The 58,447-nt window shown below is 41.3% G+C and overlaps 2 protein-coding genes across 2 annotated transcripts; both read right to left on the reverse strand.

Annotated features, from left to right (window-relative positions):
* Positions 1-11,306: 11,306 nt before the first annotated feature.
* Positions 11,307-24,700, reverse strand: LOC308081266 (annexin A4-like). Its single transcript, XM_080457653.1, has 4 exons — positions 24,609-24,700; positions 23,446-23,504; positions 12,049-12,171; positions 11,307-11,391 (listed from the first exon to the last, which is right to left on the reverse strand). Exons 1-4 carry the CDS (start codon positions 24,682-24,684, stop codon positions 11,332-11,334), a joined length of 318 nt encoding a protein of 105 aa, XP_080313779.1. The 5' UTR covers positions 24,685-24,700; the 3' UTR covers positions 11,307-11,331.
* A 234-nt stretch (positions 24,701-24,934) lies between these two features.
* On the reverse strand, positions 24,935-27,864 carry LOC308081270 (annexin A11-like; the record flags this gene model as incomplete). The annotated part of the gene is made up of 6 exons (XM_080457657.1): positions 24,935-25,006; positions 25,426-25,482; positions 26,031-26,110; positions 26,691-26,781; positions 27,068-27,181; positions 27,856-27,864. The coding sequence occupies 6 exons, from the start codon at positions 27,862-27,864 to the stop codon at positions 24,935-24,937; spliced, it is 423 nt and encodes a 140-aa protein (XP_080313783.1).
* Positions 27,865-58,447: the final 30,583 nt, after the last annotated feature.

The raw sequence follows: 58,447 nt of genomic DNA on the forward strand, positions 1-58,447 counted from the left end.
TTTCAAAGATAATAATAATACTAATAATACTAATAATAAATAAATCTAAGTTCTTACCCTCCACCGCGTTGTTGCTGCGGTTGTCAGAGTTCCGGCCATGGACACACCAGACTGCCAGTGGGAACAGTGCCCGCTCCCCCACGTAGGTGTCCTCCATATATTGGATGAAGTCACCTATTGCGGGGTAGCGGCGGAGCTGGCGGCGGGTCTCTCTGTTCGTACAAAAGGCCCTGAAGTTCTGCCTCAGGATAAGGAGAGGGAGGTAGCCGGTTGACATCGCCTTCCTGAACCAGGCTCTCAGGTGCCTGTCCCGCCTGAATGGACCTGCAAAAGTTGAGTGAAGAAATAAAAGTTACTTAGACTCATTTCATAAGCACTCATAAACACTCAATTTAGTAATTTATTTTATAAAATTAAAAAAGCTTCTACCCATTAATGTATATTATTATAACAATTATAATTGTCTACACATCAGCATATTATTATGAAATTAAAATATGTATTTATGTATTTATTTATTTAACCTATACAGCACCTATACATTTTAATATTTAGTTATTTATCCTGTGAAGAAATCACACAATTACTTTTTGTTGTGGTCTGCTAACTTAACACAGCATGCAACACTGACCTGCCAGGCCAAGGTCCTGCACCTTACGCCACATGCTCTGGCACAGGTGGAAAAAACACCCAGTGATCCGCATCTCTGGCAGCTCCTCCCTGAAGGCATTCATCATGCCCATTTCGTAGTCCGTCAGGACTTGGGCAGGGCTCCATCTTGGACATCAAGGGGGGGATGGACAGACAGACAGACAGACAGACAGACAGACAGACAGGTGTTAAAATATAAAAAAGCAAGGTGCAGTGACCAGTGACATATGATACAGTGAGCGTCGAGCAGTGGTGGAAAAAGTACTCAAATTATTTACGTGAAAGTACCAATACTGCAATCTAGAAATACTCTGTTACAAGTAAAAGATTAGAATTCAAAATTTACTTGAGTAAAAGTACAAAAGTATTGGCATCAAAATGTATTTAAACTACAAAAGTAAAAGTTCTAAACTATTTGAAAATAGAAGATCTACAAGTTCACAATGTGTTGCGTGTTGTAAACTTGTAGATCTGCTATTTTCAAATAGGTATAAATTAAATAGGGCTAAAGTGGTTAATGTATGTTTCATAATATAATCATTTAGGCTATATATCTGAAAAGTAACTACTAGTAACTAATATGTTTTCAAATAATTGTAGTGGAGTAAAAGTACAATATTTGCCTCTAAGATGTAATGGAGTAGAAGTAAAAGTATTGGGGACACACACACACACACACACACACACACACACACACACACACACACACACACACACACACACACACACACACACACACACACACACACACACACACACACACACACACACACACACTTACAGTTCTTCAGTGACCCGCTCGACCCTCCTCTTAACATGACGGAGGACAGAGCGGTACATATCCTCTGTCTTGCCGCTCATTAAAATCATGACGAAGGGGACGACCCTGCCCACGTAGAGGCCATGTATTGTGGCAAACTGGTAGTACGGCCTCGGACACGTCTTGAACGTGGCGTCCATGTATATCTAAAACATTCAAAATGCATTTTATTCATACTGATATAAACTAGACCTGTGTCATATTATTGCGGAAAACCCTTATTATAAATATTCAGCCCCAGCACCTTTAGCTTGATCAAGCATAGATAATCATGCATATTTAAATTAATGATCTGGCTTATTGGCGACATATCATTTCACTGACTGACACGACGTTTTATTGAAGAGGGGTTCTCACCTGGTCACATTCGCTCAGTTTCTGGACGTTCTCATCTGTCCCAAAAACCAGAAAGCCATGCTGCCTGTTGGTCTTACTGAGGAAGTCATCCCCTCCCCAGGTAACGGCCCATTCCCCCTGCACGGCGACGTCCTCTACTCTGCGGGGGATGGGAGGCATGAGCCTGGCCCGCCGTCTCTCCAGACGCGCTTTCACGGCTTCGAAGGGGGGGATGTGTTGGACCAGAGCGGTTTGGGCAACGATCTGGTCATATACCCGTTTTACGGGGATAGTTGGATCGGCTGCCACCAGGTTGAGCATCCGCTCAATTATAGCCGTGGTGGCAACCAAATCCGCCTCTCCCGCGTGGTCATGTTCACCCGGCGGCCTTAAGATGATGATGGCTGGGTCATCTGCCTGCACATCCAGCCACCGTGTGTGCATGGTCACGTTGCACCCAGGGTGGGCACAACGCCAATAAATCTTTTCAGGGGTGGACTTATTCCGCAGATAACGGAACGGATCCATCACGAGGGCTTTCCCTCCTCGACTGTTGGCGACTTGAATGTAAGCCATGTTTGGTAAAAGAGAATTATCACCTGGTGGGACTTTATTTTATAGAGGTAAACTTGATTGATTACCATGTGCTTCCAATACATTACACGATTGCCAAAACCTCATTGGCTTTGGCGAATTCAATACTTTATTGGCATGTCAACGAGTGAAACCGCTTTTAACGCGCCCACCTGTTGTCTGATGATGAGGAGCTGTCTGTGGTGCTGAACGTGCACGGGGACCTGCTTGTACTGTATGTCTGTGAATGAGAAACTGTCTATAATGCTGACCTGCTGTCTTTAGACTGATGTGCAGGTCCATGAGCTAACTTACAAATTATTTACAATAACTGCTATTAAGATTCATTTTAGGCCATCACGATGTTGCTGACACAGGACTATACTTTCATTGGTGTGTTGCCAAGGTTAATATTGTCCACCATCGCATTGCAACTTCTCCTCAAACACAGAGAGAGAGAGAGAGAGAGAGAGAGAGAGAGAGAGAGAGAGAGAGAGAGAGAGAGAGAGAGAGAGAGAGAGAGAGAAGTGGGTAACAGGAGAGAGAGACAGGGAGATGGGAGAAATGGTAGGAAAAGGGGGAAACACGAGAGAGGTGTGTTGCCAAGGTTAATATTGTCCACCATCGCATTGCAACTTCTCCTCAAACACAGAAGAGAGAGAGAGAGAGAGAGAGAGAGAGAGAGAGAGAGAGAGAGAGAGAGAGAGAGAGAGAGAGAGAGAGAGACGTTCCACTGTCACAGGCCGCGCAGAGTGTAACGGAGGGAGGGGTTCTGATCAGTCTCAGAGCTACGTGAACTGAACATAATGGTTTGAATTGATTGATTGAATTATTTAGAAATTGCAGAGAAAAGCACATTACAGTAGATTTCAATTAATAGGCAAGAAACTAAAAAGGCTCACATTTCCTAGAGAAGCATAAATGCTTGATTAACAGGGGGCCTTTTCAGTTCATGATGACATTAAGAGACAGACTGATATACACTTTACTTTACACTTTGCTTATACAACAAAAGGAAGAAAAACAGCATAAGGAATATGTACAGTACAATTGGGGGGGGGGGGACAATGTTGTATTTAAAAAAGGGAATATGTACATGGGGGGGGGGGGGGTAATGACTTTTATAGGGGCCAGTTGTGAGTTGCGGCCTCCTGAAGGTGGTCTTTGAGGGCAGATTTGAAGGAGAGAAGGGTTTTGCACTCCTTCACTAATTTTGGTAGAGCATTCCATTCATCAGGTCTGTCTGTCTGTCTGTCTGTCTGTCTGTCTGTCTGTCTGTCTGTCTGTCTGTCTGTCTGTCTGTCTGTCTGTCTGTCTATTGACGAAACTGGAATTAGGCATACTTCTTACGCCAGGGGAACATGTGATTGCATCTGTTGAAATGTTATTCAGTTCCAAGCAGTTACAGACAGACTATAATACCGAAAAACTCATATGCACCAATTGATTTTACCTAACATGTCAAGTCAATTTTATGAAAGTGTCAAATCACAACAAGTTGTCTCGAGACACTTTACATGAAGAGCAAAAAAACCCGACAGTCCCACCCTGAGCAAGCATTTTAGCGACAGTGGCAACGAAAAACCCCCTTGGAGGAAACGTCAGGCAAACCCTAGCTCTTAGGGTGGGGGCCTTCTGCCTCGACCTTGCATGGGCCGTCACGCCTCAAATGTTGATAGCTGCAGCTCTTAGATTAGCCATGAGTCCGATCAATCATTCACAGTCTGTCAGTATATTATAATAGGCCTAATAATAATAATAATAATAATAATAATAATAATAATAATAATAATAATAATAATAATAATAATAATAATAATAATAAGGGTAATAATAATAATAACAATAAAGACAGCTGGAATTTAACTCATTTACGCTTTTGAGGTATTTGTGCTTTACTTGAGTATTTCCAATACTTTTACTTCTACTCCACTACATCTCAGAGGCAAATATTGCACTTTTACTCTACAATTATTTGAAAACTTTAGTTACTTGTCAGATATATATTATGATATTATGAAACATACAATAACCACTTTAGCCATATTTTATACCTAGGCTACGTGAAAATAGCAGATATACAAGCTTACAACGCGTCGCATCACACACACACACACACACACACACACACACACACACACACACACACACACACACACACACACACACACACACACACACACACACACACGTCCATCCGTCCGTCCGTCCGTCTATCTATCTGTCTGTCTATTAGTACGGCGCGTAACGTGCGACGCCTACCCAAAAAGACAGACATACAAGCTATCAACGCACTGCGACATGGTGTGTCGACTGCCTGCAGATCTGTTATTTTGGATAGGGCGCATGCTGTACTGGTTCATGCGCTATGAATGAACCCGATTTTATTCTATTCATTATTAACCCACCTCCTACATGCATGCATGCAAGCATCATTAATCAAAAGGTGTCAGTCAGCGTTACAGATCTACAAGCTCACAACAATGTGTCGCTGATCACCGCGTTGTGAGATTAAATTCGGGGCTGTCATTACTGGGCTCATATTGTTTATGGGGGGGCAGCTAGGCCTTATTGCTGATAGATAGTTAGATAGATATTTAAATAGATGTATAGACAGACAGACAGACAGACAGACAGACAGACAGACACTCCGTCACTCCCAGGTGGTGAGCGCACGCACTCAAGCAGCTCTCTGCCAGAAAAGCTTCCAAATGCGAAGTTTTATTTTCGCTTGATATCGGTGGTTGATAGAGAGAAAATGAATTCATGACTGATAGACAGACAGACAGACAGACAGACAGACAGACAGACAGACAGACAGACAGACAGACAGACAGACAGACAGGCAGGCCGTCCGTGGGAGCGCACTCACACCAATGCGCTAAATTATAATATAATAATAATAGGGTAATAATAATAATAATAATAATAATAATAGCATCAATTTGTTTATTGCACTGCACATTTACGCACAGCCTCGTTTGGTTTGAGACACTGTCCAGTCTGGTCTAATATCAAACCAAACCAGGCTGTCGGTGGACAGCTGTGCTTAATCTCATCTCATGGACGCCTCTTGAAGACTTCATTTATGGGCATATGAAGTGGACTAATATAGTAAGTGGACAGATTAAGGTGAAAGTTTAATTTCATCATACTTCTGGTGGTGACAGAGACATTAGAATCACAGACAGTTGTTGTGAATTAGGTGAGAAAAATCCTTCTGAATGTGGCAATTTGGAGAGCTCCAAGTTCCGCACAGATGCTTAATTTATTTTTCCTAGTTCCTTAAATGCTACAGTTTCTTCGAAAATATGTCATCTCCTAGTTCAAAAAGGCGTGGCGCTGTGATGCATCCAAGTTCATGTTCATGTTACCAAGCCATATTGTAGTACAGTCAATAGTAGGCTAATAGGATCACCCTCCCATGCGCGTGTTGTTCTGCAATGATTTTTCATTCATTGGAGGCAGCAAATAAGCAACACATTTAACATATTAAGCTCAGATGATTCCAACCAGGAGGAAAGAGACGGGAGGGCAGGAGAGAGGAGAGGGAGAGAAACGGTATATAATGCTTTTTATTTTATTTTTGTTGCGTGTCAACTTGCACAGCGCGCCCCATCCCACACCGCGATAATGGACTCTGAAATCTTGGCTCATGTGTAGCCTATCATAATTATTCACAAAAGTAACATATGGATATATATGTTACAGGGAAATTGGCATTCCAGGGAAAATGAAAGGGGTACGCTTGTTTTCACCACCCCTCAGGCAATTCTGTAGAATCAACGCTAGAGGGCAATGCAAGCCAGACATGAGCCCCACACCCCTATGCCCACACCACACACGCATGCACAAACGAGCACGCACATGCGCACATGCGCACGCGCACACACACACACACACACACACACACACACACACACACACACACACACAGCCTCATTCCATGCAGTTGAAGCACAAGGGGGCGGGCCTGGCGGGCTATGTTAGTGCAGTGAGTGGCACTTGGGGCAAACGCAGTCCGCACAACATCATTTACGATTCTGTGCCTATCGGTACATAACTCGGACGGCGCTTAAGTCGACTAGCAGACCTTCGGCAGGTCGTCGCGGGCACTCGCGCCTGGAGGCGCTCGGGCGCGACTCCTCTGCCTCAAGGTCTGCTAAGGCGGCGCGCCTCAGTCATGGTCCAAAACTATACTTTATCAGCGAAAAAAAAGTAGTCCGCGGTTGTTTGAAAAAGTAATGTCCCGAGCGGGAGTCAAACCCCGGCTCCCAGTGGTAGTGGGTGGGGAGTCCAATGATTATCGAAGTGCGCCACTGAGCCTTGTAATAGTGGTGTAAAGTAACAAAGTAGATTTACTCAAGTACAATTTTGAGGTATTCGTACTTTACTTGAGTATTTCTCTCATATTATCCATTTTATTTTCAGCGTTCCCCTAGCCTAGCTTCCTGGTTGTTATATTGTTGTTGTGGTCGTCGTCCTCGCATCAAAGCCCCGCCTCGCAGCACCGCCCCGCGCCTATAAAAGTAGCGCTCCCCTGTCAATTTCCCTGGACTGCCAATTTCCCTGTGACATATACACTTAGGATTTAGAGAGAACCCTGAACTATTGCGCTTGAGATTTGGGTACATTCTGGGTTAAAACTGAATCTCTCCATTGTCTCCAAACTAAAGGCCCAGAATTAATTGGAGACGACAAAAAGAAAGCAGTGCTGTTCACAAAAATGACATATGCCTATGGTTGAGGCAGGTGTAAACTTTAATTTTATTTAATAAAGGAGGATTAATGAAGCATTAATACACACAGGTGCTTTGATGTTGGGCTAATTTGACAATAGATCAGATGCAAGTGTCTCATTAATGCGCATGGGATGGTTTACCAAGTATGCCTACATTAATTCACATTCATTGTGATTATATATTCGGAATAGTGGTGTGTATAAATAGCAATGCGTCACTGTCGGAATAGCGATGTCTTTAAAACAAATGGGAAACACCTCCATTCAGAAGAATGGAAGTCAATCTTCTAAATAGCGATGTGGCGGAATGGCGATGTGTAACCGTCTCCAGCACCGTTGGATACAGCAGCGAAACTGTGCACGCGCACTCCCTGGATGCCAGAGCAGAACTTTTGCCCCGAATTTTTCAGATCGGCCTGTCATAGCGCCACCAGGAGGCCGATTTTTGCAACAAAAAAAATTGCTAAACACACACAGCACTTGGGGGCGGGACTAAAGCATGACAGACAGTCAGTTTAGTTCAAACAGCAGTTGGCTTATGGAAAGTATTCTTAACAGGTTTACAGTCATTCGCTGAAACTGCAGTAATATTTGTATTATTATTATGAAAAAACAGCTGAAGGTGACTGACTGCAACATTCGGCATGGCTCAATCCCCTTCAAAATGTGTGCACCTTTTTCAATACGACTAGTTTTCTAATCATACTGTAGCCCTATATATATATATATATATATATATATATATATATATATATATATGGTTATGGTTATGGTTATGGTTATGTCTGAGTCAGAGTTGGGGCCGTGGTCCTGCCTATATGGGCGTAGCAGGATGGTTATGGTTATGTCTGAGTCAGAGCCGTAGAATTTTGGAGCTCTGTGGTTTTCTGCCCGACTGTAAGAAGGATCCAATAGTGTTAATCATTTGTAAGGGGATATACTGTACAGTAAAGATAGTGTCTTTGCTTTTTATTATCATTAGACAGGACAGCGTTGAGAGACAGGATTTGACCATGTGCAGGGAGGAGGGCCACACAACAATTAAAGGTCTCCATCTGCATTAGAACTGACTGTGACACTTTAACCCGGGACCAGACGAATCTTCCAGTGCAAAATAGTCTGTGCGAGGCTAGCGCTCCCCCACTTCTAAAAGTAGCACTACAACACTGCACACACACAGTCAAATTGGATATGTTTATATCCAATTAATTCTTACTCCACTTTGACCGCCAAGTCGTATGTGCCAAAACTCTTGGTACTGGTATTGATGCATGTCCTGTAAGTACGCATGTTAACATACTTTAACAATTTAACATTTCAATTTATGTTTTCCAATAACTGACATAGGTTATTGTAGTATAATAAATGTCATTTATGTATGCAATAAAGTGCTATTATTTGCCCCCCTCCATAACCACAGCAAATGTAGAAACTGTCAAAGGAGCATAATTCTTTTTACCTTTCACCTTTTCACCTTCTATTTCATTTCAGCATTCACTCATTTCTTAATAAGAGAAAACAGAGAATAATTTTAAATGGGAATACATGTGAGGGTGAAATCCTCACCTTTGTAATTTTGTAATTGCGAACGCGGAAGGAGGCGCGCCTCCGACCAAGTGGAGCTTACTATGGGCGCGTTCGAAAATACAGCACTGAGCGCACTGGCCAATACAAACTAATAGGCGAGTGTGCTCCGGTGCGTAATTTTCGAACGCGCCCCAGGTAATCCTGCTCAGGTTGTGACTCTGTGTGTCTGTGTTCATGCTCTCATTGGCTCATGCCCCCATGTGACTCACATGTGACTCACATGCGTGCACTGCCAGTAAGCAGCCACCCGAGTGCGCCAGAGTGCAGGAATTTAGACAATGCTCTGATTACAATGCACACACACACACACACACACACACACACACACACACACACACACACACACACACACACACACACACACACACACACACACAATGTCAATGTTCTCTCCCCATCACAGTGAAATAACACGGATTACAAGTCCGTAAATACACAATATTTTCGAGCTGCGTTCGCTTCCAGCGTTCGCGCGTCTTACTTGTTTACAGTCTTTGTAAGTCTTTGTCATTTCTGTAAACCTGTTGAATGTCTCTCTCTCTCTCTCAGGGTGACTCATGTGGAGGAGTGGTGTATAACGACCAGATTTTTGGTGTTCATTCTTTGAGTGGTGGAAATTGATGCATATAGGTACAGCACGATTCATGGATGTTTGCTATTACCTCGACTGGATCAAGGATACCACTGGCATACCATAGCAGTTTGTATCTCTATCATAATAACCAATACAATGATGATAATATCGTATATCATAATATCAGAGATATTATCTCTGATATACCTATGAAGAAAACATGTTTTTCTTTACTTTATAAACATTTCCAGGGGAAAAGTGAAAACATCATCAGACTCATTCTGGTTTGAATCGAGACTTTGGTACTGAAATTGCCTCTGTGTGCATAAGCTGTGGATTAAATAATTCACAATAAAGTGAACTTAAACTAATACGTTTGAATACTAGGAAGAATACCAGCCAGTGACCATTGCGACCGCATGTCTTTACTGACGTCGACCACAGGCAGGGATTGAATAGCCTGGTCAACCCTCCCTCCGGAAATCTCATTTCCATTTGATTTCAGAAGTGAGTCTGGCCTGAAGGCTTGTCTGGGCGTTTCTAGCCCGTACACCAAATGGACGAGCCTATCAGCGTCGTCGCTCATCGTTCTGTGATTGACAGTGACAGTTGGCCAATCAGGTGGCGAGTTCGAGTGAGCCCGAATGAAGCCGAGTGCAGCCTGAGTGCAGCCGACAAAAGACGAACGGCAGCCATTGTTGTTTGTGCGAGTGCCTTCACTTCTTACTTTCGTTTATAAAACGCTCTCAAACTTATTTTTTGAGGCACGTAATTTACTTATAAGATATCGTTTGGATAGAATTTAGTTGTTTAACTTCATATTTGTGGTCAATTAATCATGACAGAGCCTATTTAAAAATAAAAATTCAGAGAACCGGCAGGGCGGACAGTGACACGCATGTATCCGAATAAGGCAACCTATTTTGGGCATGGCCATCTCAAAAGTCCCGTTGCGTCACATTAGTCGCGGAGGTGGAAAAAATGCACTGCAATTGGCTGAAGGGGAAAAACGATCATTGGCTGAAGGGGTTGTCAGTCAACGGTATTACTCCCGCCCAACTCCAGCCCACAGCCAATATTGCAGAATGGGCGATCAGGCCAGACTCACTTCTGAAATCAAATGGAAATGAGATTTCCGGAGGGAGGGTTTACCAGGCTAGGGATCGAACCCACAACCTTCCGCATGAAAGGTGTATGCTCTAACCGCTACACTAGGGCAGACCAACAATACTACACAAATATTAGTAAAGTGGTGATGCAGGCTTTTGAAGCTGGTGGCCACTATGGTTGGGAGCCTTACAGATTTTAATAATTATAATTTTGTGGCAAGTTTGGAGGTTGTTTCTAAGTACTCAAAATCACTGTTTTACGTTTTTAACAATTCCGGTTCCACAACGATTCCCTTAAACGATTCCTTTATTACATAAAAAAGAAACATTATATATAATTTTGGCTCTCATTATAATTTGATAACACAAATTAAATCATACAGGGACCCTCTGGGTTACATGAGGGGGTTCCAAATGGACCCTTACAGGACTGTAGCTCAATTCTTGAAATTAAAACCACTGACAGTGTGATAAAACCGGTTCTGGAAACGTGATGGAACCGATTCCCTTTCCTCAATGTTGGATCCGATTCCTCCGATTCTTCTGGTTCCGGATCCCACCCCTAGTGGCCACACAGCCAGGGTGAACAGAAGGACACCCCATTGTAACTGATCCACAGTACAGTATTATAACTTATGAGGATTATGATATCTTCTACTAAACGAATATGATGAGAATGACACAACGCAAACAATGTTCAATGAGTATCCTGAATTCATCCCTGAAAAGACATCAGATTATTAATAAATGTAACAGGAATACATGGATTATTAAATGAAACAATGCAATACAGGGTAATAAAACAAAATACAAAAGTACATAATGAATGAATACAATGTGACATTTAATGGATGGAAACATATTGCATACAGTACTTATGTGAATAACATGAGATCTGGTCTTATTTTAGAAGACGTCCAGTATGTTGTCGGGTTGCTTCCTAGGCATTTCCTCCACAGAGTTTCAGTAGCAGTTTCTTATTGTCTCCTGAAGTTTCATCCTGCCAGACCAGACACACAAAAACATTCATAATTAAAACAGGTCCTCCCAATATATATATATATTTTTTTACAACTTTTTCTTCCCAATTTAGTTGTTATGCCAAGTGATATTATTTTTGTGTTGTCACTGCTGTTCTATCCTACTGACTCACCTGCCAGCGAGGACTGAGGAGCCCCCACCGGGAGAACGTAGCTCCTTTGTCCTACTCCTCCCACCTAACACTCCCTGCTGACAGGTGCCGCCCCAGCTCGTAGGAATACGTGCAGTGATATCACCCTCCCCGCCCGGCTTCTCTCCCCAGAACACGGGCCAATTGTGTTCGTATAGACGCTCGACAAAGATGCACCACAGTGGATTTGAACCCACAACCTCCGTGATGGTGGGCAGGCACTTAACACATATTTAATATAGCTCCCCAGAGTCCCCAGAGTTCATTTTACTATTTTGAATTATATTTCAAAATAGAGAAAATAGCCGATCTACATCTGACATGTTGTGAGCTTGTAGATCGGCTATTTGAACTATTTTAAAATGTTTTTCGAAATACCTAAACATGACAAAAAGGTTTAGGGCCAGTTTAGGGATAGGGCCCTCTAGAGTGTACAAAGCTTTATACTTTAAATCTAGGACTATGGTGGATATGAGATATACTCACAGAGATGAACGAGTACAGTGACTTCCCATATTTCTTCCCGAATTCCTCACGGACATCCAGCATGTCAACCTCGGAGCGGGAGACCATGATTCGAATCAGGGTTTTGTCATTGGTCCCGAGACCCTGAGAACACATAAGACATTTTAATTTGAAACAGACTTGTTTAAAGGTAGGGTAAGTGATTTGCGTTGGTTAAAATAATTGTTAAATAGCTCTATATTCTGATAGTACTCATTGCTATAGAGTGTTTGTTCAGTATGTCTCTCCACCTCTTTATTAAACAGAAAATGCATTTTCGTTTCAGTTTCAGTTTAATTTCCAATTTTATCCAACCAGGACAGAGAACTCAATCAGGATACAGATTAAACAAGTGAAATTGGAAGTGATGACACTAAGAAATGAGCAATCAAAATTTGAACTGGAACACTATACAAATTAAGCTTAAAAATGGGTACTTTCTCCTGATTGGCTGAGATTTTGACACCTACCGAAAAATGTTTTTTCTGTTTATTAAAGAGCTGGAGAGACAGGGAGACATCTGTTACTGAAAAAACACTCTATAGCAATGATTACTATCAGAATATAGTATTTTAACCTTTTAACAAAATACTTTTTGTTTTAACCAAAAAATATCACTTACCCTACCTTTAATCCTCCCATCATCACAGTGGCTAGTTAATTCACAATTGCTAGAACAATTTGCTCCTCATTGTGCTGGGTTGGCTAGCCAGGGCTGTGTAAGTTGTGAGAACGATGCCCATTGGGAACGCATGCCTATGTTATACCCATTGTCAGAGTACTTGGAAGCTGCCAGTCTAAAAGACACACAGATGTCAAGTGTAGTGCTCACTTGTGCCACTAGTGGGAGAGTGACACTTCTAGTTGTAACTTATAGTACCCAAGGCACTATAGTGTAATCTGGGCTAGTCTAGGTTTAGTGTAGGTTCGACTGCTGAAGCTGTGGGGAATACTTAGAGACTCAGACACAAAGTGTTAACTGATTGCCGGCTATTTATATTGAAAAACAATAAAAATATAAAACAAACAAACATTTAAACAACAAGGGAATACAAAATGGTTGGTACCAAACACTGTGGCAATTGCTTGGCCACTTTCACTTATTAAGTTCACTGTATCTAATCTGGTTGCACCCTTCTAACTTGAACCTTCAGTCAATCAACAATATTAAATTCAAGCTTGTTTCTGTTCCAGTTCAATCAAAATAACAATGAATATAGGACAATTGCAAAATACAATTCCACCCTTTAAATAAGGTAATTATTCACTCAGTCACAGTTCCCAATGTGAGGAGGTAAGGTAAGTTTCAGTATACGTGTTAAGGGGTCAGAGTTCCAAGAATAAACCAGGAGGGTAGGTATCAGTATACATGTCAAGAGTTCCAGGTGGGTTCCAATAAATACGGGGGTACGAATGTGAGTTCCAAGTTCCAGGGGAATTGTGTGTGCGTGCGTGTGTGTTTGAGGGAGGGAGAGTGGGAGAATTGGGAGTTCTGCAGCTGAGAGTGGGGGAGTCTGCAGAAGTAGTATCTTTGTGTTCTGTGCGGTCTGTTCTGTAACTCTGTGGCTTTTTTCTGGCTATCTCCAACGTCAACAGCTGAACTGACTCTAGCTTGATTGGGGATTGGTTTGATTAGTGCAGGACTGCAGGTGTGAGTAACTGGCTGCCTTTGAAGGTCAGCCTGACCTGATTGACTGCTAATTGGCCAGAACCACTAAACAGAAGTCACTCTAATGTCATGTGTAGCCCACTCGATATCATGTGTGTTACACAAGCATTTACATTTAGATGGTGATTCTGAGTCAGGTAAAACTCAGGTTGCAATGCAGCATCATGTCGTCATAAACCAGCGAAAAATATCATAATATAGCAAATAAATAAATGATACATAAATGATAAACAAATGATCTCTCTTCATTTGTCTGAGCAGTAGGTGAGATCTGTTTCCATGAATGCATTTCATGTCTGATTAACAGACTGAATGAAGACATTTTACAGTACTGATTTCCAACCCGTTTTGCACCGGGAAAAACATTTTGTGCAAGGGCCCATATTTGTGCATGTAAGGGTACCATTTTTGTGGCCCTGAACCAAAGGCTGAGAAACAAAGCTTAAAGTAATACTAGGTAACGTTTTCAACAAAACTAAAGTTAAATTGTATATCTTTTGCGAGTGGCAAAAGTTTCACAACACCCACTCCGTGAATTTCACCCCCGGAAGCCTTTTATTTATATATTTTCTATTGAACGTGTACGGGGGGGACTTTCCCGGGAAAATGACGTTCCTGGCCAACGTCATGACGTCGTGGCCGACGTCCTCAGGAACTACCGCAACGGTTTCCTGTTTGGCCAGGAACTACCGCGCTATTAACAAAAAGGAACCTCACGCTGATTTTAAGATAATGTAGGATTAGAAGATCGAAAAAGAACAGAAAAAGAAAGCACAGCTCATGGTAACTAATGCTCCACTGGCTAAGAGAAACGATCCGTAGATAGTATAAAACAATTAAAAGATCGCTTTTTGAAACGCTTCCGGCTTCCGGTGAAAACGAATGGAATTCTGGGTAATCGAGGACTCCGGAAATTGTATGCAGTGACGGTAGTGACCAGCAGAGGTTGCTAAAAATCGTTAGTTGTGAATTTGCATTGTACAACTTTAACATAAATCCTCACCGATTAGGCAATGGGAAGCTGTATATACATACGTTAGCATAGTGTGTGTTTGTGTGTGTATTGTGTGCATTATCATGCTGTTCCATCCACACCTTGCCCTGTGTGGCCCCATGTGGCAGCTGTAATCCTTTCACTTCACACCTGTCTCCCTCTTCTCTGCCAAGAGGCAAGGACATGCAGTCAACTGTGGACTGGAAAAGTGTCTGTATCGACTTGTTTGAGTCAGACAAAGTGACACACAATGATGTACAGGTCCAATTTGACACTTTTAAAATCTTAAACCCTATACTATGTTTCACATTCCGGATTTTACTGAGTGGGTTCACCATCTTGCTCAGCATGGATACTGGACACGCCAGCTGTTGTGGGGATTGAACACAGGGCATTTTGGTTACAGCCAGGACCAGATGGGCTAAATCTATATACAGTAATAATGAGACCAACAGCACAACCCTGCTGAGGCAGATGGCTGACACACCTGGGGACGACTGGACTAGCATTGTGCATGTGAAATAAATAGGTACGTGAAAATAATTGAGATGCAGGTCAAATGTGTGTATAATTAGTAATGAGGATGTATTAGGCTATTCATCTAAATCTAAACTTTTCAAGATTTTTACTGTTTTCCTTTGTGTGTGACAATAGTGCAATATTATTTATTCTTTATTTGGTTAGCTGCTACCAAAGTAGCAGCTACTCTTCCTGGGGCCCACAACAAACATAACAATACTTATCATACATAAAATAAATGAATACATAAATAAATAAAAACATTCTTAATAAATATAATTTCTTTCATGTCAATAACGACAAATATTATATATCGGGTAGATAAACACAACTCAGACTCATTAAATCCCATTTAATTATGCATAAAGTTGCAGAGGCAACACTAGCGGTGACCAGAAGGGCGCGCTGTTGTTGTAGTTGTCACTCCTTGTCTAGAACGTATTTCAGCTTTAGTATGATGTCTGCTGGCAGCCCTAGTTTCACGCTGGAAATACAATGTTTTTTATATGCGATAACGGCAAAGGAATCTTTAGTTTTATCTGTTTGAGAGGTTATTGGTTCTGTATTTATCCAACTATTACACCCGGAGGAAAAATAAAAAGAGTTAAAAGGAAGAAAACTAAAAATTAAACTAGGACATGAAAACCAGTCAAACTGTATGTCAGTCATTGATTGATTGATTGATTGATTGATTGATTGATTGATTGATCTGAACCCAAGGTTCTACCCACATCATCAACCATATCATACCCGTCTGTATTCTAATGCTGGGACATTTTACCTGTAGGTCACATCATTGGTCTGAGGATGGGGCTCTCCTCAGAGACATCTTTAACCGAAGAAGACATCGAGAATATTGTGTTGCCGCAGGTACTGTAATCAAACTATGTATGATAATTTAATAGAGAGAGAGAAAAGGAGAAAGAGAGTTATGCGAATCACACAGGTGAATGAAATCATGATTCATTATTATTCATAGGGTCTTGCTGATGTAATCATTCATTACCTTTTGTTTGACAGGAAGTGATTGAGATTGGATTTTTGGGAACTTTTGACATAAAAATACAAAAACATTGTTGTATTATATATCTCCTTTGTGACCACGGATATGAGTGTGAAAAATATGTAGTTTCATGTTGTCTTTAAACTCTTTACAAATGTACAATATTTCATATTTTCTCAGCACGTCTTGCAAGCTATTTGACAGGACAGTAATCGTACTATAATAATTATCGGACTGAAAGGTAACCTAAGTATTAACTTAGAGCACACAACCGAACAGACAGAGACATGTTAGCCTATTTATCAGTCAAACTTTTTATCAGTCAAACTATTTCTCCAGCTTGACTTCCTTCAAACTATGCCATCTAAACCAATTAAAACAAAATATAACATAGCCGTTATCACAAATCAAAAACATTGTTTTTGTTTTTTTCACTTCCAGCTTAAAGAAGAACTGGTCAAACTGGGGCTGCCAGCAGACATCACACTAAAGCTGACAAACGTTAAAGACAAGGAGTGACAACTACAACTAAAGCACCTCTATTTGGTATAAATGGAGCTTGGAGATGAATTTTAATTTCACAATTTAAAAGTTGTATTTCACTGTAGATAAACAATGTTAAATTGACTAATTCAATATAGGCCTACTTCTGTCACACACAAAGGAAAACTGCATTGGACTCATGGGCGGCGGGTGAGCCTGACAATTGGGAAGGCTTCAGTATATTGCCCAATTTATACACAGCGCCAGGATGAAATTTGAAACGACTGATCATGAAATATGAACTAATAATAACTATGCAATAGTATCATAAATGATAGATAATAACAACACAACAAGGTTTCCGTTTCAAAATCAAAAGGGAGAACATTAAGACCAATTACACCATGTTACTACTGGATTATGAAATATGAATTACATTGCAATTTGCGTTTGTGTTTGTTTATCTTTTGCCTTTTTGAAATTAGACTCAATTACGAAAAGTGAGTAGGGTTTTACACTCCTTTACTCCTTTTGGTAGGGCATTCCACATTTGTGTTGCATAGCATGCGAACGAGTTCATTCCCTTTGTTGTGCCAAATCTGGGTTACGAAATACGAAAGATATCGTGCTGGTGTTCACTACAAAGGCGGAAGCAGCGGATGTTTACAAAAAATATGCTTTGTTTGTGGACCCCGTGGACCCCCGGCCGCCATAAGACAAAAACATTTCGGGCTTGTGGATCTTCGATTTTCGCATAAGAATTAAATAAACTCATTGGTTTACGATTGGAGTCATTGGACTAACAGCTATTTCACAAAACTTGAAGAACAAGGCACTGGATTAATAAAGCTTGGCTGTTAGCCTGGTCCGGACCAGGCTAACTTCACAGCTAAATTGCCATGGTAACTAGGGCAGGATTGCTTCAATTTTCTTTCGTGAAACCGGATCATGGATAAACATATCCAGGTTTACTGGCTAAGTTAATCTGCCGAGCTAGCTCATCTTTCGTGAAACCGATTCCTGGATAATTTAAGCCAGGATAGCAGATTAAACCCGGTTTATCCCTAATCCAGGTTTCGTGAAACGGGCCCCTGATTGTCACCAGGGGGCTGCAGCGACAACACACACAAACACCATATAGTAGCTTTAATAATGCTGCGCACATATATTATATATAATTTGCACAATTCCCAGAATTTGTATTATTATTATTATTATCATTGTTCATATTTAGGCTTGCTGAACGTTTTATTTTGTATAATTTCATGTAAGAATAGAAATTAAAAAAGAGAAAATGAAGAGTTTGGTCAGTGGATCAACATGGTCCATACTGAAAGTGGGAGCATATCTATGTTCCCTGAGTCCACTCTAACTCCAGCCCCGCTGAAAGAGAGCCTTACAACACTCTTTGATCTCGCCACAGAAGTCTCACATGGAACATGTTTTGTGCGCGCTTCATCAAACCCATTATGAGGGTAAGAGGGTTTAATGCCTGAATATACAGTTTATATATACTGTTATTTTGTCTGAGCACATCAAAACTAATTCCATATCAACTGTAAGTTGGTTTTGACAATTAATGATTGAATATTGAATGTTATACAAATATTCTTCTTTTACAACGCTGTTAATCTCACTCTCAATTGCTCTACCATCTCTAACCCCCAACACTTAAGCCTACACTATTGTTAACCTTAATAGGACCCTGGGAGCAAAAGAATGACACCCAGAGTAGCTGGAAAATATCACTGCAGGTGACCTAACCAATTAATTATCCACCCTCTCTGTGTTAATGAGTGAGATCTACTGTAGTGTTTGGGTGAAATGAAAGCCTGAACGCATTTGGATCTCCATGGATCATAACTAAACACCACTGCTCTGTACAGGTTCAGTTCTCCTAGGAACAAACTAGCAGAGAATCATCTGTAAATTAGCCTGCTAGCAGCAAGCTCTTCCTAGTGGCATCAGAAGGTGACCAGATGTTTAGGTTTTCACACAAGTTCAAGCAGCAATAAACATTTATATAGTTTGCTAAATGTGGACGGGACTTAGATTAAAAGACCTGTCCAGGTGCTCAAAACCTTTGTTTAACTTTTTTCAATGGTATGTTTTCTAAAGAAATCTTAAGTGCATTTTAAAAGAAAGATCCTAAATGAAGTTGCTTCATGCAACCGGACAGAATCTATCAACAAAGTTAAATAATACATCTGTCAATCATTCATTTATCGATATATCTTTCTCAGTCCGTCCGTCCGTCCGTCTGTCCATCCAGGGAAATACATTTTCAGTTGATGGAGGCTGAGCAATAGCAATAGGAATAATACACAAGTAGCCTACAGTACACAGTTTCGAGCTAGTTAACAATAAATAAATAGCAGTTAGTAAACTGTAAACTTGATCATCCTGATGCTACATGATATTAAAGCCTTTTTTGTTGTTTGTTTGCAGGGCTTGAAATAGACTTGTTTAATCTCGTTTACAATTACACCAACCTAGGGCATTTCTGCTTTATTTTTTGGCAGCCAATGTGCATTAGGCAAATAAATCCAGTGTTTCTAAATCAGTGGGCCGAGTACCTCAAAGTGGATTATGAGATCAGAAATGGCATATCTATGATGACACGGTCATCAACGGAGAACAACTGTAATAGTGTTTTTTTTAATAAATATGGTGGTTCTAAGCTCATCTAAAAATCGGGTTGCAGCATCAGTTGAACTCATTCACGGCAATTGAAATATAATGGATTAAGACGTGATGTGCTTTCACAACTTATCCATTTTAGGAAGTAAAGCAGTTTAATGCCATTCCATTGCTGGAATTCTCCCTGCAATTTGTTCTTGTTCTGACACGGAACAATAACTCTTAGACCTGCTCCAGTGCCTTTTTAACGCTCAAGATTCCTCATGCTCAGACGGAGTTGGGCAAGGCAGCATTCTCTGGCAGTGGTCCAACTCATGGAATGAGCTTCACAAGTCATTAAAAATCTGTTCCTTACCATCATTTGGTTGGTTCAGAGCAATGCTTTTTAACACTTTTACTCGAGATGCCAGTTTTAATCAATTTATTTTGTTTTTTGGTTGAGCTGTTTTTAGGTACTGTTTTAAGTACTTTTTAATCTGTTGTAATTGTCTCCGCCAGGCCAAAGGTCTATGTGTGTACGTGAGTGTGTGGTGTGTGTGTGTGTGTGTGTGTGTGTGTGTGTGTGTGTGTGTGTGTGTGTGTGTGTGTGTGTGTGTGTGTGTGTGTGTGTGTGTGTGTGTGTGTGTGTGTGTGTGTGTGCGCGTGCGTGCGAGCGTGCGTGCGTGTGTGTATTTGTGTGTGCCCATCTGTGAGCATGTCTCCAGCACCGTTGGCCTGATGGCAGCGAAAGTGTGCACGCATACTCCTTGGATGCCAGAGCAGAACCTCTGCCCCGAATTTTTCAGATCGGCCTGTCATAGCGCCACCAGGAGGCCAATTTTTGCTAAACACACACAGAGCACCTGGGGGCAGGACTGAAACATGACAGACAGAAGCACGTTTCTCTCGTCAGTTTAGTTCAACCAACAGTTGGCTTATGGAAAGTTTTCTTAACCGGATCACAGTCATTAGCTGAAACTGCTGTAATATTATTATTATTGTAAAAAAATACTCTCTCTCTCTCTCTCGGACGGCGCTGAGTAGGCTGAAGGTGACTGACTGCAACGTTCGGCATGGCTCAATCCCCTTCAAAATGTGTGCACCTTTTTCAATCCGACTAGTTTTCCAATCATACTATATATATATATATATATATATATATATATATATATATATACTGCGTATACATCTATGTATGGTTATGTCTGAGTCAGAGTCGGGCCGTGGTCCTGCCTAGGGCATATCGGGGTTCGTTTATGGTTATGTCTGGAGTCAGAGTGACGTTGCTGTAGAATTTTGTAGCTCTGTGGTTTTCTGCCCACTGTAAGAATAATCCAATAGTGTTAATCATGTGTAAGGGGATATACTGTACAGTAAAGAAAGTGTCTTTACTTTTTATTATTAATAGACAGGACAGCGTTGAGAGACAGAATTTGGCCAAGTGCAGAGAGGAGGGCCACACGTCAAAAAAGTAGCACTACAACACTGCACACACACAGTCAAATTTGATATGTTTATATCCAATTAATTCTTATTCCAATTTGACTGCCAAGTCGTATGTGCCAAAACTCTTGGTACTGGTATTGATACATGTTAACATACAACTTTAACAATTCAATGTATGTTTTCCCATAACTGACTTAATGTTCAATGAGTATCCTGAATTCATCCCTGAAAAGACATCAGATTATTAATAAATGTAACAGGAACACATGGATTATTATATGAAACAATGCAATACAGGGTAATAAAACAAAATACAAAAGCACATAATGAATTTATACAATGTGACATTTAATGGATGGAAACATATTGCATACAGTACTGTATGTGAATACATGATTTCACTTCACAAGAAAATCAACAAGAATCAACAATACAATTTCAAGAGCTACGTTATGGAAAGGCCCTTTGACAAAAGCAATAACATGAAATCTGGTCTTATTTTAGAAGACCTCCAGTATGTTGTCGGGTTGCTTCCTAGGCATTTCCTCCACAGAGTTTCAGTAGAAGTTTCTTATAGTCTCCTGAAGTGTCATCCTGCCAGACAAGACACACAAAAACATTCAGAACTAGAAAAAAGTGCTCCTCGGAGCACAGGTCTCCGCCAGGTCAGGTAGGCTATTGTGGTCTCCTGGTGGCGCTATAATAGGCCAATGTGAAAAGGGTGCCATTTCTTCTTAGGCCTTGCACGACAATCGGACACTGACTGCATTCATGATTTGAGGCATTTTGTTAAAAACATTTGTTTTGCTAAATTAGACCTGCTGGTGGCGCTATAACAGGCCAATGTTTAAAGGGTGGCATTTGTTCCTCAACATAGTGTGAATGTGTGTGCAAAGTTCGACCGCAATCGGACGGTGTGTTCATGATTTGTGGAATTTTATTCAAAACAAGACAATAATGCAAACTTTAGATGTCAATCCAAATCCTAGTCTTGATCACATGACTATAGAGATCATGTGTACCGATTTGCATGAAATTTGGATAAAATTGGAAGTTGTAGTATAAAATAAAGTTTTACATAAGTCGGCCTCCTGGTGGCGCTATAAAAGGCAGATGTGAAAAATGCAGGGCAAAGGTTTTTCCTTGACCTCGAGGGAGTGCGCATACAAAGTTTTACACAGATGGAATAATATTCCATCCTGATTGGCTAAAAATATGATTTATCATATTATGATAAATCTGAAAGACAAACGTTTAATGACTATAGAGATACTGTGTACCGATTTGCGTGTTTTTTGGACAAAACCTGTAGGAGTAGTCAAAAAATATGTTTTGCACAAATCGGCCTCCTGGTGGCGCTATAAAATGAGAAAAATATGGGGCAGAGGTTCTGAATTGGCATCCAGGAAGTGTGTGTGCACAGTTTCGCTGTGATCAAGCCAACGGTGCCAGAGATTAGCTGGTCACAGACGGACGGACACACGGACACACGGACGGACGGACAGGGTGGAAAACATACTCTCTCGCCATGCCTTTCGGCCTGGCGGAGACAATTAGCAAACAGGTCCTCCCAATATTTGTTTTTATTTTTTTACAACTTTTTCTTCCCAATTTAGTTGTTCAGAATCAGAATCAGAATCAGGTTTATTGTCACATCACAGGTTTACAAGGTAAAAAAGTGGGTGAAATTCGTTTTTGTACATCGTTCCCATCGCAACGTTAATTTCCATAGAAAGAACAGGGGGGGGGGGGGGGAGAAGAAGAGGGGTGGGGGGCAAGTGGGAAGGAGATCAAAACAAGAGAACAACAGAAGGCCAGACTTATCTAGTTATCTACATATTTACAAAGTACCTGAGATAATAAAAACTGTTATGCCAAGTGATATTATTTCTGTTTTGTCACTGCTGTTGTATCCTACTGACTCACCTGCCAGTGAGGGGCCCCCACCGGGAGAACGTAGCTCCTTTGTCCTACTCCTCCCACCTAACACTCCCTGCTGACAAGTGCCACCCCAGCTCGTAGGAATACGTGCAGTGACAAATATCACCCTCCCCTTCTCTCCCCAGAACAGGGGCCATTTGTGTTCGTATAGACGCTCGACAAAGATGCACCACAGTGGATTTGAACCCACAACCTCCGTGATGGTGGGCAGGCACTTAACACGTATTTAATATAGCTCCCCAGAGTCCCCAGAGTTCATTTTACTATTTTGAATTATATTTTAAAATAGTGAAAATAGCCGATCTACATCTGGCACGTTGTGAGCTTGTAGATCGGCTATTTTAACTATTTAAAAATGTTTTTCAAAATACCTAAACATGCCAAAAAAGTTTAGGGCCAGTTTAGGGATAGGGCCCTCTAGAGTTTTATTCTTTAAATCTAGGACTATGGTGGAGATGAGATATACTCACAGAGATGAACGAGTACAGTGACTTCCCATATTTCTTCCCGAATTCCTCACGGACATCCAACATGTCAACCTCGGAGCGGGAGACCATGATTCGAATCAGGAATTTGTCATTTTGACCCTGAGAACACATGCACGCAGGCACACACACACACACACGTGAGTTAAGTTGAATCCCTACAGATGACAAATTTTTTCATCTGGTATCCTACTGCATGGAAGATGATCGTATGTCTCACCTTGATGGCCTTGTAGAGTCTCTCAGCAAAGTAGGCAGACGTGTTTTTAATGCACTGCACTGAAACACACAAAACAACAATTTATTATTACGAGTGAGCGCGAGCGCCAAGGTTCGGTTGCAGCCGCCATGTTGTCTTGCATGTCTCTCCTCTCTCCCTCTCCTCGGTTTCCTGTCTCTCTACACTGACCTGAAAACAAAGCAAAAAAACTAAAACAAAAAAAACTCTGCAGATGTTCGAATCATAGACTGTAAAAACATTTTTACAAAGTTATGCCCATAGACTCTACAGACCATCTTTCTATATCTGGTTCGAATATGCAAATAAGAAACCGGAAATTAATGAATGCTATATTGGTTGGGACCAGAGCGGGGGTGGGGAATGAATGCTATTGGTTGTGCAGCTTGTCAATCAAATCATCACAAGGTAGCCACGCCCCTCCTACAGCATACCCTACTTTATCATACATTTTAAAATGAATGGGACCGTAATTTACCAAAACGCATATCATGGTGATTGAAACAAGACTTTAAACTAGCGACTGGAAGGATATAGTATTTATGACAATCTTTATTAAGGTAATAAAATCAAGGGTAAAACAGCGAGACTACAGGCCATTCATAAGAACTGTCACTTCCTATAACAGCCTCAATTCGGCCTCGGGGAAGGGAAGGAGGGTAGGAGGAGTAGGACGAAGGGAGTGTTGGGTAGGAGGTGTAGGACGAAGGCATTCTACGTCCTCCCGGTGGGGGCTCTAGACTGCTAGGTGAGTCAGGAGGATACAACAGCAGTGACAACACATGTGTGTGGGGCCTTGTGAGCTTGTAGATCGGTTATTTTTGGATGTGGGATTTTTTTAAATATCAAAACCATGTCATTTCGCAGAATAAAGTCTTCTGCAACATTTTCAAATGTTGATTTTGAATGTCAACATTATTTATGAAGCTTCAAAGCTTCTATTTGGTACAGTCCTACTTATTATGAAATGTGTCACATACAATTTGGCTGACATGCAAAGTTGAGTCAAGGCGTGGAGTCATAGTTTCCTGAGAAAATCTACAAAGAAAATCTATAAAGAAAATCTACCACTTGGTACAAATACACAGCATATTTACAAGACAAGTAAAGAAAGTTTTAAGTGTTCCATCAATTGTCGGACTTACCCACTGCTATCATGCCAGTCTTAAGGTCTCCGGACATTTCTTTTTCAATGCTCTTCTCAATTTCAAAGCCATACATGGTTGAGTACTCCTGAAACACTAGACACGCGCAGGCATGCACGAGAGAGAGAGAGAGAGAGAGAGAGAGAGAGAGAGAGAGAGAGAGAGAGAGAGAGAGAGAGAGAGAGGGAGAGAACACAAGGCCATTTCATGTCATATTATTTTTTCTCCTTAGAGTCCATGTTTGTAAGAAATTACTTTGTGATTTGACTACTTTTGAAGAGTGTACTGGTTTTCTAGATATATACCTGCTCTGAGATGGGGTTGCTCTAGGAACACAGAATAGTATTGAATTTAGACTCATCAGTTCCAATTTTGTCCTCTCCTGCACCGTAGAGCGCCTATAAGAAGCATGTTGACATTGTATGACGTTGTATGTGTTAGCAAGACAGCTGGAAGATGATTTATATAATATAATAGAACACTTTATTGCCATTATAGGCTAATGCAGTACAAAGGGGAAAAAATGGTGTGATTCTAATGATGATCCTAACCAAATGATGCTTTCAAGATGCTAAAATTAAAAGGCCACCACAAGATAATATGCCAATATATTCATGTACACACGGACACACGGACACATTCTCTCTCTCTCTCTCTCTCTCTCTCTTTCTCTCTCGCACACACACACGCACACACGCGCACACACACACACACACACACACACACACACACACACACACACACACACACACACACACACACACACACACACACTGGTATGCAGGTAATCAGTCAACCCTTGAAGTAGATTTCTTACCAGAGCATCTCGTTTGGCCGTGGTATTGTCCACGGTTTCAGTGCCGTCACGATTACCCTAAAAGTACAGAGTCGGAACACAATTACTGATGCACCAAAGCTACATACTGTATAATGGAGTACTTGGATTGTATATGGGGTCATGGGCGTTGTATATCGTGTGGGTTGGCTAGGACAGTGGTTCTCATGCAAACTGTGGGGGGTCCCCAAATGATGTTTTTGGGGGGTAAACAAACAGTCAACAGTAAACAAACCAACATAGAGTATAGGTGTATAGGGGGTATCACATTTCTAAAGTGACAATTTAAGGACTTTTAAGAGTTTTTTTTATACCTCTAAAATGAAAAATAAATAATAAGACCATTACTGTGTCAATAGTCACAAACAAGCCGATCTACAAGCTTTTGGCTATTTTCACAATGCTTATCTGTGGAAACGAGTCAAACTAAATTGTATGCCTCATCTACTACAATTCCAAGTGCTTGTCGAGGTGGGGGGTCCCCAGTTCAAATTTGACTATTTTGGGGTCTCAGCCTGAAAGGATTGAGAACCACTGTGCTATAATATGGATTGTACAATATGGGGTTATGGCGGTTCAAACTGTACCTGTGCCAGTGAGATCAGGAGTCTGCGGAAATGAAATGAGGTATCCCCTGTGATCGCTGCCTCCAGTGTCTCATGGTACTCTGGGAAAAAAACACAAGCGAGTATGAATAACTTAAAGAAATACTTCACCCAAAAATGATTATTTTCTATCAATTACTCACCCCCTGGAGCCTTGAATACATGGATATTGTTTTTGTTTTTATCGTATTCTTAAGCCAAAATTCGATATTTGACTAATTGAAGTTAATCAGGGACCAATCTTAACAAGAGCAGTAGGCCACTCAGTGATTACACTGTGAGAGTTGTTTTGGCATTTATATTATTATTTTATATATTTTTGCATTGGTCTCCTATGCATCAGCAAATATTGAATTACTGGCTCAGGAATGCGACAAAAACAAAACAAATCTAGGGTGAGTAATTGATAGAAAATAAATATTTTTTTGGGGTGAAGTTTTCCTTTAAATCATGGCCGCTTAACCACAGTAGGGCTAAAGCCTAATTCACAGTAGCCAGATAATGTGTGTGGAAAGACGTGATTAATTTTTTTGTTTGTTTTCCATGACATTAAGATATTCGCGTTTTTGGATTCTCCGTCCGTATACTGTAAGTGCCTGATTTTTATTATGTATGCAAGCATCTTCAGAGAATGCCATTTACCTCTTTGGTAAATGTCGTTAATCTCCTTGATTTCGGCGTTTGAGCGAGATGACAGGATCTCTATCAAGCAGGCATCATCAGTTCCAGCTCCCTGTTAGGATGTCAAACAGAGTTGATCAGTTAAGCTTCTCATACATACAAACAGTACGATGGCAACCCACTTAAATAGCAGAAGTACAAGCTCGCAGCGTGGCACAAAGTGATGCACTGTGAGATTGTAGATATGCTATTTTTGAATAGCCAACGCAAAATATAAAATGACACAGATGCTTTCCCGGTTAAAAAGTAAAAATAAACCAAATACAAATATTGTTGATATATAGATAGACATATATAGGTAACATGAACAGGTAGGCTTTGAGTAGTCTAGTACAAACCTTCATGGCAGTGTAGAGCTCAAAGGCATCATACTCAGCAGGGGTCTTCATCATGGCCAGAACCAGATTCTCAAAGTTTCCAGACAGTTCTGATTTCAGTTCCTCAATGAGATCCTGACAGAGGAAAGGGACACATGCTTGAAATTATCCAAGCGACGCGTGCTCCTATGGTGTTATTAACAATCTGCAGGGGGTGAAACAGTCCATCGCACAGCTATGAAGATAATTCAATCCCCCGTCCCATTTCACTGTACTTCAGCAGCACCTATTGTCTGGCTTTGGTTTTAGTTGTTTGTCATTTTTTATTTACCCAACCATAAAGGTGAAATAGACAACATTCAGCCACTAGATGTCGCACTGTCAACACACCTCTGGTATATCTCATGACTGTATTTAAGTTCATAAAGATAATACAAGTATTACTAAATATTACTATTTGAAATTAAATAGAAATGTTACACTGAATAATAATTGTTAATACACCTTTATTACTAAATGTGTTACTATTATAGGCTATTTGTGATCGGGCTTACTGTATACTACTGAGTACCGGTAGGCATACGCAATGTGCCCCCTGGAGTGATTGTGGAAATGTTGTGTTCTTCTCCATCATCAAAGTTGCCCACCTCTGTTATATACTATATTCACATGATCACCAGCACAGAAACAAGACAAAACATAGGGGGACTGCCATATACGTATAATGGCATAAATAATGGTATAAAATCTCTCAAGACAGATTGCTACTGCCTCAAACATGTCATGTAGTTGTTATAGTAGGAATGTACACAGGACATGACTGAAAAGGAGGAAAAATAATAATAAATATAGCTGCAAGCAGCGATAAGCGGGCCAGGGAAAAGAGAGGAGAGAGAGAGAGAGAGAGAGAGAGAGAGAGAGAAGAGAGAGAGAGAGAGAGAGAGAGAGAGACGGAATAGATTGAAGAGAGAGAGAGAGACGGAATAGATTGAAGAGAGACGGAATAGATTGAAGAGAGAGACGGAATAGATTGAAACAGAGAGAGAAAGAGAGAGAAACGGAATAGATTGAAGAGAAAGAGAAAGAGACAGAAACGGAATAGATTGAAGAGAAAGAGAGAGAGAGAGAGAGAGAGAAACGGAATAGATTGAAGAGAAAGAGAGAGAGAGAGAGAAACGGAATAGATTGAAGAGAAAGAGAGAGAGAGAGAGAAACGGAATAGATTGAAGAGAAAGAGAGAGAGAGAGAGAAACGGAATAGATTGAAGAGAAAGAGAGCGAGAGAGAGAAACAGAATAGATTGAAGAGAAAGAGAGAGAGAGAGAGAGAATCGGAATAGATTGAAGAGAAAGAGAGAGAGCGAGAGAGAGAATCGGAATAGATTGAAGAGAGAGAGAGAGAGAGAGACTTGGAAACGGAATAGATTGAAGAGAGAGAGAGAGAGCGAGAGAGACATGGAAACGGAATAGATTGAAGAGAGAGAGAGAGAGCGAGAGAGACATGGAAACGGAATAGATTGAAGAGAGAGAGAGACATGGAAACGGAATAGATTGAAGAGAGAGAGAGAGAGAGAGACATGGAAACATAATAGACTGAAGAGAGAGAGAGAGAGAGATGGAAGCAGAACGGATTGAATGGACATCTCAGCCTATTGCCATTAACAGGAATCGAACCCTCAACCTTCGGATTGACAGGCTGCAACACTACCTATAGTGCTATAGCTTTGTCTAGGCTGAGGTTGTCTGTTGAAGATAAAATTGAACCAGTGAAAGCAGCCGATGTACAAGCTCAGAAACACGTCGCTATCTGAAAAGTTTTGAGATTGTAGATCGGCTATTTTCAGAATGAAGTATGTCATACATTGAAAAGACATACTCTCAAATAAGCATTTCAGGTTATCTTTAACAATTGCACTTGCATTAATTGACACAAGTAAGACGCGCGAACGCTGGAAGCGAACGCAGATTGACTGAGGCTGCTATATTTCAACCACACTGTAGTAGTGCACTCTGCCGCACTCTGCCGGCTGTATACAGGCAGTGCAGCTGCTGGCATTTCAGCACGGAGTTTCGAGTCACATGGGGGCGCGAGCCAATGAGAGCGTGAACACACGCTGTATACAGGCAGTGCAGATGCTGGCATTTCAGCACGGAGTTTCGAGTCACATGGGGGCGCGAGCCAATGAGAGCGTGAACACACACGGAAAGACCATAAATAAGGGACAGACACACACACACACACAACCCAAGCACGTGATATAGTAAGCTCCACTTGGTCGGAGGCCTCCTTCCGCTTTCGCAACAATCATGTTGTGTGCAATGCAACTTAAATGAAGTCTGCATCAAGTGAGGCTTGAACTGGCAACCTTGAGGTTTTAAGGCACACACTTAAGCGAGAAGCCATTGGAACAACAGACCTGACCTGGTGAATAAGAGACAGAGAGAGAGAGAGAGAGAGAGAGAGAGAGAGAGAGAGAGAGAGAGAGAGAGAGAGAGAGAGAGAGAGAGAGAGAGAGAGAGAGAGAGAGAGAGAGAGAGACGGAATAGATTGAAGAGAGAGAGAGAGACACAGAAACGGAATAGATTGAAGAGAGAGAGAGAGACACGGAAACGGAATAGATTGAAGAGAGAGAGAGAGACACGGAAACGGAATAGATTGAAGAGAGAGAGAGAGACACGGAAACGGAATAGATTGAAGAGAGAGAGAGAGACACGGAAACGGAATAGATTGAAGAGAGAGAGAGAGACACGGAAACGGAATAGATTGAAGAGAGAGAGAGATGGAAGCAGAATGGATTGATTGGACATCTCAACCTATTGCCATTAACAAGAATCAAACCATCAACCTTCGAATTGACAGGCTGCAACACTACCTATAGTGCTATAGCTTTGTCCAGGATGAGGTTGTCTGTTGAAGATAAAAGTGAACCAGTGAAAGCAGCCGATCTACAAGCTCAGAAAGAACGTTGCTATCTGAAAGGTTTTGAGATTGTAGATCGGCTATTTTCAGAATGAAGTATGTCATACATACTTCATACCCTCTCAAATAAGCATTTCAGGTTATCTTTATCAATTGCATATGTATTAATTGACACAATTACTGGTAGTGTCTGTTGATATTTATAAGTATTTCCGTCCATTATGAACCAAGCCTCTGTGTCCCGAACTACTCTAGATCACTGGTTCACAAACCATTTACCAATAAAGGCATTTTTGTGTCTCCTCGGAACGAAAACTAGTGAAAGTAGACGATCTACAAGCTCACAAAACGTTGCTATCTGAAAAGTTGTGAGATTGTAGATCGGCTATTTTCACAATGAAGTTTGTCATACATTGCAAAAACATACTCTCTCCAAGAAGCATTTCATGTTACCTTTAACAGTTGCACATGCATTAATTGAGAGAGAGAGACATGGAAACATAATAGATTGAAGAGAGAGAGAGATGGAAGCAGAATGGATTGATTGGACATCTCAACCTATTGCCATTAACAGGACTCAAACCCTCAACCTTCGGATTGACATGCTGCAACACTACCTATAGTGCTATAGCTTTGACCAGGCTGAGGTTGTCTGTTGAAGATAAAACTGAACCAGTGAAAGCAGCCGATCTACAAGCTCAGAAACACGTTGCTATCTGAAAGGTTTTGAGATTGTAGATCGGCTATTTTCAGAATGAAGTATGTCATACATTGCAAAAACATACCTTCTCAGATAAGCATTTCATGTTATCTTTATCAATTGCATATGTATTCATTAATACAGTCTTGTTGTTTGCAATGCACTTTAAATGAAGTCTCTACCAAGTGAGGCTTGAACCGGCAACCTTGATGTTATGAAACATTCACTTAAGCGGGAAGCCATTAGACCAACAGACCTGATCCAGTGAAAACGGAGGTCAGACAGATGATACCATTTCACGCAAATAACTGAAAAATCCTGGGTTTAAGTGTTTTTCAAACTGCTCAAAATTGCGGACAATCTAAGGGCGGAGAGAGAGACATGGAAACGGAATAGATTGAAGAGAGAGAGACATGGAAACAATAGATTGAAGAGAGAGAAAGATGGAAGCAGAATGGATTGATTGGACGTGTCAACCTATTGCCATTAACAGGAATCGAACCCTCAACCTTTGGATTGACAGGCTGCAACACTACCTATAGTGCTATAGCTTTGACCAGGCTGAGGTTGTCTGTTGAAGATAAAACTGAACCAGTGAAAGCAGCCGATGTACAAGCTCAGAAACACGTTGCTATCTGAAAAGTTTTGAGATTGTAGATCGGCTATTTTCAGAATGAAGCATTTCATACATTGCAAAAACAGACCTTCTCAGATAAGCATTTCATGTTATCTTTATCAATTGCATATGTATTCATTAATACAGTCTTGTTGTTTGCAATGCACTTTAAATGAAGTCTCCACCAAGTGAGGCTTGAACCGGCAACCTTGATGTTGTGAAACATTCACTTAAGCGGGAAGCCATTGGACCAACAGACCTGATACAGTGAAAACGGAGGTCAGACAGATGATACCATTTCACGCAAATAACTGAAAAATCCTGGGTTTAAGTGTATTTCAAACTGCTCAAAATTGCGGACAATCTAAGGGCGGAGAGAGAGACATGGAAACGGAATAGATTGAAGAGAGAGAGACATGGAAACAATAGATTGAAGAGAGAGAAGGATGGAAGCAGAATGGATTGATTGGACGTGTCAATATATTGCCATTAACAGGAATCGAACCCTCAACCTTCGGATTGACGGGCTGCAACATTACCTATAGTGCTATAGCTTTGTCCAGGCTGAGGTTGTCTGTTGAAGATAAAAGTGAACCAGTGAAAGCAGCCGATCTACAAGCTCAGAAACACGTTGCTATCTGAAAAGTTTTGAGATTGTAGATCGGCTATTTTCAGAATGAAGTATGTCATACATTGCAAAAACATACCCTCTCAAATAAGTATTTCAGGTTACGTTTAACAATTGCACATGTATTAATTGACACAATCATGTTGTGTGCAATGCAACTTTAATGAAGTCCACATCAAGTGGGGCTTGAACTGGTAACCTTCAGGTTGTGAGGCACACGTTTAAGGGAGAAGCCATTGGACCAACAGACAAGAACCTGTGAAAAAGGAGATCACACAGTGTTTTTCAAACTGCTCAAAATTGCGGACAATCTAAGGGCGGAGCTTACTGGTCAACGTGATACATGTGTTCCTCATGAGTCAAGGCACATGTGTAAGCAGGTTTAATGGCTGTCGGCCAAACGAGGCATGACTTTTGCCTGTTTAAAGTTTGCACTTTCAAAAAATCGCTATAGCGCCCCCCTTTGACCAATTGGAGTAAGATTGGTTTCAGTAATATTTGGAATGACCCTCAACATTAACGCAAAGTTTCAAAGAAATGTGAGTCTGCATGTATGTGTTAGGGGCAGATGAATAATTGTCATAAAACTGCAATATTCATTGGCTCATTAAAGCTTCATTTTTTCACTTATGGAAAATCTTTTGTATAATTTTTTCGGCATAGGTCCAAAGTTCATGTGTAAAACGTTTCGTGCAGATTACTCAAAAATCCCAGGAGGAGATAGGTTTTAACTGTTTTTCATATAATTCAAAATGGTGGGAGATCTAAAGGTCAGAGGTCAAAAGTCAGAGGGTTAAAGTTGTTCATCATGAGTAGACGCATATGTGTATTGAAGTTTCATGGCTGTAGGTCAAACAGGGCATGAGTTGTACCTGTTCAAAGTTGGCATTTTGCTATAGCGCCACCTTTTGACGAAAGATTGTGAGATTTATTTCTTGATAGTTTTTCATGACCATCTACCATATGGCCGAGTTTCGTAAAAAGCGACAGCACGGTTCAGCCAGAACTGCGAAAAGTGGCAGAAACAGAATACCTACAATAATAAGACAGGTCCAGAGCTGAGCTCTGGCCCCGTAATTATCTTTTTTATGTCCAATGTATTTGTATTTAAGTTCATAAAACTACATGCATTTCAAATTAAATAAAAATGTTACTTTTCAGGATTCCAATTCAAAAATAGCACAAAAAAAATCGGAATTCCAGTTCAAAAATAGCAGATCTACAAGCTCAAAACGTGTCGCACTGCGACACGTTTTGAGCTTGTAGATCTGCTATTTTTGCTACTTTTGTGTGACATAGAAGCCCCGACAGTATATGCAATGTGGCCGTCTGGAGTGAGTGTGGAAATATAGTGGCCCTCTCCATGATCAAAGTTGTTAACCTGTAACCTGTGTAGCATGCAGTTTAATATGTAACCTGTGTAGCAGGCACTTTAACATGTAACCTGTGTAGCATACAGTTTAACATGTAACCTGTGTAGCATGCAGTTTAACATGTAACCTGTGTGGCATGCAGTTTAACATGTAACCTGTGTAGCAGGCAGTTTAACATGTAACCTGTGTAGCAGGCAGTTTAACATGTAACCTGTGTAGCATACAGTTTAACATGTAACCTGTGTAGTAGGCAGTTTAACATGTAACCTGTGTAGCATGCAGTTTAACATGTAACCTGTGTAGCATGCAGTTTAACATGTAACCTGTGTAGCAGGCAGTTTAACATGTAACCTGTGTAGCATACAGTTTAACATGTAACCTGTGTAGCAGGCAGTTTAACATGTAACCTGTGTAGCATACAATTTAACATAACCTGTGTAGCAGGCAGTTTAACATGTAACCTGTGTAGCATGCAGTTTAACATGTAACCTGTGTAGCATGCAGTTTAACATGTAACCTGTGTAGCATACAGTTTAACATGTAACCTGTGTAGCATGCAGTTTAACATGTAACCTGTGTAACATGCAGTTTAAAATGTAACCTGTGTAGCATACAGTTTAGCATATAACCTGTGTAGCATGCAGTTTAACATGTAACCTGTGTAGCATGCAGTTTAACATGTAACCTGTGTACAGGGCCCCTAATTCAGCCTGGGAATCTCAGATAGAGAGGCCCGGATTTTTTTTAAACGGCCAAACCAACCAAGGACAACAACCAAACCATCTTTACCACTACATATAGTACTCAGGCCCCTCGCATTAATCAAATCATTGGATATAACTGGAACATCACAGCTTGTGAGAGAACTGCGTAAAAGGCCCGTTCAGGGATCCAGCTGTGATTTGAGTCTTTAGATATGCATAGAATCAACAACAATAAACATGCACAATTGTTAAACTGCAAATGTACTTACACCTGATTGAGATATAATATTCATTTACTTACCACAAAACCATCAAAACACAATTTGGATGACCTCTATTCTTTATTTCTGCTCAGTTATTAAAATATGCAAATTATGTAATCAAATAGGCACGAAACAAAAAGGGTGTCAGCAACGCGTAGAGGGAAAATCATGACATGTTGTCACAAATGTTCACTTGGATTCAAGGATGAACTTAAAAGGTCAAAGTTAAAGGTCACACTTACCTCATCGTCACCTTGCTAAACTAATGGCCTAAGTCATTTTTTGAGGAAAATTATATTTTTTTGCCTAAGTCAGCTCCTCATGACACTGGCCACCTCTGGTAAAATCGCCCATCTCCTAATTGAAAAGGATTATGCTGTTCACTCCCCTTTTAGTATAATGGCCTAACTCCCTAGTGTGATTTAGGCCAAAATAGGCAATTTTTTTGGCCTAAGTCACATGGTTTTGTGACTTAGGCCAAATTATTTACTGATTTAGGCCATTTAAAAATAAAAAATTTGGCCTAAATCAGATTTAATCCTATTTAAACCTATTTAAATCTCTTATGTGACATAACTGACAGACAGTGTTAGTTCTATTTAAATAGTCATAATTTGTTATTTGTTTGTTTTCCTGAAAAACTAAAAAAAAATTACATAGGCCATTAGTTTAGCAAGGCGACGTAATGTAAGGCCCAACATCATGAACATGATATATCGGGAATATCCTGAGGGAATCTCATGGCATTTGTCACAGAAGTCCACTTGGACTCGACTATTACTGATTAGCATTACATGATCAAAGATTATAAGTAAAGATGGTCAAAGGTCAGCACTTGGTTGCTTAAAATTTGCTCTATAAATAAAGTTTATGTGATGGTCACTGACATCACAAAACATGTTCATGAAATTCCTTCAAAGTCTTGATTCACTACAGATACAATGTGAGTCTGAACAGTTACGGATGTAAATGGTAACTGGTTGGTGGAGGCATGCAACCGTGAGGAGGTGTTTCTAGTATGTTATTGTTTTGCACTGAAGTTCCATTCAGTCTGAGAGTACAGCTTAAATACCCGATGAATGGTCAAAACTAATTCCTAAACTATTTATATATAATTAGTTTTAAAAAAAGGGTTTCGTAGACCAAAAATGTCCCAAAATGTTTATGCGGGGGCCACTTTGACAGAAATGTGAGGGCCGTCTTGTGTGTGCGCATGTGCGTGTGTGTGTGCGTGTGACGTGTGTGTGTGTGTGTGTGTGTGTGTGTGTGTGTGTGTGTGTGTGTGTGTGTGTGTGTGTGTGTGTGTGTGTGTGTGTGTGTGTGTGTGTGTGTACTAAGGTTTAGAATTGATCAACATCGTTCATTTCAATTCAAACTTTATTCCAGACACAGGGGTTCCCTAGAGGGGGTCATGCTTATGTTCCCTCAGCCTTATGTTCCCTCAGCCCAACAGTATGTTCCCTCAATACCTAACAAATAGTTTTTCATCCAAATTAGGTCCTATGTTCCCTCAGCCCTATGTTCCCCAATCCCAAATTAGACCCTATGTTCCCTCAGCTTTATGTTCCCTCAGCCCTATGTTCCTTCCAGGGGCGTCAATTGGGTATGGCAAGGTAGGGCAGGTGCTGAAAGGGGATGCAATGATGCGCCTCGCCAGTCCGGATAATACGTTTGTGACGTCAACCCACCATTCACTGTACGCATTAGGCAATTTTAATGTAGGATAGGCCACGTCCGATTTTATTTAATTTCGTTGGCTATCCCTTGGCCTTATGATAATGGATAGCCTAAAATGTGTAGAATAAATAAAAAGTTTCAACATTTTTGTCAACTAAAACTTGCATTAGAGCCTGCGAAACCTTTATTGGCAAGACAAAAAATAAAGATAACTGATAGTAGGGTGAATTATGTGAAAAAATATTACGAGGTGGAAACAGGCATGACATTTGGCATACATGTAAACTGTAAACATGTAAACTCAACATCATGTGTGTGCATGTATGTGTGTAGGGGACACAGGGAAACTGTCAGAACCTTCCCTAAAACATCCGGGACAACGCTCCATACGTCCCAGACTTCCAAACTGTGGAACAAACCCCCCCCCCCCCCTTTTCAGAACTACAGACTCACTCCCAATTCTCCACCTAATCTGAAGATACATCAGACTCCACTTTAGCCTGTAGCACTTGACCTAGCCTCAACGACCATGCAGTCTTATGCAAAGGTTAAAATGTAATTTGTAAGTTTGTATAGTTTCAATGTACAGATCATTTATTTATTTTATATTGTACTGTGTAGACTGATGCTAGGTTCTTGGTTGACCTATGATCCTATTACTGAGGCACTACACTGTCTCTAAGCATTTGATGTACGTGTTTACCTTGTTTATTGTAAATAGCTCAGGATTAAGAGCATCTGCTAAATGCCTAAATTGTAGGTCTGTTTTGCAAACCATACAGTATGGTACTGCACAGGCTTATGAAACAGCTTTTTCCATTTATGGGAGAAAACTGAAGACAAAAGATAAAAAAAGATAAGTATGACTTGCCTTTTTTTACGTTATGGGAGGAAACTGATTACAAAAAGAGAGAAGTGAGCAGTTACAGAAGTGGTAAATTTCATCATCAACTCTATCAACTTTATGTCGACATTTTTGGACCAGTAGATCATATCTCACACTAGATGTAAATGGTGCCAAACAGCAGTGAAAGTGGTTATCTGGCTGTGTGTGTGTGTGTGTGTGTGTGTGTGTGTGTGTGTGTATGTATGTGTGTGTGTGTGTGTGTGTGTGTGTGTGTGTGTGTGTGTGTGTGTGTGCGTGCGTGCGTGGGCATCCCAGTTAAGACCCACCTATTGCCTAGGTGGGGCCCACCTAAGGCCCAGGTAGAACACACGTACTGTATGTCCCACAAGGGCATCCCAGTTGGGACTCAAGTGGATCCCGCTGACATTGCCGACATGGGGTCCATATGGTTTAGCCCACCTTGAAACCATATGGGACTTTTTTTGGCCTAAGTCACATGGTTTTGTGACTTAGGCCAAATTATTTACTGATTTAGGCCATTTAAAAATAAAAAATTTGGCCTAAATCAGATTTAATCCTATTTAAACCTATTTAAATCTCTTATGTGACATAACTGACAGACAGTGTTAGTTCTATTTAAATAGTCATAATTTGTTATTTGTTTGTTTTCCTGAAAAACTAAAAAAAAATTACATAGGCCATTAGTTTAGCAAGGCGACGTAATGTAAGGCCCAACATCATGAACATGATATATCGGGAATATCCTGAGGGAATCTCATGGCATTTGTCACAGAAGTCCACTTGGACTCGACTATTACTGATTAGCATTACATGATCAAAGATTATAAGTAAAGATGGTCAAAGGTCAGCACTTGGTTGCTTAAAATTTGCTCTATAAATAAAGTTTATGTGATGGTCACTGACATCACAAAACATGTTCATGAAATTCCTTCAAAGTCTTGATTCACTACAGATACAATGTGAGTCTGAACAGTTACGGATGTAAATGGTAACTGGTTGGTGGAGGCATGCAACCGTGAGGAGGTGTTTCTAGTATGTTATTGTTTTGCACTGAAGTTCCATTCAGTCTGAGAGTACAGCTTAAATACCCGATGAATGGTCAAAACTAATTCCTAAACTATTTATATATAATTAGTTTTAAAAAAAGGGTTTCGTAGACCAAAAATGTCCCAAAATGTTTATGCGGGGGCCACTTTGACAGAAATGTGAGGGCCGTCTTGTGTGTGCGCATGTGCGTGTGTGTGTGCGTGTGACGTGTGTGTGTGTGTGTGTGTGTGTGTGTGTGTGTGTGTGTGTGTGTGTGTGTGTGTGTGTGTGTGTGTGTGTGTGTGTGTGTGTGTACTAAGGTTTAGAATTGATCAACATCGTTCATTTCAATTCAAACTTTATTCCAGACACAGGGGTTCCCTAGAGGGGGTCATGCTTATGTTCCCTCAGCCTTATGTTCCCTCAGCCCAACAGTATGTTCCCTCAATACCTAACAAATAGTTTTTCATCCAAATTAGGTCCTATGTTCCCTCAGCCCTATGTTCCCCAATCCCAAATTAGACCCTATGTTCCCTCAGCTTTATGTTCCCTCAGCCCTATGTTCCTTCCAGGGGCGTCAATTGGGTATGGCAAGGTAGGGCAGGTGCTGAAAGGGGATGCAATGATGCGCCTCGCCAGTCCGGATAATACGTTTGTGACGTCAACCCACCATTCACTGTACGCATTAGGCAATTTTAATGTAGGATAGGCCACGTCCGATTTTATTTAATTTCGTTGGCTATCCCTTGGCCTTATGATAATGGATAGCCTAAAATGTGTAGAATAAATAAAAAGTTTCAACATTTTTGTCAACTAAAACTTGCATTAGAGCCTGCGAAACCTTTATTGGCAAGACAAAAAATAAAGATAACTGATAGTAGGGTGAATTATGTGAAAAAATATTACGAGGTGGAAACAGGCATGACATTTGGCATACATGTAAACTGTAAACATGTAAACTCAACATCATGTGTGTGCATGTATGTGTGTAGGGGACACAGGGAAACTGTCAGAACCTTCCCTAAAACATCCGGGACAACGCTCCATACGTCCCAGACTTCCAAACTGTGGAACAAACCCCCCCCCCCCCCTTTTCAGAACTACAGACTCACTCCCAATTCTCCACCTAATCTGAAGATACATCAGACTCCACTTTAGCCTGTAGCACTTGACCTAGCCTCAACGACCATGCAGTCTTATGCAAAGGTTAAAATGTAATTTGTAAGTTTGTATAGTTTCAATGTACAGATCATTTATTTATTTTATATTGTACTGTGTAGACTGATGCTAGGTTCTTGGTTGACCTATGATCCTATTACTGAGGCACTACACTGTCTCTAAGCATTTGATGTACGTGTTTACCTTGTTTATTGTAAATAGCTCAGGATTAAGAGCATCTGCTAAATGCCTAAATTGTAGGTCTGTTTTGCAAACCATACAGTATGGTACTGCACAGGCTTATGAAACAGCTTTTTCCATTTATGGGAGAAAACTGAAGACAAAAGATAAAAAAAGATAAGTATGACTTGCCTTTTTTTACGTTATGGGAGGAAACTGATTACAAAAAGAGAGAAGTGAGCAGTTACAGAAGTGGTAAATTTCATCATCAACTCTATCAACTTTATGTCGACATTTTTGGACCAGTAGATCATATCTCACACTAGATGTAAATGGTGCCAAACAGCAGTGAAAGTGGTTATCTGGCTGTGTGTGTGTGTGTGTGTGTGTGTGTGTGTGTGTGTGTATGTATGTGTGTGTGTGTGTGTGTGTGTGTGTGTGTGTGTGTGTGTGTGTGTGTGTGCGTGCGTGCGTGCGTGCGTGCGTGCGTGCGTGCGTGCGTGCGTACGTGCGTGCGTGCGTGCGTGCGTGGACACACACACGCACACGTGCGTGTGTCCACTATGCAGAAACAAGAAGATACGTAGAAGGAGGCATGGCTGGTACTGTACAGTAGGCTATCAATATTGCAGCAAATTGTAATTGTCTTGTAATTTCTATATAAAGTATGTACTGGACTGGGTCTATATTGTTTAACCTCTCTGTCTTCAAAAGGTTGTTCTTTTTGTGACATGACATTGCCACACCCTCTTTTAATCCTATCCTATCCTATTATATATTATGGAAACCTCGGTCAGTCAATAAATCAGTCTGTCTGTTCTGCACGTTTCTCCTCAATGGGTTGAGCAATTGATCTGAACTTGCACACAGGCATTGACCATTAGCATATGCAGACAGTGACGTAGCCCGTTTTTCACTTCCCCCAAATTTAAGCTGTTTATTAACGTTTTTGTGTAAACACCGGAGATTCAGAGTTTGGGCTATGGGATCTGTTGTCATGACATGGTTACATGCGTTTACACCCATGACGCCAGCAAACGCCAGGACAGACAAACGCTGCCTGCAAACTTATAAGACTGAGAGTTGAAGCAGGGACCGAACCTCTAGCGCCCACGCCCACGTAGCGCCCACACTCACATAGCGCCCACTTGGCAGCGCGTATCAGTGGCGTAGAGTCATGAGGGCCAGTGGGGCCATGGCTCGGTCAGTAAAGACCCTGTTGCGCGTCTGATATGTGGCATAGAGGGGCGGTTTTTAAATCTCCAGAGAAAACATCCGTGGGCTACCATTGGTTCAGCGATCTGTGCGCCCGCCCTGCGCCCCTCCTCCCCCAATGTGCAGTATTGAGAGCCCTGACGTCACAACATTTGGAGCGACGGCCACTGCACTCTGGTTGGTTGGGGTACAGCTAGGGCCCAGGGCGAACCCACTTAAAGCCTGCATGGGCAAACCCAGTTAGGACCCGCCTCGGTCCCACATAAACGTGGCTAGTTGGGGCCCACCTAAGGGCCAGGTAGATCCTACTTATAGCCCACATGGGCATCCCAGTTAAGACCCACCTATTGCCTAGGTGGGGCCCACCTAAGGCCCAGGTAGAACACACGTACTGTATGTCCCACAAGGGCATCCCAGTTGGGACTCAAGTGGATCCCGCTGACATTGCCGACATGGGGTCCATATGGTTTAGCCCACCTTGAAACCATATGGGAACTACGTTGGCGTGCTGGCTGGAATGCAAACGCTGCGGCATACCTGTAGTGTGTAGTTTGATGTTGTGTGTGTAACAGACATACCTGCAGTGTGTAGATCAATGTCCATATGAAAGTCAATGTCCAGCAGTGTCTTTTGTTTGTCCAGCAGAGTTTCTAGTGTCTCTATCTCTCTCTGGAAGAGGTTGCACATGAACTCTGCAACTGCACTGAGGCGCTCCAACACAAACACTCAGGCATTAAGCTGCTTCACAAACAAACATCAGCACCACGCTGCTGTTTGTCCAAAAGACACAATATCTCCTCTCCCACCAACGTCATGTTCATTTATTGACAGCCGTACAGACTCCATTTGACACATTTTACCTCGTTTATCCAGCTCTCACTGACTCTCCCCTAATACAGTGGTTCTCAACCTGTGGGTGGGGAGCCCCCACATGATTTTGGGGGGGTCCCCAGGTGATAGTGAAGTGACAATTTAAGGACATTTAAGACATTTTAAATACCGGAAACAAAAAAACAAAACAAAAAAAGAAATGACTGCAATAAAAGTAGTCAACAAACTATACTATAAAACATTGGCCAAATTGTCAAATAATATAAGAAAGAGGCAAACATTTTGAAAATAGCCGATCTACAAGCTTACAACGCCTCGCAACGTGAGGCATTGTGACCTTGTAGATCTGCTATTTTCACAATATTGACTTGTGGAACGGAGTCAAAACAAAATGGGGGGGGGTCCCCAGTTCAATTATTTTCGGGGGGCGCGGCCTGAAAAGGTTGAGAACCACTGCCCTAATCGGACCGAAATTTTCTGAAATTACTACATTACCATAATGCAGCCTAAACGTGCGTTGCACAGGGCGGTCCTGCCATAACGTGAGTTACTGGAGTTGCTGTGGAGCTACACAGTTCTCCACAAGACACACAAGGCCACAACATACACCATCTACAATGGACTAACTGAGCAGCAATATTAACATTCACCACACAAACGTGCATTGTTGACAAAGTGATTGCACAGCCGCTTCAGGCATTCTTCTTCTTTTCGTGTCTTTGAAGCATGTGGTTATATGACAGTTTCCCATTTCTTTACACAGTCCTTTGCATTATTATTGAACTCTGCGAGATCTTTTAAGCTGCACTGGTTGGGTAGTGGAGGGCAGACAAGGCAGTGCTGCATCGTATGTTCCTCTTCTCCACATTCACAGATGGTTGGGCCGGTTTTGTAGCCCCATCTGGCCATAGCAGCTTTTGATCGCCCCATTCCTGTTCTCAGGCGGTTGAGTGTCTTCCACGGGACCCATGGTGCTTCTGAGCCAGAAGGGAGGTCTTCGGAAGGGGGGATTCCCATGTCAATAGGAGGGGGGTCATTCTCAAGCTTTGTTGTCCATAGCTGGAGTCTGGTTTCTTCCCGAGATGTTGTTAGGGGCTGGACATGGCTGAGGAAGCTTCTCCTTGACCTCAGTCGTTGGGCCGGGGGATCGCGTCCATGAAGGAGGTGGCGTTCAGCACTGGTAGCTTTCGTGATCTCTACTCGGCTGGCGACTTGCCGTCTCACATCTGCAGGGGCAATGCCAGCGAGGAGGTGCAGGTTGTTCAGGTTGGTAGGCTTCAAGCAACCAGTGATCAAGCGGCAGGTGTTGTTCATCGCTGAGTCTAGTTTCTTGGCATGGGTTGATCTCTCCCAAACAGGACACGCATACTCCGCTGAGGAATAGCACAGGGCCAAAGCAGTACATCTTAATGTGTGTGCCGTGGCTCCCCATTTGGAATTGGTCAGTTACCGTAGGATGTTGTTTCGGGAGCTGACTTTCAATTTGGTGTTTTTGATGTGTTCCTTGAAGGAGAGGGTGCGGTCCAGGGTTACGCCAAGGTAGACAGGGTTGGTACAGTTCTCAAGTGGTGTTCCAGACCATTTGATCTTAAGAGGTCGGTTGGCTTCCCGGTTCCTGAGATGGAACGAGCAGACTTGAGTCTTCGCAGGGTTTGCATGCAGGTGGTTGCGCTCGTGGTAGAGTTGCAGCTCATCTAGGGCTGAGGTGAGGTTTGCCTCTACTGCTTCAAACGTACTCTCTTGGGATGTTACACAGAGGTCGTCAGCGTAGATGAACCGCTCAGTGCTCTGGTCCATTGGCTGGTCATTGGTGTAGCTGTTATACAGTAGTGGAGCCAGCACACTACCTTGAGGTAAGCCGTTCTTTTGTCGTCGACAGCGACTTTGCTTGTTGTTCAGGGTAACATAGAAGCGCCTATCTTTCAAGAGGGCTCCAATGAGGTCTGTGAGTGCCAGGTCTTTTGTCAGCTCCAAGATCTTTTTTAGGAGGAGGCGGTGGTTCACAGTGTCATACGCGGCAGACAGATCAACAAAGACGGCTCCTGTTACCAGTCCTTTCTGAAACCCATCTTCAACGTGCTGTGTGAGATTCAGAAGTTGGCTAGTTGTGGATTTGCCAGGTCGGAATCCGGCTTGTTGGGGGATGATGGCTGGTTCAGCAACTGAGGCCAACCTGTTGAGGATCAGGCGCTGAAACAGCTTATACGGGTGGCATAGCAGGGAGATCGGGCGGAAGCTCTTTGCATATGCTGGGTCTTTACCCGGTTTAACACTCGCATGACTGAGGTTTCATACTCCTCCACCAAGCCTGAAAAATGATCATTTTGATCCCCAAATCAGGCTATCCTATTGGCCACTGTCTCCCTCTGTTCTCCAGACTAGTTCACACTTTCTCCCCCAAACAGTGGGGGGTTCCATTGTCTTCTAAAAAGCTGAGAGTTGAAAATGGGTTGCCAAATTTTGAGAGAGAAATAAGCAGGCAGGTCTATGAAAGTGTAGGCAGTAGGCTAGTGTGTATTTCTATCTGTCTCCTATTTGTCATCATGATTTGTGATTTGTGTATGTGGGGATCTCATTTTTACTTCCATGCAGTGTTGATTTCGTTAACGAAAACGAAACGAAATATGTTCGTCAACGCACATTTTTCAAAGGACGAAGACGAGACCACCACCCATGAATAAACAATAACTGGGACTAAATCATTATGCAATTTCGTTGACTAATAAAGACGAGACGAAAATGTAATTCACTAAATAAAGACTGGACTAAACTCTATGGTCATTTTAGTTCACGAACAAAGACGAGACGAAATATTATATCATATATTTATTATTTGATTTTGTCACTCCCTGTCTCATTTGATGCACAGCGCAGGGCATGCTGTTCCTCACTCACACACACACCCCCTTTTAAAGTTGCAGCCGCGCACGCACACACACACACACACAGAGTCACACCACCGTCAAATGAATGGCAGGAGGATTCAGATTTCAGAGCGAAACTTTACAAAATAAAACGGTAAAATGCTTTGCACGGGGCTCGGGAGAAAGAGAAGAGGTGATATGGACACATTTTCGCTACATCGATGTGGAGAACAAAACACAATGCTTGATTTTATCCGAAGGCAAGCAATGTGGGAAAAACGCAACAACTTGAAGAGACACAAGCGTTCACCACAAAGAGATCGAGTTATAAGTTAACAAAAGGTTTGCACTTTCTCCATTTACACCCCATACATCTACACAAACGTTCAGATTTCAAATATAAAGTGCTTACCTCATGGCCAGGGATGTTACAATTCTATTCGGGTAACCCATAAGTACCCATATTCTCCGTATTGTCCAATAAAAAACATTTAAATCCGATCGGTGGCCATTTTCTCCGTATTTTCTCCATGCTTTCAACTACGTGACCCTATCGGTTGGGAGGTGTAATTGCACTCTGATACACTATAACTCTATGAGAAAATGACCGCCAATCGGATTAAAATGCTTTTCATTGAACAATACAGAAGTTACGGGTACTTATACCCACCCGAAGTAAATTGTAACATCCGTGGCCACGGAATAAAAACTTTATATTTGAAATCCGAACGTTTATGTAGATGTGCGGGCTGTAAATGGAGAAAGTGCAAAAAAACAGGTTGAAGTTTCGTCATGACTGTCATAATATGACCGTGATGTAATGCTGCTTTAAATTTAGTAGCAGCAAGCGAACTATAGTAACTTGTAAACAACCCAGTGACAAACCTATATTATTATTATTCATAATAATAATATTCACATTATTGTCTGAGCGTAAAGCTCTCATTCTATCAGCTGTCCATGTCGCTGAGAGCAATGATTCTGGTTTTTCTCCAGATCTTCGGGATGTTTCTTGTCAGCATGCAGTTGTTCATCAGCTCGAGGATCCATTTTCGTGTCAGAGGTCCAAAGTGCTTGATCTCTTCTGTGAAAATGTTATCCAGGCCGATAGCTTTACCAGTCTTAAGGGCATTGATGCTGATATTGAGCTCTTCAAGAGAGAACGGCTCAGTCAGTCCGGTGGTTTGGGAGTACTGGAGTCGGTCTACCTTTGGTCTCGGCTGTTTGGTGGTGGATTTCCCATTGAGCAACAACTGATATGCAACTTGGTTGGCGGTGGTGGTGTACTGTTGCTGTGTTGGAGTTGACGGGTCGTTGCTGATTTTTTGGATTAGGCTTCATGCCTTTTTGCTGTTTTTCGCCATATCAGTTGTCTCCAGTAGGTTTTGCCATTTCCGCTGTCAGGCATGACAACCACGTTAGCGTTAGCTACATGCTAACGGTGAAAGTCTGTTAGCGTTAGCCGCATGCTAAGGGCTCATGTTAGGCACCCCGGCCAGGGCACTAATCATTCAAATACAACGAACGCTATCACAGTAGTGGACATAAACATTCGTTACATTAGTAGCAGGCTGCAGTGACCTAAAAGTATTGACAATATGAATGACAGGGCGATTTATTCGAGAAATGACAGTGATTGTGCTGTCCAGCTCAGCTCGCACAACTATCACAGAGCCCTATCGTTGCTGTGTCTGACTGTGACGGCAGCAGCAAGCTCTCTGCGATGCTGCTGTCTGGAAACTGCCCCCAGCATGACACGACCAATGAGAGTGAGCGCTTTCGTTGTTGCTAAGATACGGTGTATGGCACATAGCGTCTCTGCCCCATAGCTTGTAGATCTCTCTCACATGATTGGCGTAGCCTGCATTGCCAGGTCTGCCTTTTGTGTAAGCGATTTTGGGCTTATTTGGGCGCGCTTTTGGGCTCGTTTGCATAGACCACGGCTTGTTTCTTGCCCGTTTCATGGATGAGGCAACGTCAAAGAAGGTGCCAGCGTCAAAGAGGTGCTCGCTTTGGCTGTAGAAACGGACCACCCGGAAGTAAATCGGAAGTGAATTGCGAGCAGAAATATAACACTTTATGATTATTAGAAAAGGAGACACATGTGAAGGCTGAAAATAAAGTAAAAGTAGGGGAGACCAGTGACAAAAGTAACAGGGGGCAAAAGTAACACACTCAATAACTCTAATTAGAAATAAGCTAGAGGGGTGAGACTTCTTGTTCACATGCTCAGTAGGGTCCTCTCTCTGAATATGGAAGGATAGAATGATCATTTCATCTCAGCAGAAGTTTTCAACAAAAAACTGATTTTGAGGTGTAAATGTACATTTTTGAGTGTACGGTATGTTCCCTCTGCTGTCTAAAGAAAAGATAAGCTAATTCAAACTTGGATGAATTTTATCTCTATGTTATTGGTCACAAATTAATGTCAGCAGCCTATGCTAGTATAGGTGAAAGTGACCGGGGTCAATTGTAACAATGTGTTTTCAATGCAAGCAGATTTTTTGTCTGGGATTTCATACTTTTATGTTAGTAAATGAACATATTTCACTAAATGTCACTACATTTCAAAGTACAAATATTTAAATAAATAATAGACATACATTTGAAAAAACAAAATTGAAAAATAAAATCATTCGAATAAAAATACAAAATAATTGTAATTATGTATATAAAACAATCGTAAGTAAAACTGTTAAATTATAAAAAATACAAATACAATTGTAACACTGTGACTCATTGCATTCAAATTAATATTTTAGTCTGGTCCTTATTAGTGAAAGCTTAAAAATTGTATTATTAATTAGGGCACATATATATGTTTCTTATAGCAAAAGATGACTAGGATATTTCAAGTAGTATGTGAATTATGAAGGCAAATACAAAAAGTGTTACTTTAGTCTCCGGTCTCCCCTACTTATATACTTTTGCATGAGCGATTTTTGTAGCAAGTTGGGAGAGAAGCGGACCAGTGCTTTGGCCGTGAGTTGTTCCTAAAAGGTTCAGGTTCCAAAGGTGCGCGGCTCTCTGATTGAGGTGTTGGGATGAGAGAGATGAAGCAGGGACCCCTCTACATATTGTATAGATGATAGAGAGATGAAGCAGGGACCCCCTCTACATATTGTATAGATGAGAGAGAGATGAAGCAGGGACCCCCTCTACATATTGTATAGATGAGAGAGAGAGATGAAGCAGGGACCCCCTCTACATATTGTATAGATGAGAGAGACATGAAGCAGGGACCCCCTCTACATATTGTATAGATGAGAGAGAGATGAAGCAGGGACCCCCTCTACATATTGTATAGATGAGAGAGACATGAAGCAGGGACCCCCTCTACATATTGTATAGATGAGAGAGAGATGAAGCAGGGACCCCCTCTATATATTGTATAGATGAGAGAGAGATGAAGCAGGGACCCCCTCTACATATTGTATAGATGAGAGAGACATGAAGCAGGGACCCCCTCTACATATTGTATAGATGAGAGAGACATGAAGCAGGGACCCCCTCTACATATTGTATAGATGAGAGAGAGATGAAGCAGGGACCCCCTCTACATATTGTATAGATGAGAGAGAGATGAAGCAGGGACCCCCTCTACATATTGTATAGATGAGAGAGACATGAAGCAGTGGTTCTCAATCTTTTCAGGCCACAAACTGGGGACCCCCCACCCTGACAAGCACTTAAGATTTTAGGAGTTGAAGCATTACATTTAGTTTGACTCGGTTCCACAGATAAATATTGTGAAAATAGCAGATCTACAAGCTCACAACGACAATGTTTGCCCCTTTCTTCTATTATTTGGCCAATGTTTGACCAGTTTTTAATCGTATAGTTTGTTGATTACTTTTGACGCAGTAATGGTCTTTATCTTTGATTTCTTTTTTTGGTATTACAAATATCTTAAAAGTCACTTCATTGTCATCTGTGGACCCAACAAGACTAAATAATGTGGGCACCCCCCTCGGGGTCCCGAGCCAAAGGTTGAGAACCACTGCTATAGAGCACTGGCTCTCAGTGTAGGTCTGAGGACCACCAGATAATACAATCTGTGAAGATCTAACAACAATTCTGTGATGCTTAGACTGGAGCATAATACAGTTGTAATGATACAGTCCTACAACCAAATGTACACACACGCATGTATGTACGCGCGCATGTGAGTTTTAGGGCAGTGGCTCTCAAACGTTTTCATGTCAAGGACCCCCAAATTGACACTTATTAGCCTGCGGACCCCCATTTGAAAAGATAGGCCTCAGGGACCCCCATAAGAGAAGATTTTTTACAGCTCTAGCAGTGATTCTCGACCATTTTAATTTCAAGGACCCCCAGTTTGACATGCATTAGAGGCTGCGGACCCCCATTTAATGGCATTTCTATATCTGGGACCCCAATTTATATTGTAAAATCAATGTTAATTTAACTCTGTGTAGGCCTACTTTTCCCGCCACTGCTTGCGGCCCTTCACTGCTTACGTGTGAGTTTTAGAATTGATTTTATTTTACTGCTAACCCTAGTCCTAAATGGTCTGGCTCCTGCATATATCTGTGATCTTTTAACTCCCTCTAAGCCAGGCCCACTGCCTGAGATCATCCAGCAGGACCCGGTTGACGGTTCCAAAATCTCACCTCGTCACAAAGGGGCGACCATTTTGCCATTAAAACAGAACATGCACTAAACTAATTTACACTTAGTTGAGCAATATTTCACCAGGAGTATCTATACTTAGACTCAAGTGGTGGAGTTGAGTACTTCTCTTATGGAACATTTTCTTTTGTCTGCTAAATGACTGGAAAATGCCATATTGTATTAATTAATTTTATTAACGCATTAACTTAATAAACTTAATAAAGTTGTGTAATACAGTTCAGTACAGCTTCACAACTCAGACTGGCTCACCATGCGTCACTTAAAGCTATAAAACAGTAGTCACATAGTGCCCTCTAGTGGCTTGGCATTAGCATTAACCTTCACAGGACAATATTAAAACACTTCTATTAATATCACCAGCTATTATTTCTACACAAAAGCAAAGAGGGTAACAAGCAAAAAATATAGTCTGCAGGGGTGATGCAACTTTGATGATGGAGAGGGCGATTATATTTACACACTCACTCCAGGGGTCACATTGCATAATGTCGGGCAGATACCTCTTATCTCCGTATTTATTTTTACTTTTTTCGTAAATTAATTCATCGCCATTCTATGTTACACAAAAGTAGCAAAAATAGCTGATCTACAAGCTCAAAATATGGCGACACGTTTTGAGCTTGTAGATCTGCTATTTTTGAATTGGAATCCAGATCATTGTTTTGCTATTTTTGAATTGGAATCCTGAAAAGTAACATTTTTATTTAATTTCAAATGCATTTAGTTATACTTATGTTAACTTTGTGAACTTAAAATACAAATACATTGGACATAAAAAAGACAATAGAATTATAATACTAGTCATTACTAATATAGACTGAAGTAATTAAAGCGGTCATGTTTGGGATTGTAACAGCTGAAATCAATAATATCAGTATTCCGATATTAACCTGTGGGCCACATTAAGTGAAGGTGGGGCCGCATGTGGCCCCCAGACCGCCAGTTGCCCATGTATGGTCTGTAGTAATGATAACGTGGGTGTTAACTCAACTATTCTACTATACAATTATCAGAATAGTAATTTGTTTGACGTCATAACTGCAATAGAACAGAATAACTCAAAACACTGCTGACAGGATATTAAAGGGATAGTTCACCCAATTAGTTTTTCTTTTTTTTTATCAATTAGTCACCCCATGGAGACTTATATTCTTTTTTGTTTTTACCACATTCTAAGAAGTATTCCTAAGCCAATAGTTTGATGACCAGCAGACTGGTAGGCAATGGTTCCGGTAGGAGACACAAAGAGTCTCCTTTGTGTCTCCTACCGGAAACATTAGCATCTTTATTATTATCCTCAAATAATTACTGGCTCAGGAATGTGACAAACTGACAAAAACTAAAACAAATCTCCATGAATTCAATGCTTCATGGGGTGAGTAATCGATAGGAAAAAAGACATTTCGGGTTTGAACTATCCCTTTAAGTGTTATTAAAAGCAAGTAGCCTACTCCAGGCTCGGGTGGCACAGTAAAGGTTTAACTATAAAGTTTTAAGTATAAAATAATAGTTGAAGTCATTGCAAATCAGCTCTGTTTTATTGTGGTTGAATGTTTTGTTTACGTACCTCATGGGGAGAAGACACTTAAAATGAATGAATATGCTCTGAAAATGCACACGGCCCACCCATATTAACCCATTAAGATCTGAGGCCCCATTCTACAATGTCTTCTAAATCCTAACAGTTTTATGAAAAACTTATGTTGCTATAATATCAGTGGTTCTCAAACATTTTCATGTCAAGGACCCCCAAAATGATATGTATTTGACCACGGACCCCCATCTTAAAATATCTTTGTTTCAGGGACCCCCCAGAAGCACAGATCTTAGTTAAAAATGTTTGCTAAATATATATATACAAATTCAAATGTGACCCTTCTGGTTCCAGGAGGTCTAATGTTGACCCTTCTGGTCACAGAAGGTCAAATATTGACTGCTGTTCATAATCACTGGAACCTTCATGAGCTCTTATCTTATTACTTCATGTGTGTGGTGCTGTTGAACAATGCAATAAAATGTATTTAATTAAAACAAGGATGCTCTCTTTAAATTCATTCCTACAGCATGCAAACAACTTTATTTTACTTCATGATGATTGTGTCCATCAAACAAATTCAGATTCATGCAGTACCAAAGTATATAGTGCAAAACATAATTTATCATATTTAGTTTTTATTGTCAAAGTTAAAGAGTGTTCAGTCCTTCATACAGTCAGTACCTGAATCATGTGAAACTAGAAAAAGTGCTCCTCGGAGCACAGGTCTCCGCCAGGGCAGGTAGGTTAGTGTGGACCAGCAATGTTCGGAATTTGCCAATCAGGCTGGAATGTGACTTTCCAGCCTGAAAGTCACATTGCCCTTTAGTCACTTGACTAAAGAGATAATATATGCAGATTTGTGTGATGTTTGTAAGAGTAATATAAATTTTTCTTTTGCAAAAATCGGCCTCCTGGTGGCGCTATAATAGGGCAATGTTGAAAGGGTGGCATTTGTTCCTCAACGTAGTGCGAATGTGCGTGCAAAGTTTCACCGCAATTGGATGCTGCGTTCATGATTTGTGGCATTTTGTTTAAAACAGGCCACTCCTGCAAACTTTAGATGTCAATCTTAGCCAATCAGGAGGGAATATGAAAAATGCACTCATTTTGCAGAAAAAAAATCCTCATTGTGTGTGTGTGTGTGTGTGTGTGTGTGTGTGTGTGTGTGTGTGTGTGTGTGTGTGTGTGTGTGTGTGTGTGTGTGTGTGTGTGTGTGTGTGTGTGCAGCCTGATCTCCAGAGAATACCGTAACATTGCACGGAACGAGTGCACTTCATTCCGTGGATAGTCGCCTCGGAACTCCCAAATTGCGTGCATATGTACGGTGAGTCCCACGGTGGGCGTAACCAGTCGCAACACGGAAAAACCCGGAAGCAGAGCAGTCCGCACAATAAAATTTACGATTCTGTGCCTATCGGTACATAACTCAAACGGCGCTGAGTAGGCACAGGCGAATGTCACACCGTTCAGGACGGCAACTCGGTCGCCTTAGCTCCCTCGGTGGTCCTTCACGGGGTGACAATTCGCCTGTGACTGCGCGCCTCCGAAATGGTTTTGTCACAAAGGCAGCGCCGTACCATATGCACGCAATTCGGGAGTTCCGAGGCGGCTATCCACGGAATGAAGTGCACTCGTTCCGTGCAATGTTACGGTAATCTCTGGAGATCGGGTTGGTGTGTGTGTGTGTGTGTGTGTGTGTGTGTGTGTGTGTGTGTGTGTGTGTGTGTGTGTGTGTGTGTGTGTGTGTGTGTGTGTGCGTGCGTGCGTGCGTGCGTGCGTGCGTGTGTGTGTGTGCATGCGTGTGTATATGTGTTGTGCGTGTATATGTGTTGTGCGTGTATGCATGCGTGTGTATATGTGTTGTGCGTGTATGTGTGTGTGTGTTTTGGTACGTGTTCAGGTATGTGTGTGCGTGTATTTGCTTCGGGACAGCCCGGTGTCACAAAAGATATTCTAAAAACAATTAAAGCATTTGCGCCACTTTCTAATATTTTTAGTTAATTCTAACAGTATGTTCTCTCAATACCTTCAAAAGTTCAGCATTCTCCCGATAAGCCAAAGCACTTTTTAACCCTTTACAAAACAACAACTTCTGCAATTCTTTCCAACACGACAGTATTTTCATTATTCCACACTTCCAAACAACTTCTATTATTCTTATTTAAATCCCAGTACTACATACTCTTATAGTTCTCAACATTACAACACTTATCAAACCCCCAATCACTCTCTTTAAGCCTCATAAAACAAACATGTGTGTGTTATGTTCAACTCAACCGCCCAACTGCTCTGTGCAACTTTATCCCATTGGTTCATTCACATGTCACCAGGAAACACTTGTGCGTACGTGCGTGCGTGTGTGCGTGCATGTGTGTGTGTGCGTGTGTGTGTGTGCGCGTGTGTGTGTGTGCGCGCGTGTGTGCGTATGTGTGTGTGTGTGTGTCTGTGTGTGTGTGTGTGTGTGTGTGTGTGTGTGTGTGTGTGTGTGTGTGTGTGTGTATGTGTGTGTGTGTGTGTGTGTGTGTGTGTATGTGTGTGTGTGTGTGTGTGTGTGTGTGTGTGTGTGTGTGTGTGTGTGTGTGTGTGTGTGTGTGTGTGTGTGCCGAGGCTGTGTCCTCAGCTGAACTATATCAGACAACATCATATTTCTGCCCTGTTGACTTCATTAACCTTGACATCTCTCCTTGTGTTTTATAACTATTTATTATCATACAATAGTGTATATATGTTTTAACAGTTACAGGCAAACAGTATGTATATCAAAAACCTATGGGGCCTTCCAATAGACTTTGGATGCCAATTTTGGAAAGGAATAGGAAACAATTTGGAAGTTATGCATTAAGCAGACACTCTTTTTACAGCAAACAAGGTAGACACATCACATGTAGAGACACAGTGTAGTGTATCAGTAAACAAGGTAAACACATACATCACAAGTAGAGAGACAGTGTAGTGTATCAGTAAACAAGGTAAACACATACATCACATGTAGAGAGACAGTGTAGTGTCTCAGTAAACAAGGTAAACACATACATCACATGCAGAGAGACAGTGTAGTGTCTCAGTAAACAAGGTAAACACATGCATCACATGTAGAGAGACAGTGTAGTGTCTCAGTAAACAAGGTAAACACCTACATCACATGTAGAGAGACAGTGTAGTGTCTCAGTAAACAAGGTAAACACATACATCACATGTAGAGTAGCCTTGATCTCCAGAATTGTATTGTTTAGTTTTGCTAAAAAGTAAAAGCCTAGAGGAACGCGTCGGTGTACCCGGTATAGGAAGTGTTTCGTTTCCCCAACCAACCAGAGTGCAGGGGGCGTCGCTCGTAATGTTGTGTTAACGGGGCGGGGGTTGACGGACAGATCGGTGAACCAATGGGATCAGACGCAATCTCTCTTCGCCTCTATACACCCGCCCCTCTATACACGAAATCAGGAGCGTTGGTGCAGCCTACATGTAGAGAGACAGTGTAGTGTCTCAGTAAACAAGATAAACACATACATCACATGTAGACACACAGAACCTGGCGTCTGTGGAAGAAATAAGCAACCAGCGTCATCTCGTTCTGCACGAACGGTAGCTCGTTCGCGACATTCAGTGCATGTTTGAGTATCATGAGACTCCACGATGAGCAGTAGTAGAGAAAAAACTAACTTTGCATCGGTTATAATAGACGATTTTCACTCTTACACAGGCTCCCATTATGCCAACGGAGGGGGTCTACAGACTGGACGACAGGGGACTCTCTGGAATAACTCAACGTCCCTTTCAATGATGGTGAGTGATTAGCGACATCAAATATATCACTTAAAATGTCCGGATCTCTCCTTTAACTGTGTTTTTGGAGAACCCAATTTATAGAAATGCTCTTCCTTTGATATAACATCTTCAAGGTGGTGGCGGACATCATTTAGTATGTAAAAGTATATTCCTTGCCACCCCAGGTCACATTTACATAGCATGTGCAGCATTTCTCAAACGAAGAACAAGTGATCAATCACAGAGACAATGGCCCCGCTTCATTATGCTGGTCGTAAATATGGGGTAAATAAAGTTCGTAAAGGAGGTCGTATTTTTGGTACTCACAAACTGACGTGCAATTCACAAAGGGGTTCGTATATCCCAGAGACGTGCGTATGACCAGGTGTAGGACCTGATTAATCTTGAAGTCTGCATCCAACAGCATCCAACTTTAACGTCACTTTACGGCACAGTGTTGCCATGTCCGCTTATTATAAGCGAATTTGGGCTTATTTTTCTGTAAAGTTGCTTGTAAATATTGGTAGCTGTGGGGTGCGTTTTTTGGGGCTTGTTTCTAAAGTGTAGTTGATTATTTGGGCTTGCTTCACAATTGTTCAATTATTTTAACCGGTGGTTCTCAAATATTTTCATGTCATGGACCCCCAAGTTAATTATTAGGCTAATGCCACTTGAACATTTTCAAATCAGCCTCATGCTGGCGCTATAACAGGCCGATTCGTGGTTTTACCTAAAACTGCACCGATCTGTGTAAAACTTTGTATGTGCACTCCCTAGAGGCCAAGGAAAAACCTTTGCCCTGCATTTTTCACATCTGCCTTTTATAGCGACACCAGGAGGCCGACTTATATAAAACACATTTTTTGCTATTACTCCTTTCACGCAAATCGGTAGAAATGATCTCTATATTGATTCCTACCTCTCTGACTGCCTAGATAGATATGTTCCAAACCGGGCCCTCAGGTCTTCAAGTGCTGACCTGCTCGAGGTGCCTACAATGACATATAAAAAATACGGTGAAGCAGCATTCTGCTTTTACGGACCGACAATGTGGAATAAACTCCCATTACACTTAAGACAGCTGGCAGCCTCTGTCGATAGCTTTAAAGCACAGCTCAAGACCTATTACTTCACTCTTGCTTTTAGCTGATTCTTTGGTTGATTTTTAATTCCTCACTGTATTGCCTATTTTAAAGTTGTTTTATGCCTTTGCTTTTATTTTATTTTATTTTTGTTTGCTTTATTGTTAAATTGGTTCTAACTGTAATTGTATTCTTGCTCTGTAAAGCACTTTGAGCTGCATTTCATTTCATTTCAAGGTGCTATACAAATAAAGTTTATTATTATTATTATTATTATTATTATTATTATTATTATTATTATTACGGGGCCAGAGCTCTCAGCTCTGGACCTGTTTTAATGTTGCCCTCTTTTTTCTTCCGCCACTTTTCGCAGTTCTGGCTGAACCGTGCATACGCTTTTTACGAAACTTGGCCATATGGTAGATGGTCATGAAAAACTATCAAGAAATAATTCTCACAATCTTTCGTCAAAAGGTGGCGCTATAGCAAAATGCCAACTTTGAACAGGTACAACTCATGCCCTGTTTGACCTACAGCCATGAAACTTCAATATACATATGCGTCTACTCATGATCAACAACTTTCACACTCTGACTTTTGACCTCTGACCTTTAGATATCCCACCATTTTGAATAATATGAAAAACAGTTAAAACCTATCTCCTCCTGGGATTTTTTAGTAATCTGCACGAAACGTTTTACACATGAACTTTGAACCTATGCCGAAAAACTGATGCAAAAGATTTTCCATAAGTGAAAAAATGAAGCTTTAATGAGCCAATGAATATTGCAGTTTTATGACAATTATTCATCTGCCCCTAACACATACATGCAGACTCACATTTCTTTGAAACTTTGCGGTAATGTTGAGGGTCATTTCAAATATCACTGAAACCAATCTTACTCCAATTGGTCAAAGGGGGGCGCTATAGCGATTTTTTGAAAATGCAAACTTTAAACAGGCAAAAGTCATGTCTCGTTTGGCCGACAGCCATTAAACCTGCTTACACATGTGCCTTGACTCATGAGGAACACATGTATCACGTTGACCAGTAAGCTCCGCCCTTAGATTGTCCGCAATTTTGAGCAGTTTGAAAAACACTTAAACCCAGGATTTTCCAGCTATTTGCGTGAAACTGTATCATCTGAGCGATCTCCTTTTTCACAGGTTTTTGTCTGTTGGTCCAATGGCTTCTCCCTTAAACGCGTGCCTCACAACCTGAAGGTTGCCAGTTCAAGCCTCACATGATGCAGACTCATTTAAGTTAAATTGCAAAAAACATGACTGTATCAATGAATACATGTGCAAACGGTAAAGATAACATGAAATGCTTATGAGAGTATGTTTTTTCAATGTATGACGTACTTCATTGTGAAAATAGCCGATCTACAATCTCACAACTTTTCAGATAGCAACGTTTTGTGAGCTTGTAGATCGGCTGCTTTCACTGGTTTCGGTTTCGAGGAGACATACAATTTCTCTATTGGTAAATGTTTTGTGAACGAGTGATCTTAGTGTTAGTGAAACAGGGGCTTGGTTCATGACAGAAGGCAAAAGTTTATGATCTTCAACAGACAACTTCAGCCTGGATGAAGCTATAGCACTACAGGTAGTGTCTCAGCCTGTGAGTCTGAAGGTTGAGAGTTTGATTCCTGTCAATGGCAATAGGTTGAGCTGTCTGTTTCTCTCACTCTGGCTCTGGTAGGTGGGTCATTACGGGGCCAGAGCTCAGCTCTGGACCTGTTTTAATGTTGCCCTCTTTTTTCTTCCGCCACTTTTCGCAGTTCTGGCTGAACCGTGCATACGCTTTTTACGAAACTTGGCCATATGGTAGATGGTCATGAAAAACTATCAAGAAATAATTTTCACAATCTTTCGTCAAAAGGTGGCGCTATAGCAAAATGCCAACTTTGAACAGGTACAACTCATGCCCTGTTTGACCTACAGCCATGAAACTTCAATACACACATGCGTCTACTCATGATGAACAACTTTCACACTCTGACTTTTGACCTCTGACCTTTAGATCTCCCACCATTTTGAATTATATGAAAAACAGTTAAAACCTATCTCCTCCTGGGATTTTTTAGTAATCTGCACGAAACGTTTTACACATGAACTTTGGACCTATGCCGACAAACAAGCAGCAAAGATTTTCCATAAGTGAAAAAATGAAGCTTTAATGAGCCAATGAATATTGCAGTTTTATGACAATTATTCATCTGCCCCTAACACATACATGCAGACTCACATTTCTTTGAAACTTTGCGGTAATGTTGAGGGTCATTCCAAATATCACTGAAACCAATCTTACTCCAATTGGTCAAAGGGGGGCGCTATAGCGATTTTTTTTAAATGCAAACTTTAAACAGGCAAAAGTCATGCCTCGTTTGGCCGACAGCCATTAAACCTACTTACACATGTGCCTTGACTCATGAGGAACACATGTATCACGTTAACCAGTAAGCTCCGCCCTTAGATTGTCTGCAATTTTGAGCAGTTTGAAAAACACTTAAACCCAGGATTTTTCAGCTATTTGCGTGAAACTGTATCATCTGTGTGATCTCCTTTTTCACAGGTTCTTGTCTGTTGGTCCAATGGCTTCTCCCTTAAGCGAGTGCCTCACGACCGCAGGGTTGCCGGTTCAAGCCTCACTTGATGCAGACTCATTTAAGTTGAATTGCAAAAAACATGACTGTATCAATGAATACATATGCAAACGGTAAAGATAACATGAAATGCTTATTTGAGAGTATGTTTTTTCAATGTATGACGTACTTCATTGTGAAAATATCCGATCTACAATCTCACAACTTTTCAGATAGCAACGTTTTGTGAGCTTGTAGATCGGCTGCTTTCACTGGTTTCGGTTTCGAGGAGACATACAATTTCTCTATTGGTAAATGGTTTGTGAACGAGTGATCTTAGTGTTAGTGAAACAGGGGCTTGGTTCATGACAGAAGGCAAAAGTGTATGATCTTCAACAGACAACTTCAGCCTGGATGAAGCTATAGCACTACTTGTAGTGTCTCATTCTGTGAGTCCGAAGGTTGAGAGTTTGATTCCTGTCAATGGCAATAGGTTGAGCTGTCTGTTTCTCTCACTCTGTCTGTCTATCTGGCTCTGTCTGTAGGTGGGTCATTCCACTTTTCAATTGCATCGCACAAAACATGACTGCATCAAATAATGCATGTGCAATTTTTTAAGACATTACAATCTAATATTTAATTCAGACACTGTGAAACCACATGTTGCTTTTCACTTGGCAGGATGTAAAATGTCATCTCTCTCTCTCTCTCTCTCTCTCTCTCTCTCTCTCTCTCTCTCTCTCTCTCTCTCT

This window comes from Gymnoscopelus braueri (assembly GCF_963280865.1).
Source record: "Gymnoscopelus braueri genome assembly, contig: SCAFFOLD_133, whole genome shotgun sequence".
In the NCBI taxonomy this organism is placed as follows: Eukaryota; Metazoa; Chordata; class Actinopteri; order Myctophiformes; family Myctophidae; genus Gymnoscopelus; species Gymnoscopelus braueri.

What these genes read in the sequence shown, in the direction of transcription:
- LOC308081266 (XM_080457653.1), bottom strand. Translation starts at nt 24,684, where the DNA reads ATGTATGGCTTTGAAATTGAGAAGAGCATTGAAAAAGAAATGTCCGGA. An exon ending in GACTGGCATGATAGCAGTGG is followed by an intron (nt 23,505 to 24,608) that starts GTAAGTCCGACA and finishes TGTGTGTTTCAG; the next exon opens with TGCAGTGCATTAAAAACACG. An exon ending in CACTGTACTCGTTCATCTCT is followed by an intron (nt 11,392 to 12,048) that starts GTGAGTATATCT and finishes CTGGTCTGGCAG; the next exon opens with GATGAAACTTCAGGAGACAA.